Below are 67,647 nucleotides of genomic sequence, written 5' to 3'. Positions count from 1 at the left end.
TGCTCCCTCGTCTCTCCAGGACAGCTATTCCTCCTCAGCAAGCGCACGCCTTTCTCGGGGTTTTGTGTTTTCCATCTCGTCCCTCACTCAGCCCGGGGGAAGGGGGGGTTTGAGGTGCGTTCCCACTTTTCCCGCAGCAGCAGTGGGGGACGTCACTTACGTCTATCGAGTGTTCCCGCTGCAGGAGCCTCCTGCTGTCCTTGTCGTGGTGGTTGAGCGCCGTGTCACAGTTTTGTGGGCCAGATTGGTTTGTCTGACTGCGCTCCACAGGGATGCTCCCGTCCGCATCGACCACATCCAGCTCCTTTTCCAGCTCCTCCATCTCCTCTGGAGATAAAGTAGACAATAAATTGTCTATATCTGGATCTTCACTAACTTGTCGCCGGTATTTGGCCACTTTGGACATCTTGGCTCGCTGGCGAGACACGGTGGCGGTTGTGTGGTACCCAAAGTAAGAGAAAAAAAAAGAAGCCGAAGCTCCAAGGCTGCTTCCCGAACGGCAGCAGGTGCTGAAGTGTTAAATCTCAGCAGCTCTCCAGCCCGAGACACGGTGGTTATCCAGAGGGGACACCCCTCGGTCCAAGAGTTGGCCAATAACAGGATCCAGTGGCGGTTCGGGCGCTGGGAAGCCAATGGAGCCCGGCGGGAGGCGGGGAATGGTGCTATCAGAGGAGCCTGAAACCCGAGGACATTCCAGGGAACCGTGCAGAGCTACATGACCAAATTTAGTCCGGAGCATTTCGCCTTTTAAAGGCAATGGGCCAACCTAGTGAGAAAACAGGGAAAAATGCATGAGCCGGCAGGCCGGGAATGGGGGGTGGAGGAGGCAGCCCCAGCCTTTGTCATGGAGGCTGGGGGGCTACTAAAGTGGGCAGCGTGGCTACAAAGGGATGGGGGGAGCCTCTGCTGTGACAGTGACAGCTCTTGGCTAAAATCGGCAAGGAAGCACCCTCTCCAGAGGAAGTTTTCCTCTTTGTCCCGCTGCAGTCTGGGATCGGTGCTGTTAGCCCCACAGGGAAGAGCTGGAGGTGGTGGAGGTGAGGCAGACTGGTTCCATCGCAGGGATGAGGCAGCAGGTAGCGAGTGCTCCCGGCTCGGCAGACCTGACTCCCCGGGCATTGTCAGAGCTCCTACCGACCCTCAGACCCGGAGGGGCTGCTCCCGCAGCTGCTCTTCCTCACACACTCCCACTTGCCCTCGCCAGGTCCCAAAGACATCCCTTCTGCACAGAGGGAATTCCTGAGTCTCCCCTGATCCTGGTCCAGGCAGTGCCCTAAGCCTAAGGTTTATCTGGCAGCACCAACTTTCCATTTCCCTAATCCATACAGAAGCTTAACTGGCACGTGGGATTTCTCCCACAGGGACAGGAGACAGGCTTTTCTCTCCAAGTTTACAGGCAGCTTTACCCCATGTCCAGCATTTTGTACCCATTTGTTATCCTGCCAGCTTCATCCTGGTTTTCTTCATCCTTTATCATCCTCCTAATATTTACTGCCTGCTCCCAGGCCTCTCTCTGCTGATCCAAGCAAGGAGCCCTTTGGTGCTTTTTGACAAAACAAGCTCCCCTAGGATTTTTCTCAGCCTAATCACCTCCTCTACCTGTCTTCCTGGCCAAATCCCACCCTGCACACAGGCACTGGGTGCTCCAGGTGAGTCTCCTAGTGACAAACTAGACATTCCCCATCCTAACAGGAAATATACATTCTTGGTGCATTCCAGAATTTCCTTTATCTCCAGCACTGCAGTGCCCAGGTTCTGCTCATATCCTTCCTATGATTCACCAGCATGGCTGAGATTTTTTCCAGGTTGTAGAAGAACTTGTTGGTTTTAGTTTCTAAGTGCACAAACTTAAACATTGCTGTGGTGAATTCCATCTCCCTCACTTCTGTTTCCCTGATCCTGCAACCAGAGGGTCTTGGTGCTTGCTTGCACTAGGAGGGACACAGCCATTCTCTTCCCCAGATGGCCTCACACACAGAATCATGGAATGGTTTGGGTTGGAAAGGACCTTAAAGCTCACCATGTTCCAGCCCCTACTATAGGCAGGGACACCTTCCACTCCCAGTTGCTCCAAGCCCCATCCAGCCTGACCTTGGACACTTCCAGGGATCCAGGGGCAGCCACAGCTTCTCTGGGCACCCTATGCCAGGGCCTGCCCACCCTCACAGGGAACAATTTCCTCCCTGTATCCCATGTAACCCTGCCCTCTGGCAGTGGGAAACCATTCCTCCTTGTCCTGTCCCTCCAGTTCCTGATGAAAAGTTCCTCTCCATCTTCTTTAACTCTCCTTCCTCAACACTGCCACAACTGTGACAGTGCTGAGGGCAACAGAAACCACAGTGAATTTAGTCTTTGGTGTCCATTTGGTGCCATCTTTTGAAGAAGCCAAATAAGTGTCTTGTTTGTTCCACCTTAATACAGCCCTGAATCTCTCTAAGGTCCTGTCTGGTCCCTTTTCAGGATAAAAGGCTGGACATGTTTTAACACTGTGTGTTTTGGAAGAGAAATTTGAGTTACAGAGTCTGGGTGGAAGAAATTAACGGAGAGGAGGGTGGACCTAGGTGGGTGTCAGGCTCTTCCCCCAGGGAACAAGAGACAAGACAAAAGGAAATGGCCTCAAGTTGCACCAGCAGAGGTTTAGGTTGGATATTGGGAAAACTTCTTCCCTGAAAGGATTTCTCAGCCTTGGCACAGCTGCCCAAGGCAGTGGTGGAGTCCCCATCCCTTGGAGCAATTTAATGGTTTAGTGGTAGTCCTGGGGCAATAGTTGGACTTGATGATCTTAGTAGGCTTTTCCAACCTATGCAAGTCCATTATGCTATTCTATAAATGTCCACCCCTCCAGTATTTCCTTGATATTGTTTTGCACAGTCATCAAGTGCTTGTAAGAGGTGAGCAACAAACTGGAAGCTAATTTCCCTACTGGAAAGCACACAACAGAAAGGTAGTGAGGAATCACATCTTTGTGTCGGCCTCTTCTTGGAACAATCCAAGCATTCCCAGGTGTGCCACCCCTGGCTCAAAGGACAGGACATGTAGACAGCCCCAGGGACAATCTGCAATGCTAAGCCTGAGAAAGAATCCTTCTACTTAAAAGGGAAATCTGGAATTTTCTCTGCCTGCTTTTCCTTCGTAGTAAACTGTTTCAAACTTTCCCATGTTGTAAATAGGTCTTCTACATAATATAATCACTATCAACACCTTGATAAAATCTCTATTTTGTCATTCCTGAACCTTGATTCTTGTGATAGAATCACAAGAGGTACCGCACACCAAATTCCCTAAGAAGCTGTGAATATGGCCTGGGAGACTCCAAGTTTCTCCTGAAGCATTACCCATCCTTTCCTGATCTAGGAATCCACAACTTCTGTGCACTCCTCCCGTGCACTGCAGAGCCAAGCAGAGGTAGCACAGAGCATAATTTTGTGGGGAAATATTCCTACATTAGCAGAAAATCAGGGAGAGAACAGGGGACAGCCCAAACTTGTCATGGTTCAGACTGGATGTCTCACTGTGACTTATGCTGGCTGTGACACAGTCCTTTTTAACTGGGATATTGGCACAGTTCTGTTAGACCATATTCCACAGGGTTCTTGGGGCTGTAGAAAGAAAACAGTAGAAAAAAGTTTGCGTTTTCACCTCAGCATTAGAGAAGCTCTGGATATGTCTGCACTGACTGGTCCTTTGTGGGCCACCAACAACTGGTAGTGGGGATGTGTTTGTGAACCCTTGGGCCATGCTCTGGAGCTGGTTCCAGCCACCACAGTGTGGAATAGTGATGTACAGAATCACAGAACCCCAGAATTGTCTGGAGATCATCCAGTCTGGGTCCCTTGCCCAGACAGGGTCACCTGGTGACACAGGAACACTTCCAGGTGGGTTTGGGGTATCTCCAGAGAAGGAGACTTCACACCCTCCCTGGGCAGCTGTTCCAGTGCTCTGCCCTCCTCCATGCAAAGAAGCTCTTCCTCATGTTGAGGTGGAACTTCTTGGGGTTTAGTTTATGGCCACTGCTTCTCATCCTGTCATTAGACAGCACTAAAAAGAGTCTGGCACTATCCTCTGACACCCTTTGGAGGTATTTGTCTGGATTGATGGGATCCCCTCTCAGTGTTCTCTGGACTCACAAGGCCCAGCTCCTGCAGGCTCTCATCATCAGAGAGATGGTCCAGGCCCTGTGTGGTTCAGAGCACTGGCATGCTGTGTAGCTTGGCACACAGAAGCTCTTGGCAGCTCTGAATCCATTACTCCTCGATTTATTGGGGTCCCATCTCCGTAGCAAACAACTCCTTGAGGGCACTAATGAGTATTTCCAAACCACTGGCTTTGAAGCACTACAACAAGCATTAGAGGGGAGGGACAGAGACAGAGTCAGATTAAGCAGCTTTTCCAGGTACATTTACAAACTCTGGTAGAGCTGAGAAAGCTTTCCGTGCCCCCACCTCTCTCTTCGCCACCTGGGACCATCCATCTGCCTTTATTCTTCCCTATTAGCTGATAAAGACAACTGAACTTTGAATGGATTTTTCTAGCCTGTTATATTTCTCTTTCCTTCAGAGCCTGCAGAAGGAGAGGCTGAAAACTGATATTTTTATAATTTTCTAAGTTGTTCACTGAAGAGTGACCTTTCCCTCCTGGCCACAACAGGCGGTGGGTGTCTTGTGGCCAGTCAGAGAAATCGCTTCTCTCCCAAACCTAATGCATCTTTATCCAAAACCTTCTCTCCAAACACATGCTTACATGAGAGCAAGAGTGGAGAAGGCGATATATTTTGGGAAACTAACCAAATCCTGGCTGTGGGAAAACTCAGAAATACCTGAAAGCCCCTTGGATATCTTCCATGAGCCTGCCTGAGGGTGGCACCAGGTCCCTTGGGTGATGCAGAAGGTCCTGCACCTCATGGACTCACCATGTTTCACCAGCTTTCCTACAGCTTGTGAAAGGTGGGACCAGAATGACCATTCAGCCTGACTTAATTAATCTACCACTCTTTAGGGGATAGAATAAGGGCTACAGCAAAGGATTGCCACCCTGAGAAGGGTCAGATCAGTCACAACATAATGGAATTGTTGAGTTTGGAAAAGCCCTGTAAGTTCCCCCAGCACTGCCAAGGCCACGATTAGCCCATGTCCCCAAGCGCCACATCCAAATGTTTTTTAAATCCCTCCAGGGATGGTGATTACACCACTGTCCTGGGCAGCTGTGCCAGTGCCTGACCAACCTTTCCAGGAAGACATTTTCTCCAGTATCCAAAGTGAACCTCCCCTGGCCCAGCTTAAGGCCGTTTCCTCTTGACCTGACCCTTGTCCCCTGGCAGCAGAGCCTGATGCCTGACACCTCCCCCATCCTGTCAGGAGTTGTGCAGAACCAGCAGGTCCCCCCTGAGCCTCCTTCTCTCCAGGCTGAGCCCCCCAGCTCCCTCAGCCACTCCTGGTTCTCAAGCCCTTCCCCAGCTCTGTTCCCTTCCCTAAACACGCTCCAGCCCCTCAATGTCCTTCCTGAACTGAGGGGCCCAGAGCTGACCCCATGATTGGAGGTGTTGCCTCACCACTGCCCTGCACAGGGGGATGAAGTCACAGCAGTGCCAGAGGACACAGGAGTAGGGAGAGTTGCTCCAGTGGCTGAGAGAGGCCAATATTTCCTGCTTTTCCCATCTCCCCTTCTTGGCCAAAGCAGAAACAACAATACCACAATACCTGGAGATTCCCAGGAATCTCCAAAATTGCATGACCTCTACTCCCCCACCTAAAATGAGGCCAAACACACCTGTTCGTGAAACAGTAGCAGTCTTTTAAAGCATCAAAACCCAACACAGCAGGTGGAGCATTCTAGCTTCTTTGTGGTGTTTCAGACCATTACTTATTAAAACAATTAAGTCACTGGAGAACAACCTGGTTTGCATTCAGTTTTTGCTACTGAATGATTTGCTGCCCTTACAGGAGAGCAGAGTGTGTACTGTTAAATTAGGAGTGGAAAAGAATAAGTAATTTACAACTTAGAGAGGCTGCAAACCACTGGGTTGGGCAAGGCTCCAAGGCAGAAAAGGAGGTTAAGGGGGGACCTTCTGGCTCTCCACAGCCCCCTGACAGGAGGATGGAGCCAGGTGGAGGTAGAGCTGATTCCAGGGAACAAGTGATGGGACAAGAGGGAACACCCTCATCTTGTGCAGAGAGCTTTGCAAGCTGCCCGGAAATTTTCTGCCGGCACAGACACTGTTCTCTGGATTCCAGCTCTGCCTGCCCAGGAAACTGACCTGCTGATAGGGATGTCAAGTGCCAGCTCCCAGATACATGCAGGACCACAAGAACATGCCCTGGGATGTGTGAGGTCAGCCCAGCTCATGCAGCAGCATCTGGAATGACATGGGCTTGGACCCTGACATTCTAGGCCAGGTTGGACAGGCTGGAAGCAACCTGGTCTAGTGGAAGATGTCCCTGTCCATGGTAGGGGTTGGAATGGGATGAGATTTAAGGTCCCTTCAAACCCAAACCACTCCTTGATTTAGAGCAGAGTGGTTTGTCCTTGGAGCAACTTGCACAAGTCCTGTTTCTAAAAGAGCTGGAGAGGGACTTTGGACAAAGGCCGGGAGTGACAGGACAAAGAGCTTCCCACTGACAAAGGGTTAGATGGGGTATTGGGAAGGAATTCCTCTCCCTGTGAGGATGGTAAGGCCCTGGCCCAGGTTGCCCAGAGAAGCTGGGGCTGCCCTATGCCTGGAAACGTCCAATGTCAGGATGGCCGGAGCTTGGAGCGCCCTGGAATAGTGGAAAGTGTCCTTGCCCGTAGCGAGGCGCGGCCCTGGATGGAATTTAAGGCCCATCCCACCCAACACATCCCTCGCTCTGAGAGTTCGCTCCTCACGGCTGGGCAACAACCCACTACGTCACAGCGCCTGTCAATCAGCGCCGGGGGCGGGGCCAGGGCATGGCGCACGCGCAGATACGTCCCTACTACGAGCCTAGTCCCGCCCTCCACTGCCATTGGCCGGCTCGGGGCCGCCGCAACCAATCGCGCGCGGGGAGGTGGTGGGGCCGGGCAAGATGGAGGAGTACGCTCGCGAGCCCTGGTGAGGGGATCGGGGATCGGGGATCGGGGATCGGGATCGGGATCGGGATCGGGATCGGGAATGGGGAGGGGGATGGGGATCGGGATCTGCGAGCGCCGGGAAGGGGCGGGGGAGCGGTGCGGGCGCGCTCCGCTGCCGCTCCCGGTCGGGGGGGGCGGGGTTGACCTTGGTGGGGCCCCGTGAGGGAGGCGGGGGAGGCCGTGCCGGTCGTGCCGCGGGGCGCGTTCGGAGCCTGGGCAGCCAGGGCCCTCCGCTGCCGAGCCCCGCGCGGCCCCCCGGAGCGGCGAGGAGCCGGCGGGGTCCTGCGACCTGCACGGCTAATGCGCCTCCGGGGGCGGCGGGCCCGGCGCTGACGGTCCCACGTTCGGTCCTTCAGCAGCCCCTTACTCGCAACCTTGCCTCCGTCCCAAGCCTTCCCTTATCCTTAGTGCCTCCTCATTCTAAGTCCCCCATCATCGGCTTCCCTGTCCTCAATTCCCCCTTGTCCTCAGCTCCTCACATTCTCGGTCCCTTCCTCATCCCCCCCAGGCTGCCCCCGTCCTCCTCCACTCCCCATCTCAAATCATCCATCCTCAGTCGCTCCTCATTCTCAGCTCGCCTCATGTCTCCCCGCGATGTACAGCCCCTCCAATCCTCAATCCCCCCTTCATCCTCACCCGCCATCTCAGTCCCCCCATCCTCAGTCTTCCCTCTCATCCAAAGCCATCCCGATTCTCAGTGCCACCATCTTCTATCTCAGTCTCCTATCTCAGCCTTGCTTTCATCTACGGCCCACCTCACTCTCAGCATCTCCCACACCCCACCTCAGCTTTCTTTCATCCTTAATTCATCTTCAGCCTCCCCTCAGTCCCCAAGTCTTCCCTCATCCTTGGCCCCCCCAGGCTCCCCTCACACCTCCCGTGGCTCTGCCCTCTCCCTCTCCATTTCCATAAGCCTAGCCTGGCCCCCTCCATGCCAAGCTGGCAGTGTCTGAATCCTGTCACGGTTCAGCACTGTCTTTCTAGACCTACCAAGCCACATTTGGTTGCGAGTCAAATGTTGTATTTGTAGTAGTAAAAGGATTAAATGCAAGCTCAGGTGCAGGGTTACTGAATCATGGGCAGAGTTTCTCATCACGGTGAGGGACTTGGGACAAGGGCCTGGAGTCACAGGCAGGACAGAGGGGAATGGCTTCCCACTGCCAGAGGGCAAGGTTAGATGGGATAGTGGGAAAAAATTCTTCCTTGTGTCATGAGGCCTTGGCTCAGGTTGCTCAGAGAAGCTGTGGCTGCCCCATCCCTGGCAGTGTCCAAGGCCATGTTGGACACTGGGGCTTGGAGCAATGTGGGATGGTGGAAGGTGTCCCTGCCCATGGCAGGGGGAGGAATAGGATGAGCTTCCAGGTCTCTTCCAGCCCAAACCAGTCTGAGATTCTGCTCACCTTTGCAGACAGAGACCTGCAACTGTTCATGAGGCTTTTACCAAACTTTGCAGATTGCTCTGCTGATATGTATTAAGTTTGTCCAGACATCACCCCTGCCTTTTCACAGCAAAACATCTGGGACATGAGCACAGTAAATAGTATTTATTAATAGATTGCTGTGGGCTCCAGGTAATCCCAGAATTACTTAGGTTGGAAAAGACCTGTCAGACTATCATATCCCACCTGTGACCCATTGTCAACCTGTGACCCCACCTTGTGAACCAGACCAGAGCACTGAGTGCCATGTCCATTCATTCCTTGAACACCTCCAGGGATGGGGATTCCACCACCTCCCTAGGCAGTCCCTTCTGATGCCTGACAGTTCTTTCTGTTGAGAAATTCCTCTGATATCTCCTGACCCTCCCCAGGCACAGCATGAAGCTGTGTCCTTAATGCTGCGCAGTTGGGATGTTCTGCTGCCAAGCCATGTGGGGCTGTTGGTGTACCCCACTGTTCTGGCCCCTTGGCTGCTGGTCACCCTGTGGTCCTCCTGTTATCCAGCCCTTGGGAGCTGCCATCCTGGAGTCAGGCTGGGTCCCTATGAACCATTGGCACAGAGAAAATGCCCCTTTGTTAATTTAAACTGTGGTGGCCTCTAATTCCAGTGGTTACCCAGCCTTCAGGAAAGCTGCAGGATGCCATGGGACTTGGAGGGAGGACTCACCCCTCTCCCAGGCTGCCAAAGCTGGTGTGTGGCTGTCCCGTAGCCCTGGGAAAAGTGAAGTCTTGCCTCTGCTCTCCTCATCTTTGAGAAATTTCTGGTGCCATCAGGAGCAGGAACCCAACCTCATCCACGTGTCATTTCCGTATAGGCAGGGCTCCCTTCTGAGTCAGGGAAACAATTAACAGTAATGCTTTGCTTGTAGATAAGTGCCAGATTAACAATGGAATAATCTCTTTTCTTCTCCAATTCTTTATGAGGTCAGACGGTGCCAGGGCTGGGGGTATTTTGCATAAACTCTGAGGGAGTTTGGGGAAGCTGACACATGCTGGCTCTGCTGGGATCAAAGATGTTCTCTCATTTAAAAGCTGCTCAGAAAAGTTTGGAGAGTAGTTTAAAAGGAAAATTAGGAACCCTGAAGGTAACAGTTAATGAGGTTAAAGAGGGAAGCATTCCCTGATTGGGATCTCATTAACAAGGCTTCAAGAAAAAAGCAGCCATGATTTGCAGATTGGAATTCCTTGACTTTATGGATAAGGGAAGCCCACTTTACATAATCCATTTAGATTTCCAAAAAGCCTTTTAACGAGATCACTCTCAGAGAGTTAACAAAGGAAGAGGTTTGGGATGTGTTATTCATAGCAGAGGAGATAAAAATCTGCACAGGATTTGTAAGAACAAAACAACAAAAAAATCCCTGAGAAAAATGAAGTGAGTTGCTTTTCATCTTGGCATCTTTGACAAGAGTGTGCCTGGAACCTTTTCCTGATGCAGGAAAAAGTGGAAGGAAAACAAACTGTTGAATTATTGAATGTTGGCTGAGGGAGTTGTAATGAGATAAGATGAGACCATATGCAGGCACGGCAGACAAACAGGAGGTGATGGAGGATAAAATACACCCCCCTGCTTCGTGAGGCCTCGTGGGTTTGGGACCTGGATGTAGCTGTCACTGGGGACATTCAGTGGTGACACTTGGGTGGGGTCCTGGTGCCTTGGGAGCAACCCAGCAATGCAAGGTACAAAAGCAAAGCCAACCTTGAGTGTGACCTGTGCACGCAGGAGTTCTCTTTGTAGGGAGCAGGGCTGGCTGTGGAGGAGGAGGTTTGGAAGTAGGTTGTGAACATGAGGAGTCTGGGAGAACACTCAGGGAGGGACTGAAAAATAGAGATACTTTCTCCAGGAAGAAAACACCTTGTGGCAAAGCCTGCAGCCCAGTGAGGGGGGTTTGTCACCCCTTGCTAGAGGAGGTCTGTAAGATGGGGAAGTAGCAGGTCAGGGTTGATGTCCTCATGTGCAGGAGCTGGAAGCTGTAGGGGATCCTCAGGAACAGAAACATGACATTACAAGTGAAATTGGAAGTGCTTATTGATGCTCCTGCCTGACAGAAACACTGAGCTTGCCATGGTGCTCAGATTTGTGACCTGCATGCTGTTGTAGGCTGACTTTTGCATTTTCTGATGATTGGCAGTGTAGGAGTTAAATCACCTGAGTGCTTGGCTGGAAGATCTAGATACAAGAGGAAAGAAACCAAACAACTTTGTTATTCTGTGCTCTGAAATTACCCACAGTGACAGCAGAAGTTAATGGCATCTTAAAGCTCACCTAATTCAGGAGTTTGGTTTAGGGTTGCAAGGCTCCAGTTCTTGGCAGAGGTTCTGAACCTGTAAATAAGTGTCCCTTGGCAGGTACTGACAGCCTGGGCTGCAGGAAGGTTTTATGCAAGGTTCTAAACCTTGCAAGGCTTTCCTGGCTGCTCTGTGGTACTGGAGTAGGAATTGTGGATGCTATACCTCTGAGGGGATCTCTCTTTTGTTTGAATGGACTTCAGAGATCCAGGATGCATCAGGAAAAACCTTTCCAGCTCAGCAAAGATGACTTTGAAGTCTCACTTAAATAAGCAGAACTAATGAAAAGGACGAGTGATTCAATAAAAAGTGTTTTGTGCTACCTGGGAGCTGCGTCTCATGGAATCTGGGCCTAAGTTCTTTGTAGGTCAAGAGAAGAATGAGGTCAGGGAATTTAAAGCTATTGACACTATGTAAATAGTGTAGGGCAGAGCTGGAATTCTACAGGAGTTTTCCATGGTAGAAGTATGTCTCTTGCCTTGTGTGAGAGTTCAGGCATTTCTGTATATTTGGTACTTCTCACTCCGGGGAAGTAGGCCAGGAGGCTCTGGCAAAGGTTGAGTCTGTTTTGCTGTAATATTCTTGATTTTTTTGTTGCTGCCTGCTCAGTTAGCTGGATGTGAGATGGTATAGCCACCAGGCTCAATCTTCACCCCAGTTATACCAGTGCTGCCTCCATCCCACTGCTTACATGGTTTAACATGATGGGATTTAATATTTTCATCTCTATTTTTCTTTCCAGTCCCTGGAGGATAGTGGATGACTGTGGAGGGGCCTTCACCATGGGGGCCATAGGAGGGGGCATTTTCCAGGCTATCAAAGGCTTCCGAAATTCCCCAGTGGTGAGTAAAATCCTCTGAAGGTGCATTGCAGTCTTGCCTCCACTGTCCTTCCCCAGGGAGTGTGGCAGTGAAGGGGAAGGAGAACAAATCCCTGTGCAGGGAGCAGGGCTGATTAAAGACCTCTACACTGTTAATCCAGACCATGAGAATCTGTCCTGGTTCAGAATCGATGGGGGTTCATCTTTTGGGATAAAATTGCTGCTTCCCCGTTTGCTCTGGTGGCCGCAGTGGGACACTGGTCACTTGTTCCTCCCTAACTGATGAACATTTCCCTCAGGATGAGGAAGTGCAGCAGGAAAGATCCATCTGCCTGTGGTTCTGTCTCCATGGAGGGACATGAAGCCTAGGCTCTCCTTCCTCGCCTGGCCTTTCCCTTTCTTTTAAAACATGGAACGACTCAAAGAAAGAATCTTTTTCTCCTTCAGATTTATATTAAAGGGTATATTTTTCTTTAATTAATCTCTTTTTAATTTTTGCCATTTTTATTAGCTCAATTTTTTAATGCTGAGACTTGGTTTCAATGCAGGAGTGAGTAAACATGGAAGGAAGTTTTGCTCATACAAGTCGGTTTTCACTTTGGGATATCTGCTGCAAAATTTTGGCTATAAACCCATTGCAGAGACATTTGATAAATTAAGATTCAATTGCTGCTTGAACATTAGTTTTAAAATTTCTCTGACTTCACAGATAAGGTGTTTTTGATGTTAGTCTGACAATAAGCTGTTGGTTTGAGGTGGGTTTAATAAATGTTTCCAAACTAGTCAGATCCTGCAGACACTTCACTTGCAAAGGACTATGTGCTTAATTAGAGTCTTAATTTTGCGTAGGACTTGCTAAATATACCTATCCCCACTTCTGAGTGATTGTAACAAAAATAAAACTTGGTGGATATTCTTTAAACTGTGTTAAAGTGTGGGAGAACGTGTAACTGTTCTGTGGGGTCTGGGTGACATGTTGAGTATTGGACTCTGGAAGGCTCAGCATGACTTTGCTTCTCTTGACTACAAAGACACTTACAATTGCACCTACAGGAATGACTAAACATAGGACAGCCAGTGGAATTGTCCAGCAGCTGGGAAGAAAAATTATACATGTGAAAAATCACTGCTTATCCTGATAAAATGTTACTGTCATGTCTCCTTCAGTCCCACTCAGACTGTGAACCCAGATTGTTTCCTGCCTGGTGACTGCAATTCCCATCTGTACCTGACAGAATATTGTATGGGAGTGATAAATAGTGAAATAGGTGTAAAGTACACTTTGTCCCAGCTCCTTACAGCTGCTGAGGGGGCTCAGAAATGTGTTGGGCCTGTGGCAGGGTTTTGCAATACAGACTCAGCTTGGCTGTAAGATTTTACTGTTTTATTTTGACTGAATTCTCCTATTTTAGGGTGTAAACCACCGGCTGCGGGGCAGTTTGACGGCTATTAAAACCAGAGCTCCACAACTGGGAGGTAATGAATTTTGGGGGTTTGTTGCACAGAATTGACTGTTGTTAGATAACAGAGTTTGGGAATGTAACATGGTGCAGCTGCACCGACACCTGCGCTGAGTTTCAGCAGGTTTGTTAGCCCAAGCAACGGGTAAATACAGTTCTGATATATCCAAAATGGGTTTGGTTGGGGAGAAACAGTCTGTGTTTCTGGAGTGATAAGCCAGCTGTAATAACTGGTCATATCTTAAACAGCAGAGTTCCCTGGAGCCTCTTCATGATGTGGAGAGGGTTAAGATAAAACTAGCTCATTACAAGAAGTGATCCAGCTTGGATGAAAAATAGAACTTGGGGGTGTTCATGCATGTGCTGTAGGATGCCAAGCTCCTGAGGCCACAGGAGCAGGGTTGGGTGAGTTGTGAGGTGTGACATGACTCTGCATCATTGTCTGTAAGGAAGTATGTTAAAAAGGGATAAATCTGGAAGTTCCCTTAGCTAATCCGACTTTGTTAGGATGAAAGTTCCATTTTAATCACAGTTTGATAAATTTTCTGTAGTTAATTGTAGATTAGTGAGATCATATGTAAAATGGGGAAGAGGGGAATGATGACATGTCAAGTTGGAAATTTCCCTGCATTGATTTTAACCTGTATTTGGCTCTTCATGAGTTTGAATTTACTTCATGTCTGAAAGGGAGCACAGTAACACCACAGCATCTGTTGTGCAGCATAACTGGCTTCTCTGCTCTCTCCAAAGTGGCTTTGGTTTGATTTGGAACAGGGAGCTTTGCTGTCTGGGGAGGTCTCTTCTCCATGATTGACTGCAGTATGGTCAGAATGAGAGGGAAGGAAGATCCCTGGAATTCCATCACGAGTGGAGCCCTGACTGGAGCCATTTTAGCTGCAAGAAGTAAGAAACTGGGGACATTAGTTGAAAATCTCCTATTCTCTAAATGTACAGTTCTCATTGTTATGGCAAAGCAACAGTCTGTGACACCCTGATTGGAATTTGCTGTCTCAGATGCTGAAAAATAATCTAAAACTTTTTCCCTGTGCTTAGGAAAGTAATAATCAGGCTCCCAAATGTTTCCAGTGTTCCTTAAAGGGAGGACAGGGGGGAGTTGCCCAGTAATTATCCCTTAATGCAGCTTAATGGATGCAAAATTACTGCTCTGAGTCTGTTTTAGGAGAGGTTAAGGCACACAGAGGGTGGTGAGGCCCCGACACAGGTTACCCAGAGCAGCTGTGGCTGTCCCATCCCTAGAAGTGTTCAAGGCCACGTTGGATAGGGCTTGAAGCAACCTGGGATAGTGGAAGGTGTCCCTGCCCATGGCAGGTAGGGTGGAACGAAATGATCTTCAGGGTCCCTTCCAGCCCAAACCATCCTGGGATTCAATGGATTCTAACACACAGCAAAGAAATTAAGTGTTGGTTTGTGCTTTTCATTTCCAGATGGCCCTGTTGCCATGGTTGGATCTGCTGCGATGGGGGGAATTCTCCTGGCCCTGATCGAAGGAGCTGGCATTCTGCTGACAAGATTTGCCTCCACACAATTCCCAAATGGTAAGGAGCCAGCAGAGGATGTGTCACAAGGATTTGCTTTGCTGATGTGCCCCTGGCAGTCATCTTATCCTAGAGTGAATCTGCACTGCCCTGCCAGCTCCTGAGGCTCTGGAAAGCCAAGGAGGAGCTGCAGGTGCTGATGGCATGAGATTATCTCCCGCTGGGAGATGGGAGGTGGCATGGCTGAGAGCAGGGATGTCCCTGCTATCCCTATTCAGGAGACTTATTCAGAGAGTTCCTTGGGAAGTAGTCACCAGGGCACACTGCTGGCTCATGTTCAGCCGGCTGTCAACCCATACCCCCAGGTCCCTATCTGCCTGTCCAGCTACACTGTCCCCAGCCTATAACACTGCAGGGAGTTACTGTGGCCAAAATGCAGACTTGGCACTTGGACTTACTGAACTTCATCCTGTTAGACTCAGCCCATCCATTCAACCATTCCAAGTTTCTCTGCAGAGCCTTCCTACCTTCTAACAAATGGACACACAATCCTAGCTTAGTGTCATCTGCAGATTTACTAATGAAAGACTCAATTCCCTCATCCATATCATCAATAAAAATATTGAACAGAGCTGGCCCCAGCACAGAGCCCTGAGGGACGCCACTGGTGACTGGACACCAGCACCAGTGAGCCAGGGCTGTTGGTAAATGATGGAGAGTGGCTTGGCAAACTCATCTGCCAGCTCCCTCATCACCCAGGGGTGGATCCCATCTGGTCCCATGGATTTATGAATATCCAAGCAGCTCAGCAGTTCTCTGGCTGACTCCTCTTGGATAATGGGGGGACCATTCTGCTCCCTGATATGATCGAGCAACCCAAGAGGACAGAAGGCAAGTCTTCTCACTAAAAACAGACAAAGGCGTTAAGCACCTCTGCCCTCTCCTCATTTGCAGTTACTAAGTTCCCTTCTGCATCTAATAAAGAACAAAGGTTAGTCTTACTCTTCCTTTTACCACTAATATATTTATAAAACCATTTTTTATTATCCTTTACAAAAGTCACCATTTTAAGTTCAAACTGAGCTTTAGCATCCCTAATTTTTTTCTTACATACTCTAGCAGCCCTCTTAAATACCACCTGAGAAACTGGACCCTCCTTCCAAAGATAATACATCCTTTTTTAGTTCCTGAGTTCCTTCAAAATCTCCTTGCCTGTCCAGGCTGGATGTTTGCCTTGCTGACTTGTCTTTTGACACACAGGGACAGTCTGTTCCTGTGCCCTCAAGATCTCCATTTTGAAGCATGCCCACCCTTCCTGAACTCCTTTATTTTTAAGGAAGACTTCCTGAGGAACTCTCTGAATAAGTCTCCTGAATAGGCCAAAGTCTGCCCTCCAAAAATCCAGTGTAAAAGTCTTATTAATGTTCCTCTTGACTTCACCAAATATTGAGAATTTTATAATTACATTATCACTGTGCCCCAAGTGGCCTCCAACCACCACATCTGTCACCAACCCATCTCTATTTGCAAATAACAGATCTAACATAGTCCATCCCCTGGTGGTTCACCCACCAGCTGCGACAACCCAAATCATTCCACAATTCCATGGATTCTATGAAACTCTGAGAGAAGTGGTTTGTCTTTGGAGCAGCTTGAGCAGCATACTTTTCCTAAAAGAGAGCTGAAAAGAGGTTTTGGACAGATTATCCTTTACAAAAGTCACCATTTTAAGTTCAAACTGAGCTTTAGCATCCCTAATTTTTTTCTTACATACTCTAGCAGCCCTCTTAAATACCACCTGAGAAACTGGACCCTCCTTCCAAAGATAATACATCCTTTTTTAGTTCCTGAGTTCCTTCAAAATCTCCTTGCCTGTCCAGGCTGGATGTTTGCCTTGCTGACTTGTCTTTTGACACACAGGGACAGTCTGTTCCTGTGCCCTCAAGATCTCCATTTTGAAGCATGCCCACCCTTCCTGAACTCCTTTATTTTTAAGGAAGACTTCCTGAGGAACTCTCTGAATAAGTCTCCTGAATAGGCCAAAGTCTGCCCTCCAAAAATCCAGTGTAAAAGTCTTATTAATGTTCCTCTTGACTTCACCAAATATTGAGAATTTTATAATTACATTATCACTGTGCCCCAAGTGGCCTCCAACCACCACATCTGTCACCAACCCATCTCTATTTGCAAATAACAGATCTAACATAGTCCCTCCCCTGGTGGTTCACCCACCAGTTGCGACAACCCAAATCATTCCACAATTCCATGGATTCTATGAAACTCTGAGAGAAGTGGTTTGTCTTTGGAGCAGCTTGAGCAGCATACTTTTCCTAAAAGAGAGCTGAAAAGAGGTTTTGGACAGGGTCCTGGAGGGACAGGACAAGGGGGAATGGCTTCCCACTGCCAGAAGGCAGGGTGAGGTGGGATATTGGGAAGAAATTCTTCCCTGTGAGGGTGGTGAGCCCCTGGCCCAGGTTTTCCAGAGAAGCTGTGGCTGCCCCATGCCTGGAAATGTCCAAGGCCAGGTTGTATGGGGCTTGGAGCAACCTGGACACTAGTGGAAAGTGTCCTTGCCATGGCAGGGAGTAGAATTGGATAAGCTTTAAGGTCTTTTCCAAGCCCAACCAGTTTTTGATTCTATGCAATTTTTGAAATTTTTTATGAAAAGGGTTTGGTTTTTTGCTTTTTTTTTTTTTTTATGAAACCCAAACAATTCCAGGGTTTATGATTCATTTTAAGAGGGATTTATATAAACAAACCAGCTGTGAGTTCTGTTAATAGGAAGAATCTCCTGCATTTTGGTATTTATTTGCCTTTTCCCCTGTCCCTCCTCCAGGCCCACAGTTGTCAGAGGATCCATCCCAGCTCCAGCCACCTCCATTCAGTGACTACCGACAGTATCAATGATGGTCCCCAAGCACCTCCTCCTGCTCCTCTTCCTCCTCCTCCTCTTTCTCTTCCTTCCCTGTTCCTGAGTGGTCCCACCTGGAGGATGTGGAGGGGGTTTGTACTTACACCAGTGGTTGTTCCTTACACACCGTGCCAGGAGGACCTGCAGCATTTCTCAACGTCAAACTGCTCAGGAGAACTTTTAGAAAAGAAAATCTATTTATTCCTGATATATTCCATTGCTGTAATGTTACACATGTCTGGTAGAATACAAGGAAGTTTGAGACAAGGACCAAATGGAGTCTTGTCATCCTTTGGACACAGACTGGAGTGAAAGTCTTGGAGTCTCCTCTGGGATGTTGCGCCTGCAGTGAATGCAGCTGGAATGTAGCCTCTTCCCTGTTAGATTTAGGTTATGGGGCTGGAGGGGGAAGCATTGCACCTGCTGCCAGCACAGCCTCCTGCTTTTCATCTCAGATCTTGGCCTGAGCAGTTACCACATCTGCTCTGTGGTTTTGTCCTTAAACTCCAGCTGTGGAAGCCCCTTCCCTCTTGCCAGCAGTTACGAAATGACATCCAGTGAGGTTTTTTGTTGTAACTTGTTAATTAACTAACTGACACCATTGCTTGCTGGCAGCTCCTGATACAGTATGGAGCCTGGGTGATTTCCAAAGCTGGGCTACATCCAAACAGCTCAGCAAAAGGACACCCTCACCTCTGGGGGATGGCAGGGACAAGTGGCACAGGGGCTGTAGTGGCTCTGCCTACACTCCTTCACCCATAGGTCAGGCTATGGCCTTCTGCTGCGTGAGTTGGGCCTTACTGTGCTGACCTCTGCCCCTCCAAAGCCCCTGATAATCACTGTCCCTTGTGCACCAGGAGAAGCCTCTGTCCTGCACTGCCCCCACCCTAGACAGCCTGTGACACCTCTCCTGCCCTACTGAGCCCCAAGGGAAGTCACAGTAGTGGAGCTGTCACCAGCCAGGGCTGTGTTTCCTGCCCTGTCATCACCACAACACCCCAATTTCCTGTTTTATTCCAGCCCAGTCCAGAGTCCACTGCAGCTGGAGGGATCCCACTGCCCCAGGGCACTCCTGCCCTGCTCCTTGGGAGTGCCCAGAGCCCTCTCTTCCCTACCTCAAAAATGGACATGGACACAGCAGTGACACTGAACTATTGACCTTTTTATTTCAATCAGCTACAGCAGCTCTACATTCCCTACAACACTGTCCTTCCTCCCGACAGCGAGGGAGCCGAGGACTGCAGTGGCAGCGCGTTGTCTTAAAGCTTAGTATTAAATATTAAATACTCTTTCATTTATGTTTACATTACTTTGTCAAGGAAAACGGAACAAAACAAAAAGGACAATTAAAACTTTAAATTACATGAGTGTGTGCCCGTGCCTGGGGCTGCCCCAGCCAGGCACTGCTGTGGGGGATATGCAGAACTCCTGTGCATGAGGAGTGGGATGTGCTCGGCTGTGTGGGAGCAGGGAGCTGTTCCCTGTGCTGTTGGAGCAGCAGGTGATCCCGGTGCAGCTAAAACACTGTCTGGAGGAGCCTGGAGCACCCCTGCAGCCCCAGTGCAGTGCATGGGGAAGAGGGTGAGGATTTGGTCAACAACTTTGCTAAAGGACTTATCCATTTCTTATTTCTTTGTTTCTTTAAAAAAACACAACAAACCAACAACCCCAAATGGTTTTGAGTCTTCCTTTGATTTTAGCAAAGACAAGAGTTTAAAAAGCACTTAGGAAGCTTGTACTAAAACCAGGAGCTCTCAGAGGAGAGAGTCATCTGTGCACCCCCCTTCCAGGCCGTAGCGGAATTCCTGCAGGTTGGACACCCCATAGAAGTGGACAAAGGCTGCAGCCACCACCAGCACGTGGAAGATCTGATGAGACTGGAACTGCAGGGAAGCAAAAAAGCCTTTAGACCACAACAAAGGGGACAGCAACATTGTCAACACCTCTTCTGCTTCGCTGCTCCAGGACTGTCCTCTGTGCTCTGCTCCCCGCTCCATTGCACCCAGCAGCGATTCCCACCCTGTACTTTGCCCTGCCCACACACAGAACCTGTTCAAGGTCTGCCTGCCAGCATGTGCTGAGGCACAGCCGGACACCCCCAGCCTCCAGCCCCTCAATGCCCCCTCCCCTGACCCCAGAGCTGCCCCCAGACAACCTGTTCACCCCCACACTCACCCAGATGTCAAACTTGCCCGGGAAGAAGCGCTCAGGGATGCGGGCAGCGTAGAGCCCAGCGCCCGTGATGTACATCACAGCCATGAGGAAGAACCAGCCCATCTGCCCCACCGTGGTGGCCTTCACAAAGCCCTCGGCAATGGTGAAGTGCATGGTGGGCACAACCCCGCTCAGTCCCAGCCCCAGGAACACGCCTGCGGCCCAGAGAGGAGGTCAGGGAAAAGAGCTCAGGTGTGGAGGGGGAGCCATTCCTCCCACAAACTCCCCTTGATCCCTCATCCTGTGCTAGGGAAGCCACTTTTCTCCACTGAATTAATAGAATATCTCAAGCTGGAAAGGACCCATAAGGATCATTGTGTCCAACTCTTGGCCTGCACTGGAGACCCCCAAACAATCTCACCCTGTGCCTGAAAGCGTTGTCCAAACACTTAAAACTTCTCCAATCCTCATGGCACTTATCCTTCACAAAATGAGGGACCCACAGTTCCACAGGTAAACTGCCCCTGTGCTCACTGGGCAGAACCCACCCAGTGTTTCTTATGCAGGGCTGCAGCAGCTCCCGCACCTGGCTATGGGAATGGACATTTTGGAAGATGCTGGCCTTTTGGATTGCACCAGGAACACAGCCACTCCTTCCAGGAAAGTAATTTCCTGCAGCTCCTGAGGAAGAAGCTGAAATGTTCAACTTTGGCCTCTGATGAGTTGGCAGAGAACAAGTGGCACCATAGTGACACTGGACTGGAGAGGCTCTGGGTGGCACTTGGCTGGATCCTGCTCATGCTGGGGGCACAAGATGCAGTGGGAAGAAGCCATGGGGACGCGAGTCCTGCCTGTCCCCTGCCCTCATCTGAGGGCTCTCAGGTGGCCTCTGTCTCAGCATGGTCTTTCCTCACTCATGTAGCCAGGACAGTGTTCTGAGAGACATCTGCTTCAGGACCCCTGGGAGTTGGGGAGGGAGGTGTCTCCTGGTGCTCAGCAAGGCTGATGGGATCTGCCATTAAAACTGGGGTAAATTGGGGCGTGGGGCTGGAGGCAGACCCCCACTCCACCCCCAGGAAGACAGGGACCTGGCAGGGAAGAGCTCAGGAATGCCTTCCTCCTCCACCCCAGCTGCAGGCTCCTGCTGCTAAACTGCTTCCCAGAGAAGGCAGAAAAGGCAGAGCCCCAGCCTGCCCAGGGCTATTTTAAAACTCCAAACCTCAGGCTCTGGAGATTAATCCCCAGCACAGCAAGAGATGGCAGGAGGCCATTCCCTGCAGTGCTGTGCTGCTCAAGGGGAATGAATCCTGCAAGTGCCCAGAGCTTCTCCCAAATGGAATCTGCCCAAAGTGCCTCCCAGGATTTTGGAGGGGGGAGTTCCTACCTGCTCTGGTCTGCCTGTGCTTGGGGGTAGCAAATCGGTCCCACTGTGCCACAATGATGGCAGAGATACCCAAGACACAGACGATGGAGAGGTAGATGAGTCTTGGCTGTGGGGAGCAGTAGAACGAGTAGTAGAGCCACGGGACGAAGCTCCCCATGATCAGCAGTGCAATTCCTGAATAATCCAACCTGCAGGCAGGGTGCAATGACAGAGAGCCACAGGTGAGCCCCAAAATCCACCCCCTCCATGTGTGGGAACTCTCCAGCCTGCACCTGAGTGGAGTCATTGGGCAAGGAGGGGTGTGCTGGGCAGGTGCGACAGGAGAAAGGGCCTGGGCACAGCGGGAATGCTGGGGAGGGGCAAGAGGAAGATGGAGCTCAAACCATTAGGAATAAATCCCTGTGCACATGGATCTGTGATCCTCTACTCATCTCACCACAGAAACATAGCCCCTGAACTGCCCCCATTGCCTTCCCAGGAACACAAGGGCATTCCTGCTGGATTTGTTCTGGAGACAGGATCCCATGGGATCTCTGGCAGTTGTGCAAAGCGAATGGGCAGGATTCCCAGCAAGCAGCAACCAAATAAATGCCTTTAACAGCCATATGGGAGCAGAATGTCACTTGAGAGCCTCACTGCAAAGGCTGATGGGAGCTTGACCCTTGGAGCAGCCCAGGAACAGGCACAAACCACTGACCAGCCTTCCCACTCTCCTGGGAATCTGTTTGTGTTTCTTCTTTCCATTTGGCTTCAGTCCAAACTGGATGCAAACCAGAAGTTTTCAAAAGCATCCAGTAAACTGGAACCCGCCAAACTGGCCATGGCCCCCAGCTGCCCAGTGAGAGCGAGACCCCTCCTCAATTCACTATAAGGGGCATAGAGCCTGTTCCCTTGGGAGCACAGAAGCCATTCCCTTGGGAGCCAGGATCCTGTTCCCTTGGAAGCTGCAGGGTCCCAGGATCTTTATCATGCACCTGAGGCCCCTGACCTGGCACGTTTAAGGTGCTCAGGCAGAACCTTCCAGAACTCTGGTATGGTTCCCCTCAGTTCCATGCTGGATTGGTTGATGCTCCCTTCCCCCAGGGATGAAACACTTGGGAACACAGTGCTTTCCAAGAGGAAGTGCTGCAAAAACCCAAAACCTCCCAGGAGACCACACAACCACACTCATGCTGACTCACTTCGAAAAAGTCCGTGAGACCTTCTCCGAGTGACAGTACACAGTGTGGAAAAGCCAGGAGAAGCTGAGGCACAGCACTGCTCCCAGGAAGAACATCCCGAACACCACCTTCTCTTGGAGAGGAGCCATAAAGTACATGTTGGGCCGCAGCATGGTCAGGATCCCCAGGCAGAGGAACAGAACAAACCCTGCAGAAACACATGGAGAGGGAAGTCAGAGGGACAGTGGGGAATTTCAGCAAAGACAGGATAAGAACAGCCATGGCCATGCTCCTGGAAGTCCTGGATGCATCCCAGGCGTGCTCAGTAACGCACAGTGGGGCCTTGGCTGAGGCCTCTGTTCGTGTAAACAAGAAGGGGAAGGGGCAGGCACAGGGCAAGGAGCTGCTGAGCTGCTGTTTCACAGGGTCATGGAATCACAGACTGGTTTAGGTGGGAAGGGATCTTAAAGCCCCCTAGTATGGGCAGGGACACCTTCCACTAGCCCAGGTTGCTCCAAGCCCCATCCAACGTAGCTGTGGACACTTCCAGGCATGGGGCAGCCACAGCTTCTCTGGAAAACCTGGGCCAGGGTCTCACCACCCTCACAGGGAAGAATTTCTTCCCAACATCCATCTCACTCTGCCTTCTGGCAGTGGGAAGCCATTCCCCCTTGTCCTGTCCCTCCAGGACCTTGTCCAAAGTCCCTCTCCAGCTCTCCCGGAGCCCCTTTAGGTACTGGAAGGGGCTCTGAGGTCCCCCTGGAGCCTTCTCTTCTCCAGGCTAAGTATTCCCTTCTCCAGGCTAAGTACTGCCAGCCCAGCTCCAGAGCAGAAGAGCTCCAGCCCCCAGAGCATCTCTGTGACCTCCTCTGACTCATTTCAGAGGAACATCCTCTGAGGCTCCCCTGTTTTGCCCAGGACACATTTCCCTGTCCCACTCCTGCAGTGGCTGAGCCCAGCCCTGGTCCCTCTCTCCTGAGGAGCTCCAGGCACTCCATGTCTGATTCTCATGCATGCACAGGATCCGCACAGGGAGCCCTGGGCATGGAGAGGACCCGGTCCCAAGCCCGTTCTGACCCTAATGCAGGGTCTGAGTACCTCCAGCCCCAGGGCTCCCCCTTCCCCACAGTCACCCAGCAGGTGTGTCCAGATGTTGCCTGTCTCAGTGTGTATCCGGAAAATGCTCCGGAAGCAGGCGCGGAAGGAGGGCATGGGGGGCCGGTGTCCATGCAGGAGGTAATCGTTGTCCTTGAGCCAGTCGGGCAGGACATCGTACGGGATCACACGCCAGCGCCCTTCCCACACCTGCAACAAACCAGGGGATCAGGGCAGCCCAGAGCCCCAAATCCACGGGGAACAGCCCAGTCCTGGGATGCCCCTCAGGGAGAGGAAGTTTCTCTGACATCAGGTGCCTTGTGGGACCCTGTAAGCCACTCACCCACATCCCACCCTTTGCTCTCCATCACTTCCCAGGGAGTGATTCCCAGTCACCCCAGGGAGTCATTTTACCCCCACCTCAGTTCCCACAAGGACTGATTCCCAGCCCCTGAAGGGAGTGATTCCAGGACCACTCAGGAAGTCAGGGGTGATTAATACCCGCAGCTTTAACCCTTCCACACCCACAGACTGTTCCCTGTGGTGGGAATTCCCATTTGATCAGGGAAGAAGCACAGGAGCCACAGTGATTGCGGGCACCGGGTGACACCCCAGCAGGCACCTGGACTCTCAGGCCCCACTCAGGCCCGCAGGAACATCTGAATTGCTCCCAGGTTCTCACCCACCATGGCTGGGCCAACCCTCATAAAGGCCATCCCCTTCCCACACCGTTCCCAGGGATGCTGCTGGAAGCAGCACAGCAGAGCTGGAGCCAGCTGCAGCCAGTGCAGCTTTATGTGGCACATCCTGTCACCCCAAATCTGGGAATTGGGGAATCTGCTCCAAAATCAAGACTGGGGGATCGCCACAGGTTCCTGTACCTTGTACACAAACTCTTCCATCTTCTCCATAGCATGGTGAGCCTGCAGAGGCAAGGTCAGCACCCGCACAACCTCCTCCTCCTCCTCACGGACCACTGGGCATGGTGGGTCCTCAGTCTGCAGTGAGAAGAGCCAGAAGGGAATCGGTTCCAACCCCTGGGAATCATCCCTGCCCTTCTGAGAGCACCTGGGGCTTCATCCCTCTGACGGGATGGGCAGGACCTGCTGGTCACCCTCGTTTATGCAACACACTGCTGCCTGACCCATCCCGGGCATGCTAATCCCAGATTTATCCTGTCGAAAAGTGGGATTAGTACCAGGGATTTTCATCCTTACAACCAAGGCTGGAATGGCCGCTTGGCCCAGCCGGGAGACCCGAGTCGGCCCACCCGAGCAGAGGCAGCTCCGTGCTGGGAACACTCTGGGTTCCCGGCACAGCTCCCGCTCTCCTCAGCCGGGAAGGGGCTCGGGAAGGTGATTCCCGGCCCCGTGGAAGTGCTGGGGCACTGGAAACACCCGGTACAGACACAGCGATCCCGGTGACATCCCTGTGAAGGACTATCCCGGCTCCATGCCTGCTCGGCAGGAGCAGTTTAGGCCGGCTCGTAACACGGACCGGCCCGAGGAACAACACGGAGCCGTACTCCTCTAGCTCTTATTGGGATAACGGGCAGATTCCCGGGATATCCGCGAAGACGGAGCGAGGAGACTGAGCCAGGCTCTGGATTCCCTCCCGCCGGGGTCTCGGAGGGGCTCACGCTGGTCGCGCCGGTGGGTCCTTGGTCCCCCTTCTCTTCCAGGAGCGGCCCCAGCTCGGCGAGCTCCAGGTGCGCCCGTTCCCGCTCCCGCTCCCGGTCTCGGCCGGCGGCCACAAGCCCGCTGCCCGCCCCGGCAGGGGCCTTGCGGGACGCCATCGGGGCGGCGGGTGCGTGCGGCTCCGAGGCAGCCGGTGAAGGTCCCTCCGCGTCCTTCTGCCGCCGCGCTGGGGGGGAAGCAGCACAGAGTTACCGGGACCGAGGGAACCGGCGACAGGGCTCTCCCCGGGGGGTCGGAAACAGCGGACGCCCCGCTCCCCTGCCCGTCCCTCACCGGCCGCTACATGCCGCGGGCGGCGGCGGCGGCACCGGAAGCAACGCTGAGGGAACGGGAACGCACAGCGCTGGTTCCGGCCTCGGGGCCGCGCCCCCACCAGAGCCCCGCCCCGAAAAAGAGCGCTCTATGATTGGTCGAAATCACTGTCTGTCTCTCTTTTCCCCGCCTCAACGGCCGCCGCCCGCTGCGATCGGCCGAGACGCCTCGCTGGGGTGCCGGCGGAAGCCGCTCTGGCCGCGCGGCTCAGCTTTGTGGCTGCGCGCTCGGTTGCCCCCTGCTGGGCGCGCGGGGGTACCGCGGGGGGACACAGGCCCGAGGGCCCATGCGCGACGCTGCGGTGACACGGACACCGCGATCCGGGTGAACCGTCGGCCCCAGGATGAATTCTCTCCCCTTTTGCAAACTTAACTCTCGTAATTCAATTTCTCCAACAGAAGATGCTTTAATGAAGAACTTTGAGTTTCAAATATCGAGTAAAGTCATATCACCAAAACAAATATGCATTAGGCAGGCAAAGGATATGCTTTAGATATGCGGGTTCACGTAAATTTTACTGTATTTAACCTTTTACTCCTCGGTGTGCTTGATTTGTGGAAACCTCCTCTTTGTACCTGGTGCAGAATAAATAATATTTCCTTTCTAGCGTGATTCTGTGTTTAGAGAGCTCCTAAAGTAGGCAACAAGAAGCAACAGACCCTGTCATCCATCTGGGATATCCCTGTGTCCCAACAGCCGATAGCCCTTGCAGCATCACCTGCCCGCCCACGTGTAGCCATTGAGGGCTTTCCCGAATGGCCACAGCAATTATCAATGGCCGAGGTCACCCCTGGCCTGGTGGGGCGGCTCGTCTTTCCCTGCCCACAGGTTTAATTTCCTTGGCTGACAAGAGCAGGAGACTCCCAGCCGCCGGCTGCACAATGGTGGATCCTGTTCCCCATCAATCATTCATGGCCTTGCTGCTGGAAGAGATTTCTTGGGGGCTGCTGGAGTAGCGAGGGGGGAGAGATTTTCCGACCTTGGTGATGTTATATAGGTGCTGGCAGCACCAGGGAAGGTTGGAGGTACCTGGGTCGCCCACTATCCCCGCAGGGTGAGTGGTGTGGGGGCTGAAAGGAGCACAGGATTTGGAGAGGACATGGGTTTGGAGGGGACATGGAATTTGTAGGGGACACAAGATTTGGAGGGGACATAGCGTTTAGGCGGGACAAAGGATGGGAGACACAGGGTTTGAAGGGGACACGTGGTTGGGAGGGAACATGGATTTGGAGAGGACACAGGTTTGGGGCTTTTTGGGGTGTCATGGGAGAGGGTGAGGATAGAAAATGATTTGGGAATTTTGGGAAGCTGCATACCCCCACATTCTGCTGGAGCCATGGGGTCCAGGACAAGTCAGGGTTGGTTGTGGGCAGGGCTCTGCTCTCCTCTCCACAGGGACAAATGCTGCCGTGTCCCCCCTCCCGGTGTCCCGATGGGTGTCCTGAGCTGCATGAAGTACCTGATGTTCATCTTCAACGTGCTGGTGTTTGTGAGTCCCCCTGGGCCCTGTGGGGTGCAGGGGTGGAGGGAACCCGTGCCTGGGGACCCATAACTCCAGCTGGCTCAGGGGTGGGCGGCACCGGTCCCAGGGAGGGAACCAAGGGTCGAAGCGTCCCCCATCCACATGGGGTGACATTTCTGTCAGGCTCAGGGGTGGGTGACACCCATTCCCAGGGAGGGGACCAAGCCTTGGACATCCCCTGAGCCCACGATCATCTCCTGACATCCCCTTGCAGGCGGGGGGAACATGCCTGGCAGGCATGGGAGTCTGGGTGGCCGTGGATCCGGCTGGTTTCCAAGACATCGTGGCCACCAGGGCCGTGCTGATGGCAGGCGCATGGCTGCTGCTGGTCGTGGGCATCGCCCTGTCTCTGCTGGGCTTCCTGGGCTGCTGCGGGGCCCTGCGCCGGAGCCGCCCGCTCCTGCTGCTGGTGAGGGAGGGAAGATGGCTGGGAAGGGGCTGCAGGATATGGCCAGGGGGCACTGGGGGCGGGAGTCATGGGCTGGATGGTGGTGCGGGATGCAGGTGTTCCTGGAGGAGCGAGGAGCTGGTGCTCCTCATCCTCAACATGTCCTGCTATCCACTCCCCACCTCATGAGTCTCAGTTTAGAGCCCAGAGGATTTGCAAAGCCATCAAGCAGGGTCAATTCTCTCTGAAGCCACTGGCTTGTCTCATGTGGCATTTCCAAGATGACTCCACTGCTGGTAAGGGGCAGAAAAATGCCTGTTTGAGCACCAAGACTCCCATTTCTTCAGCATCCTCGGTCCCTTGCAGACACTGCTTGTTTTTAACCCCTGCCTTGCAGCCACAGTGGTCAGAGATGTGGCATCCGTCCCCAGGAGCTGTACACATGTCCCTGGTCTTGGGGACAGAGGGCACAGGCAGGGCTGGTGCAGAGGAGGGCAGGGATAATGTGAGCAAGCTGCTGGTGGGATCAGGCTGGTCTCTGACTCCTTCACCTGCTGCCTTCCAGTTCTTCATCCTCGTCAGCCTCGTCTTCCTCATGCAGCTCATTGGGGCCGTTCTCTTCCTGGTGCACTGGAAACAGGTACTGGCACCATCCCCAGTGTCACCAGCCTCCCTCTATCACACCATGGCCTTGGCTCTGAGTCCACTGGGGCTGGTGTAGGGACACCCTTCTCCTCACCTCCATAATCAGCACCACAATACAAACTGCAAAGCAGGTGGGGGGATCCACTGGGTGCCCAGTTCCCCTCAAAAGGAGCTAATCCTGAGTAGAGTAGGAGAGGAACAGTCCAAGCACTGGCACCAATTCCACAGGTCCAGCCCGAGCACTTCCTGTCTGAGCTGCAGAGGAACTATGGTGGGGACGAGGGTGCTGAGGTGTTCTCCACAGCCTGGAACACCCTCATGGTCACGGTGAGCAGCTGGCAGGCTCCTGGGGAATGCAAAGGATCCACCAAGGGTGACCATGGTGATGATGTTTCCCTTCTGTTCCAGTTCTCATGCTGTGGTGTTTTAGGACCTGAAGACTTTGGGAATGGCTCCCGCTTCCAAGAGCTGCACCCAGGGATGCCATGGCCACGGGCATGCTGTGCCCGGGATGGGCTTCTGCAGGTGGGAGAACTCCTGGGCTGGGAGCAGTGCCAGGACAGAAGCCCTGGCTACATCCATGAGCAGGTACGGCACAACTCTGCTGTGTCTGTGTACCTGTCCCAGCCTCGGCCCTTCCCAGGCTCACGGAGTGAGCATAAGGGACAGAAACCAGGGACATTGCTTGGTTGTGGTTCAACACTCCAGTGGCTCCCAAAGCCTTCAGCTTGTCCTGCCACACAGAGGACCCCCCACCCCCGACATCCCCCTGCAACCCAGTCACCCTCTGGGCTCCCTGTGGCCATGGGGAACATGAGAGAGCCCTCCCTCCTCTCTCTGCCCCAGGGCTGCTTCTCTACTTTCGGCAAGACCCTGCAGAGGTACATCTCCCTCCCTGGGACCTGCAGCTTAGCTGTGCTAGGCATTGAGGTAATGAGGGGGGCCGGGGACAGGGCAGGCAGAACGCGCACTCTTTGTGGCAGGGGGGTTGCTCAGTGGGCAGGGAGAGCGCAAATGGGCTCAGGTCTCGGGGTACAGAGCCTGCTCTCTGCTGCAGACAGGGCAGGTGGAGAAACAAGGAGTGGTTTGTTTTACTCCCCCTGCGTCTCCGTGCCCTGGTGTCCCTGTGCAGCACCAGCAGAGCGGGCCCAGGCCCCTCGGGGGCCACAGCGATGGCCCCAGGCCAGGGATCCTCCAGGCCCTCTCTGCCCCTGGCCTGGCCCGGCCCTGTTATGGGCCTGACCCTTTCCCACCTCCATCATTCCAGATTTTTGCCATGTTCTTCGCCTTCTGCCTTTACTACAACTTCGACTGAGTGGAACAGGGACACGCCCAGGCGTTTGGGAGCAGCTGAGGACACAGCCTTTCCTCACCCGATAGATCAGCTCATCACTGTATAAATGACTCAGTTCCCGGGTGGGAATGAGTAAATAAATTTAATTAGAATCTCTTAAAGTTACAAAGCAAAGAGGGGACAGCACTAGAGCATAGTGACACTCTCTGCTCACCACAAGCTCAGCTCACAAAAGTGTCTTCACCTTTTATACACTCAAGGTTGCATCAGCCACATTAATATTCATACGTGGTCCTTCCATGCCCTCCCAGCACTTCCCACAGTCCATGGCTTTGCCCATATATATATACTTGGCTCCTCCTAGGGTCCACGACCTCATTCTTACAAGTAGATTTGGCTCTTCCCAAGGGCTGTCAGTTAGCCCTCTGTGCCTTTTGCTGGTGGAGCCCCTCTTACATCTTGATTGCTGGTGAGCTGTTACCCTGCCAAGCCCCCAGCAACAAGTGTCCCCCACTCCCTGCTGCCTCTTGCAAGGGACAAATATACACCCTCCCCCACATTTTTGACAGCTCTGTTGGCCAAAGCTGCCAGGCAGCAATGACACAGGGGAAGGGGAGCATTGGAGGGAGAGCAGAAAACGGTTCAAAACCAAACTGGAACAACAAAAGTACATGTTAAAAGAACTGTAAACCTTAACAGAACTTCTTCTCACCATACTTAATAACTCCTCCTCATTTGCATGAGCCAATCACTACACCTTATTCATAACAATACCCCCTTTTTCTCTTGATATCTCATTTATTTGGCTCATGAAAATGAGTCTCGTTTCCAATTTCATTACAACACTTGAAATTGACCAACCCAACATTAACCATATTTACTTAAAATTTTCCAACCTAACATCAACCATATTACAATATCCAATAATACAAAACCAATTCATACAGTGTCTAGTAAAATCAACTTCTCTTAACTCGTTCTCCTTATATTTGATGATATCAACTTGAACTATATTTGAATGAGTCCTAAGAGTATCTGTTGATGTGGTTCAGGGCAGCAAAAACCTTGGGTCTCCCTGAGAAAATGATTGATGACTACTCATGACATGGGTAGTCCTCTGTAATAAGAGGCAAGTGACAGACAAAAATGGGAGTAACAGAGGTCCAGTATGGGTTTTACTTCAGCCACCATGCCTCATAGGGTTGCTACCTATAGCAGGGGTGTGTGCTTTTCCTGGTGGCAAGTACAGAGGCCAACCCAGTCTTGCCCTCCATCCCTTTGTTACTTCTCCCAATTTTGTCACCTTCCAATTTTAGTTGCCTGTAGTACTTTTTCCATTATGATATTTTCCTGGTCCTCCAAGCCCTTCCCATTTAAGAGACTCTAGTAGTTTCCATCCACAGAGAGAGATAAACACAGTAATGTGTCACATACTAATGTCAATATGCTACACCCTCTCCCTTTTGACCAATACAGTCCTGGTCTTTCTGCTGGGAGCTGAAGTGTCTTTCCCTGGTGTGAAATCAAGGTCTCTCAGAGCCCATACAAATTTGGCTGTCCTTCCCCATTTTCTGTGCTACTTGGAACATTCTCCAGATTATTCGGATCAGTTTGTTACGTGTTAATCCCTGTCCAAGAGTCAGTTTTGCATCACCTGGTTCAGATGTTATAGTCCACTCCTCAGGTTCTTCCACAGGTCCTTTGACTTGGCTAGTGTGGGTCCACCCTTGTTCAGCAGTTCTGATGGCTGTCTCAGTTTTTATTTGCACTTGAAAGGGACCTTCCCATTATGGTGTCAATGGTTGTTCATTCCAGGATTTAATTAACACTCAGTCCCCAGGTTTTATGTGATGTATCTTGAAGTCTAGAAGGGAAATTTGGGGAATCATTCCCCATTTTCGTAAGGCCTCTTGATTTTGGGCTATGGTCTTAACATATTTCATTACATTTACTTCCCCCTCTTCATAGGTCGCAGCTTCATGTGTTGAAGCCAAAAAGGGTAACCCAAACATCATCTCATAAGGTGATATACCTAGGTCAGACCAAGGTTGTATTCTAACCCATAGTAACGCTAGGGGTAAACATCTTATCCAAGACATTCAAGTCTCAATCATTAACTTAGTCAAGGTTCTTTTAAGGGCCTGATTCATCCTCTCAATCCATCCAAAACTTTGTGGGTGCCATAGTGTATATAAATCCCATTTTATTTCCACTGCTTGACCTATCTGTTGTAAAACCTTGGAAGTGAAGTGTGTCCCCCTATCTGAATCAATCCTCTTCACCATCCCATAGCGGGGAGTAATTTGTTCCAACAAAATCTTGGAGACAATATTAGCCATGGCCCTCACAGCAGGTGTAGCCTCGATCCAGTGAGTCAAATGATCACTAAGACCAGTAAGTATTTCCATCAGTGGATCTGGGAAGTTCAGTGAAGTCCACTTGTATACTTTGAGAGGGTCTTAGGGCTAGTTCCTGCCCTCCTGGGGTTACTTTTATCATTGCCTGTTTGATCACCATTTGACAAATTCCACATTTACCAATTATTTGTTTTGCTATTCCAAAGACTCCTACACACCCATAATTCTTTAAAAACTCATCACAGAGGGCTTGGGTACTCAAATGGGTCTTTTGGTGTATTCTGTCTAATACTTCTTTGGTAAGGGGTCTATTTAACATTTGCCTTCTGTCTGGGAGCCTCAAGACACCTGCATCATTCTTCTCTGCCCCTATCTTCCTCAGTCTGTCCTCTTCTGGTTTACTAAACCTTGGAATCCCTGATTTTTTGTCTTTGATGTTAGGACTATCATCACTCTCTCCTCCCTGTTTTCTGCAGCATCCTTTGCTTCTCTATTGGCCAGATTGTTTCCTCTGATCTCTATGGCCATTCCCTTCTGGTGACCCCTTAATATGGACTACAGCAATCTCTTCTGGTAACCTCAGGGCTTCTAAGACTTCCAGTCGACCTTTCATGTATCAGTCCCTTCCCTCATGAGTTAAGCAGCCCTCTTTCTTCCCTTATTTTTCTGAAGGCATATTTTGAGTGCACTACTCCAAAGGCATGTTTTGAGTCAGTATATATTGTCCTTTTTTCATGGTCTAATAGTTTTAAAGCCCGGACTAAAGCATACCACTCAGAAGCTCGGGCTAGTGGGCTAGTCTGAGGGCAATTTCCCTTTTTCAATTACCATCATCTTTTGTTCATTTATGATGGCAAACCCGGATTTCCATCACCCTCGTATATACCTTGAGGAGCCATCTATATAGAGGATCTTTCCTCTTTGGAGAGACTGATCAGTCAGGTCCTCCCTCACCTTGGTTTGGTATTCAATTATGTTCAGACAGTCATGTTCTACTTCTCTGACTGATTCCCCATATAGGTATTGAGCTGGATTTAAATACTTGTCTCTAACATATTCCAAATCATCCCTGTCTATTAATATGGCCTCATATTTGAGCATCCGAGAGTCTGTAAGCCACTTTTCAGCCTTTTGGTTTAAGATATTTCTTACTGAATGGGGAGTATATACTCGTAACTTTCCCCCAAATATTAATTTCCGCCTCTCCTGTACCATCAGTGATGCAGCAGCTACAGCTTGAACGCACAAGGGCCACCCCCTGCTAATGGGATCCAGCAAATTAAACAAGTATGCCACAGGTTTTCTAGATCCGCCCCAACTCTGGGGGAGGGCCCTGTGGGTTAGGACCGCATGGGCCACCCCATTGTCCCCATTCACAGATGGGTGAAAGGGCTTTTTTAGAGCAGGAAGGCTGAGGGTGGGGGCAGTTATCAATTTTTGTTTTAATTCTTCAAAGATGTTTTCATCCTCCTCTGTCCAGATTATCTCCTCTTCAACTAACTTTTCTTACAAAAACTTAATAGCCTGGGTGTATCCCTCAATCCATAATCAGCAATATCCTAGTAATCCTAAAATCTGCCTTATTTTTTCTTTGTTTTTGGTCTAGTCATTGAGACAATCCCTGTAACCCTTCCTGAATGTAACTGTCAGCTGCCTTTACTAATTATATGACCCAAATACTGGACCTCCTGCTCCACAAATTGGATTTATTTCTTTGACACCCTCAATCCCTGGGTTCCTAGAAAATTTAGAACGCCTTTTGTGGCTTCCTTAACTTCTCCTTCCTCAGTCCTGGAAAGTAACAAGTCATCTACATATTGTATGAGTTTAATTTCAGGGTAGAGGATCGCAGGATCTCCTCTACAGCCTGCCCAAACAAATTTGGGCATTCCATAAACCCATGGGGTAATCTCGTCCACGTCAGTTATTTTCTTCCTATGTTAGGGTCCTCCCACTCAAAAGCAAAAATATCCCTACTCTCCTCAGCCAAAGGACAAACCCAAAAAGCATCTTCAAGATCTGTTACACTGAACCATTGATGTGAAGGTGGTATCTTACTTTAGAGAGTGTATAGGTTAGGAACCATGGGATATCAGTCAATAGTCCTTTTATTCACTTCTCTCAGACCCTGTGCCAGTCTGTAGGTACCATCTGATTTCCTCATGGGTAGGATCAGGATAATGTGAGTAGACACACACCATTCCAGGGTTCCATCCTGATCAGAGTCAATAATGGGTTGTAACTCTCCTTGCCCTTCCAAGGAGATAGGATATTGACGAACTCAGATTGGGTGGCTTTCATCAGTTATTGTCATCATAATGGCATCATGTCTAGTTTTGCCTGACTCTCGGGTCCTGCCCATACAATTTGGTTTATTTTATTTTCATCATCTTCTTTTAATTTGAACAGTTTCACTACCATTTCACCTTCTTTTGGTAACACCCCAATTCCTAATTGTACTTGCAAATCCCTCCCAAGGAGATGACATCCTGCCCCCAGTACCAATATGTCTTCCATTCCTGTTTTATGACTCCCCTCAAAGGTTACCTGTTTGATAACAGGTGCCTGGAAGCCTTCTCCTTTTGCTCCTGTTAGCTGAAAATACTCTTGTCTCTTCTGACATCCTTTTTGAAATCTTCTGTACACATGTTCTCTCAGCTCCTGTGTCAACTAAAAACTCAAAAAACTTTTTCTCCAGGGGGACCTAAGTATAGGGTTATCAAGGGCTTACAATGGTATTTTGTCCCCAGAAGATAGAGCCCGTGACACCTCTAGTCCTGTATCTCATTTTGTGCTTTCCTATACACTTCTAAATCCCTTCTCCTGACAATCCCTCTTTAGATGTCCTTTTCCCTTTCAATAAAAACACATGAAGCCTTGATCTTGTTCTGTTGTTCCTGCTCCACCCTGCCTATCACTGTCCCTGAATATCCTTGGTTGACATCCCCCTCTATCCTGTTGAGGGGTCCCACTCCTAACAGATCGACTCCCTTCTCCTATTGCTGCCACCATAACCTTGGCTTTTGTCTTTGCCTTCTCCTCTTCTCTTCCAACATAAGCCTTCTGAGACTCTCCCAACATTTCATTCAATCCTCGTTCCTGCCATTCCTGAAGCTTTTTTAATTTCTTCGGATATCTGGCCAGGCATGCATGACAAAAGTAACCTTTAATAGTGTCTTGCCAGCTGTTGATTCCCAGGCGATGCCAGAGTACTGTCTCATACTCCTCCTGAGTCTTTCCTCTGTGGCGGTTTTGTCCTTCCACTGTCGTTCCATCAAAAGCTTTACTCATGTTTTGATTTCGTGGAGCAGCCTCCTTTATTCCTCTAATTATCAGTGTTCTATAATCTTCCATATTTCATCTCCCCTCCTCGTTGTTGTGGTTCCAGGGGGGATGTGGGATGGGCATCTTTTCTTCCCCATTCTGTGGCTCATTCTGGTGCTCTCTATCCCAGATTCCTATACCTGCTATCCTGATCATTTGCCTTTCCTCTGGGGTAAACAGTATGCCTAGGATAGACTGCATTTTGTCCCAAGTATAGGTGTTTGGTCCTAAAAACGATCCACTTGTTCCGAAAAACCAATAGGGTCATCTAACAATCCTTTAAATTCTTTCTTAAAAGCCTGCACCTCAAAAGAGTTGAGAGGTGCACTCACAAACCCCACCCTCCCCCTTGCACCCCACCCATCAGTACTTCTCTAAGGGGATATACCCCGATTTGGTGATTCTTGTTCTCATTCTCACACCTTAATTTTGCTTTACTTCTGGTATTTTGGCTAGGCCCATCTAGGGTTACCACCTTCTCTGGGGATGCTGGTGCTTCTGGGGATATTGGTGCACCTTGGGTAATAGGGTAGGCTGGTACTGCTGTAAGTGCCAGTGCATCTGGGGCCATGGGAAATGGTGGAGGTAAGTTATCTAGAGGATCCCATTCCTTTTTCTGTGACACTTTAAAGGTTTTGACCTCTAAGGGAAAAATCTCCTCTTTCCAGCAGGCCACATATTCACCTTCCTCCTGATTGTAGGGTTCTTTGGCATTCACATGTATTTGCAGGACTTGGCAAATACACCCCTCAAGTAACCCATACTGAGGCTAAAAGATATGACTGGGTTGTATTTCCTCTTTTGTCCACTCTATCATGCAGCACCGTATCATTTTTACCTTATCCTTCCCCCTCGTATCAGGCTGGTGGTCCCATTGGAATAGTTTTAGTCCCAGGGGGCTATCTGATGGTATATCCCTAAGTACCCTCCTACTTTCTTCTTTGGGCTTTTTTCTGTTCTCTCCCTGTCCCATATTGTTAGTTCAGGACTACCTTCTGCTTCCTCTCCTGCCTCTGCCCTGTTGTCTAGCAATTAGATTTCCCCCTTGGGATCCTCCTCCGCCACCACTGCCCCCTTACCTGGTAAACAAGCCCCCTCTTCAGGGCTCCCCCAGGGCAGCACTCCTCCCTTTTTGTCTTGTCGTATCTCCTCTGCCTCACGACCTTGATCACTATCGTGCTTCCTCTTCCCATCCTGCGCACTTCCACGGCTCCCGTGCCCACCGCGCATCCCACACTTTCCCGCTGTCGTAGCCACCACCTTGCCTCCTGCGCCTTCCCCCCACTGAGGTTTCCCTGCTCCCTCTCTTCTGCCTCTGGCCTCCTGGGGTCTCCCTGCCTTTGTCCCTAGAGTCCCACCACCCGGGGCTTCTCCACCTCCCTTTTACCTAGCACCAGAGACTCCTGCCACCCCAGCTATCCACCCAACCGTGCAATGTCCCCTTTCTCCGATGGGCTCTGGTACAGGTCACGTGTGAGGCCACTCGAGCTGTGGCTCCTACACCCAGATTAGGGGCACTGGCCAAACCTCTCCTATCCGCTCATGTCGGGTCTCCCTGCATGCAAAAAAAAATGACCACAGCAAAAAGGGGGAATTTTACCTTTGCTTAATGGGTTCTCCTCATTCCCAGTTATCCAGCTAGAGTCCAAGAGCTCACAAGAGGCCCAGGGTGGGCTACCGAAATCAGTGAGACCAGCCTCCCCACATAAGTGACACAGCCAGGGGTCCTCGGAATTGGTGGAAATATCCTGGACAAGTCCCCAAAATTATTATAAACGACTCAGACCCTGGGTAGGAATGAGTAAATAAAGTTTAATTAGAATCTGTTAAAGTTACAAAGCAAAGAGGGGACAGCACTAGAGCATAGTGACACTCTCTGCTCACCACAAGCTCAGCTCACAAAACCTTTTATACACTCAAGGTTGCATCAGCCACATTAATATTCATACGTGGTCCTTCCATGCCCTCCCAGCACTTCCCACAGTCCATGGCTTTGCCCATATATATATACTTGGCTCCTCCTAGGGTCCACGACCTCATTCTTACAAGTAGATTTGGCTCTTCCCAAGGGCTGTCAGTTAGCCCTCTGTGCCTTTTGCTGGTGGAGCCCCTCTTACATCTTGATTGCTGGTGAGCTGTTACCCTGCTGTGGGAAATGCAAGCACAGAGAGCTCTCAAAGCCTCGAACCTACAAGCTCGGAGATAGATGGATACAGTGTTTGACCTAAGCCCTTGGAGAAGGCTTGAAGGTTTAGAATAAAAAGTGAAACACACAGACTAAGAATAAAGATTTGTAGTTTAAGCAGAAAAATGCAAGTAGAAATATGCCTCATGTAAGTGAATAAATGTTAAGCAAGATAGTAGAAAATTTTAAAGTCTAGTAATGGAACTTGTTATAGAGTTAGTAAAAAGTAGAAGATAGAGCAGTAAGTTTCTCTAGAGTTATATGATTAGATAAGAAGAGACGCATTGCAGCAAAATAGTACAAAACATAGCAATTAATGATTGTTTTATGAAGATGCTAGTGAGCTTTGCGGAAGTAGCTGATTATATAAGAAATTATAAAAGACATTGTAACTAGAATTAAAACAGCTTCTGGTGTGATGGTGTTGGATGTAACAACCTTCTGGTCTCACCCTTCCATGAGACTGATTTTACAATAAACCATCTTTTAATCGCCTCATCGGTTGACCCCGTGTACTCTGTATCCCTGACAATTGTTGCCCACTGTGTGAGGAAGAAGACTTTTTGTCTCAGTTTGGGATCGCTCCAGAGGACAATTAAAAGGTGCTGAAAGGAAGCAGATTCTGTGGAATATGTACACCTGAGATGAGGGTGAGTCGAGCACTAATCAGCTGCTGAGAGGCAGCAGAATAATTGTGCTGGCTGAGCTCGACTTGGATCACTCGCGAAGAGAGCACAGGTGAACTCTGGGGAACAGGACAAGAGGTGTCCAAAGAACAGAGAGACATTTATACCCATTTAAAAACCTTCATAAGATCTAATTCCCTTGGCGTACCTAAGTCAGAACTTAAAGGCCTTTTAAGCTGGGTACAAAAAAATTTTGCAAATGCAGATCTTGAGTCTGCTTTTACTATGTCTCTTTGGGATGCTGTTGGAGTTAAACTCTGTGATGCGATCTCCCATTGAGATTTTACGGCTGCTAAGTTGCTGCCTGTGAAAAATGCCAATCACTTGTTTTTAAAATTTTAAAAGTTTAATGGTAATAAAGTGGTTATAAAAATAGTAATATAATTAGAGTAATAAAATTTGAACAATTGAGATTAAGACAATATGAAATAATAAAAACAGAGAGTTATGGATGTCCAGGTACCTTTTTCTGGGCAACAAAAGCCCGAAAAAGGGCACCCGTTAACAGAGGATTAACCCTTAAAAACAATCACCTGCTGCATATTCATACACCTCATACATGATGCATAAATTCCATTCTCAGTTCCAAGCATCAATAGACAAGAGCCTTTGCAAAGATGTCACTGGCTAGTTCTCCCTCAAGGGATGAAGAACTCACCTACTATTTGCCAATGGTTTGTAGTACGAGCCTTGTCTCCAGCTTGACAGAAGCATTCTCAAGCAATGATTTCACATTATATGGATGATTTCCTTATTGCAGCACCAACACAAAAGGAGATGGAAGTAGCTCATGACTGTGCAATCACAGAAGGTCAAAATGCTGGACTAGAAATTTCTACATCAAAGATAAAAGAATCTTCACCATTGAAGTATTTAGGATGGAAAACAACAGAACAGTCAATTAGGCCACAAAAAATACAACTTCAGACCAGTGTTAATACTTTGCAAGATTTATAGCAACTTTTAAGATAAATCAGTTGGATTAGACCGGTCTTATGTATTACTAATGATGAACTCGCACCACTTTTTCATTTGTTAAGAGGAGACTGTAACATTAAATCTCCTAGAATTTTTACACCTGAAGCTCAAAAAGCCCTTGAAAAAGTTACTGAAGCTCTTCAACAAAGACAAGCACACTGTTGTGTGATATCACAACCCTTTTTTCTTGCAGTATTAGGAGAAAAAATGCAATTGTATGGTCTCATATTTCAATGGGACACTTCTGAAACAGATCTTTTGCTGATAATAGAGTGGATTTTTTTGCCTTACAGGTCCCTAAAAAATTTTTACAACATTAGAAATGATGGCTCAGATCATAATCAGAGCCAGAGCAAGATTGCTAACTACAGCAGGCCAAGATTTTTTTGTGATTTACCTTCTTTGAAAAAAAAAATTTTTGATTGGCTTTCCAACATTCAGAAGACTTACAAATTGCATTGCTAGATTATTCAGGTGTTTGTTTAATTTGATTACGGATTCTGTTTATGTTGTTACTGTGGTTAGAAGAATAGAAGGATTGGTTTTAAAAGATGTTAATAATTATAACCTGTGTTGTTATCTCACCTGGCCTTACTAAATTTTATAACAGAGAACTAACAAATATTTTGTTTCCCATAATGGGGCACATTCTTCACTTCCAGGATTTTTAGCTGAAAGAAATGCAAGAGCAGATAAATTAACAATGGTTGTTGCAAATACTTCACCCAATATTTTTGAACAAGCAAAATTGATGCCTTTTTTCATCAAAATGCACAAGCACTTATGCGAATGTTTCATATTTCTAAAGATCAAGAAAAAGCTATTATAAATGCTTGCCCTCATTGTAAACTTGTGCAACCTCTCATGTCCAAAGGAACTGTCAACCCATGAAGGTTGTAAAGCTTGCAATTATGACAGACAGATATCACCAAATATCCATCTTTTGGGAAATGTAAAAACATTCGTGTGTCAGTGGAAACTTTTTCAGGTGCAGTTTTTGCCTCCTTACACACAAGAGAAACTGCCAATCATGCTTGTCAACATTTTTTGCGAGCATTTGCTTCCTTAGGTATACCTCAAGAAATACAACCAGACAATGGTCCTGCATATACAGCTCAAAACTGGCCACATTCTTAATGGATTGGGGCTTTTGCCACACTTTTGGTATTCCCTACTCTCCCATGGCTCATGTGAAAGAACACATCACACTTTGAAACATAACTTGGATAAACAAGAAGGGGGAATAACACAGGCAACACTACAGATGTGATTGAATAAACTTTTATGTCTTTAATTTTTTTGAACAGCTCTTTTGCAGAACCAGACCCACTAATTTTTTGGCATTTTTCTAATAGCACACAGGCAAAGTTGAAAGAAAATCCTTTCATTTTAATTAGAAACAGGACAAATTGAGGGTTCATTTCCTTTAATAACCTGGGGCAAAGGGTATGCTTGTGTTTTGACAGGTAGAGGACCTAAGTGGATTGCAGCAAAGAATGTAAAGCTGTATCACGTGCAAAAACACACTGACAACCCCACAAGCAGAGAAATAATCATGTAGATGTGAGCGGAACAGAGACTACATCTAGCAATGGAGAGTGCATGAGCAATGAGGAGCCAGGGAATCCCGTCTCATCTACACTGACCAAAGGACAGAAGAAAAAGAGGGGGAGACCAAAGAAACGGCTACAGGAAGATAGTGGGAACATAGCTATTATCCCATAGGGTGATGTAAAAACACAACTAGTAAGAAAACCACGAGGAAGGCCAAAAGGAAGCAAGAAAGTAGCTGTTTTAACTGGGGGAATGTGGAGCTAAATCAAATGTTACGCTTATGGCTTTTTATTTTGTTTGCTTTTAGTAGTGCAAACTTTAATTAACCCGAAACAAATGTTTGGGTGACTTTAGCTAATGCATCAGGCTTAGACACCATATGCTTAGCCACTACAACCCCAGAAAATCCATTTTCCACTTGCTTAGTAAGGCTGCCTGCAGACACATGGCAAATAAAGGAGAAAACTATTTGTGTTTTAAGAGGTAAAAGTGCTGGCAGCATGTGGGATTGGGATCACAACCCTGTAGATGCTTGGAATTATCGGTGTATCAAAGCAACCCCGAGGATGGGGAGAAATGATGCATCTGACTCCACTGATATCAGAAGGCTAATTACTTTATTACACTACATTATTCTATATTATATTACACTCTATTACATTACATCTAAACTGAATCTGCACAAGCACCCAACTCAACTCAACTGCCCAGAATCTCGTGACTGTCAGCCGACAGTCCTGACACACACACACACATGGATTCAATCAGTCAATGAATCAAAACACTCACCAGAATCCAATTACCAATTCCCTTCAGGTAAACAATCTTCCACAATGCATTCCACTTGTTCCAAAACACAGGAGCAGTAAATGAGATAAGAATTGTTTTTTCTTTCCCTGAGGTTCAGAGAATGTGAATCCCAGAAATATTATTGGAAAGCTGTGCCTTGCTTTTCTCTGTGAAGAGAAATGCAGCCACATGGCATTATTGGGCAGGAGAAGTTTCTTGAACATCCTTAGAGCCTCAGGAGATTGATCTCCTTGGCTCAGTAAAAATGGATTTTTTGTATTAAGTTCAGCTATACAGGGAAAGAGTCATGGTTGATTAAAGATCTTTCTCCCTGTCACCAAGTATATAAGAACTAGACTTCTTGGTGAATTTATACTTCTCCAGTACAAAGGTCTATTGACACACCGTTACAGCTGCTGCAAGGGATGTTTCTTACTGTGGAGATAGAGCCTGGCCTGCCATTCCATCACACATCATCGGTGACCCATGTGGCTTAGGGAGACTTACTTTGCTAACACTGAGTATGAAAATGATGATCACTGACAATTGACACAGAGGTAAGAGGTTTGTTCATCAATATGAATCAGATTGTAAAGATGATTTTGAACTTTGGAGTTTTGGAAAAAGGTTTTCAGCATCTGCACTTTTACCTCAACTTGCCCCTGCAGTAGTGTTAAAGCAAGTAGATCTAATAGGCTGTTGGCTAAGTAAACAAACCTGTAGGAATGTGACCCCTGTTGACGGAGTGACCAAATTATTCTTTGTCTACTATAAAAAGGCAAAAAGCCCAGAAGTTTCTCTCCTCAATTTGGTAAAAAAACGCCTCATAGGACCTTGGAACTTCACTTCAAACCTGAGGCTCCCAATTGGACAGAGCCGAAAAGGTCCTGCCTAGGTAAATCACTAGAAAAAGAAGATAACAAAGGAAATAATCGCTTTTGTGGAGTGTTATAGCAGGAGCAAGGACCTCTTGCCCCTGGCTCAGTTTTTCTCTGAAAGAGCTTTATTATTTTGCCTTTTATTAAAACTTTTTCTGTTTCCAACACTACCTCAGAAGCTGTCCTGCTAATTTTATGCCATTCGAGGTAGCTGAGCTATCTCGGGTGTGGTAGGTTCTCTGAGAGCTCATAAGACTTGGCTCAAGGAGAAACCTATCACAAACCAATGCTACTTCTCTTGCATTAAGTGGTTTGTTAGCAGTTGTCAAAGGTGTAAGACATGCAACTCTGCAAAACAGGGTAATTGATTTTTCTCTTATTGGCACATGGTCATGGATGCAAAGATTTTGATGGAATGTGTTGTATGAATCTGTCTGATCATTCAGAATCCATCCATAAAAGCATACAGCAATTGAATAACGGTGTATCCAAAATTAGGGTTGATGATAAAACTTGGTTAGATTATCTGTTTAAGAGATGGAGTTTCACACCTTGGCTGAAAAAACTTCTAAAAATAGACATATATATATATATTAATTGACATAGTAATTGTGCTAATAATGGCACATTTCTTGCTTCAATGTATGCAGCAGATGTTTAATAAAGCTGTTAAGGGAGTATTTGTGGTTTGACAGAAAGGGGGAGATGTGGGAAATGCAAGCACAGAGAGCTCCCAAAGCCTTGAACGTACAAGCTCGGAGATAGATGGATACAGTGTTTGACCTAAGACCTTGGAGAAGGCTTGAAGGTTTAGAACAAAAAAGTGAAGCAGACACAGAGTAAGAATAAAGATTTGTAGTTTTAGCAGAAAAATGTTTTATGCAAGTAGAAATATGTTTCATGTAAATGAATAAATATGTTAAGCAAGATAGTAGAAAATTTTAAAGTGTAGTAATAAAACTTATTATAGAGTTAGTAAAAAGTAGGAGATAGAGCAGTAAGTTTCTCTAGAATTATGTGATTGGATAAAAAGAGACGCATTGTGGCAAAATAGTATAAAACAGCAATTAATGATTGTTTTATGAAGATGCTAGTGAGCTTTGTGGAAGTAGCTGATTAGATAAGAAATGTATAAAAGACATTGTAACTAGAATTAAAACAGCTTCTGGTGTGAACAGAAAATGGTTCAAAACCAAATGGGAACAACAAAAGTACATGTCAAAAGAACTGTAAACCTTAACAGAACTTCTTCCCACCATACTTAATAATTCCTCCTCATTTGCATGAGCCAATTACTACACCTTAATTCATAACATCAATGAGCTTCATTGCTCCCCAGGCATTGGGAACCTCGCTGAGCCCTGTCTCTGCTCCAGAGATGGGCCTGACTCTTTTCTGGGAGCAGGGACAGAATGTGGGTTAAACTCCCAGCAGGGAACCTGCAGAGCAAGAGGCCGAGTGCCTGACTTGCTCCTACTGCAATCTGCTGCCAGCCCTAGTCTTCGGGTCTGTGGAAGCACCAAGAATAGTCCTCCTTAACCGAACCCTCTTGCTCTCTTCACCCTGCGCATCAGATCACTGACATCCTGCTCTCCCACATCCATCCTCCCAGATCCCTGGGAATCCTTTGGGCTCTTCCTCACCTGCTGTGAGCTGGTTCTTGTCACTGGCTACCTCTTGGAGTCACAACAGAGCCAAGACACCATCCAGGTTATTCTAAATGGTCCAGCTGGAACTGAACACTGCTCTGGAGAGCCAGAGTTGTAAGACTTGAGTTTAATGACTTAGCCCTTGAGATTACATGAAAAAGTAAGCCTTTCCTGGGAAAGGATTCCCACCAGCTGCTTCTGACCCGTCTGCTGCTCAGCTCCTGCTCTCAGTTGTTTGTGAAAACAGAAATTGAACTACTTGGCGCTGTTCCCATGTCTCTGAAAGTTGGAAACTGGAAGCTGAAATTCCAGTTTTCCTTTTGTTGTGGTTTGACACTGGCCAAACACCAGGCACAAAAGTTGTTTGCTTACTCTCTCCTGCTACTGTTGGGCAGAGGAGAGGGGGAAAAAAAGGAAGGGCCCATGAATTGAGATAAGGACTGGAAGGAAAAAAAAAAAAACCAAACTACTAAGGGCAAAACAGGTTCACATTTAAACGTATAAAGTATATTTATTATTAACAAAGTCAGAAGAGGAGAATGAGAAGTAAAATAAGCCTTTAAACCACATTTTTTCTCCCCCAGCCCCTCCCTCTTTCCCACCAACACTGTAGGGAGACAGGGTGTGGGGGTTTTGGTCAGTTTGTCACTTGAGATATTCTGTTTTACAGGGAGCAAAGATTTTTCTCTGCTATGCTGTGAGGTCCCTCCCACAGGCAGTCTTCCCAAAACTGCTGTGGTGACTTATCCATGGGTGGGGATTCTTTTAACTATAGGCTGCTCTAGTTTGGAAGCAAGAGCCCTCTCTCTCTATTCAAGTCTCCCACTGGATTAGAGCTTTCTCTGGCATCCACCTGCTCCAGCATGAGCCCTTTTCTCATGGACTGCAAGTGAATTTCTTCATCCCCTGTGGACTTCATACATTACAGGGGACCATGTTTCTCCATGGTCCTCACCATGGCTTACAGAGAAATCTTGGCTCTGACATTTGGAACACCTCCTCCCTCACTGACCTTGGTGCTGCCATGTTGTTTTCTCTCACATGTTCTCACTTCCTCCTCTTCTCCGACTAGAAGAAAAACTGCTGCTTGTAGGTACACTTGCCAAGAAGTTCCTCTAATTCTTGCAAGATCCTGCAGCGCAGAGGACTGATCTCATCTAGGTTCCACATCAGGTAATTGCTTGCCCTGTTTCCCTTGCTGGCCAGTTGGCCTGGCTGTCATTGTGTGGGCAGTGGCTGCCACGGCACTGGCAGCATTTAACACCTCTCCCCATGCAGGGCATTGGGAAGGGGAAAACGCTGCCCCTGCACTTCTGTCCACAGTGGTTAGCTAGGGGTGGCCAGGCAGGCAAGGCTCACCACAGGCCACACCAGCAAGGCAGTGCCTCCCCACCACTGGAGAAAAACTGCCCCTGTGTGCTGCTTTGACTTTCTTCTTAAATGCCATCACAGAGACGTTACCAGCCTCTCTAACTAGGCCAGCAGCATGCCCATCTTCAGAGCTATCAGAGGTTGGCTCTGTCAGAAATGGTGGAAGCTTCTAGCAGCTTCTCACAGAAGCTACTCCTGTGGCCTTCTCCTGCTACCAAAAAACATGCTGTGCCATATCAACTCACCTTTTTTTTTGATTCCAAAACCTCCATTCAACAAAATGGAAAAGCAGATATAAATTAAAAGCTTTATATTTTATTAATATAATGGAACTTTTCACAAAAAAAAAATAACATCCCAAAGAAACAGAAACCCAAAGCTGGTGCAGTCCCTAAAAGGCAGACTCTTTCCTTGTACATGTGTGAGGGGAAGGGGAGAGGGACAGCCCAAAGAGAAAAAAAAAACCCCTCAGGAATCTGAGCGGGATTTCTTCTCCTTCCTACTCATGTCAACCCCTTTTCTTTTCTGCATGGTTGAGTCACTGCTGGGGCTTGTTTCACTTTGAATGATTTTCTCTTCCAAAGGCTTGGAAGCCTGTGATAACCCAAGAAATAGAAGAGTTGTGAATAATTTAATTTTACAACCATTGGAATGCCCTGTGCTCCACCAAGGTCAGAGCCAACTGTACTCCGGCTCTTACGCACTGAGCCTTTGTTACTCTGCTCCCACTGCTGGGATTTTTAGGAAGGGAGATGACAGGAGAGCAAAATAATGGCTGAGCAGAGCAGTAGAACACACAGAGATGAGCCAGGTCGCTCCAGGGCTCTGTGATTTGTTGCAGGGATGGCTTCACTCTGTGCCCTCCTGACAACCACAGTTAACTTGGAAATGCATTCAGAGCTGGAGCAGTGAGCGTGGCTCCTGCAGGGAAGATATCCTGATCCCAGAAAGGGTGTTACCCAAATCGGGTACAAGGGAGGGAAGGCACCTAGGGAAGGGAGAAGGCCCAAAGGTAACTGATTTTTGGGCAGAGGCTTTGATTTGCTTAAGTGTGATTTTATTTTTGAGACTCATTGGTGAGGTGACAGAGAGGAAAGGAGGCAGGAAGAGAGGAAGGATGAACTCCATCAGGGAATAGGGAGACCAGTCAATGAATGGATGAGCAGGTAGAGAACAGGCACAGGTGGGAATCAGGCACAGGAGAACAGGGAACAGAGCTGAGGGAGAATAGGGCTACAGAATCCCTGGGAAGGGTTTATCTATCTGTCCCTCCTCCTCCTTGAGCAGCATGGCAGTTATTAGTGAATGAACACATTTAATTGGAAGGAGATAATGTAATGAGCTTAAAAAAAGAGAATGAAATTAATACAGATCCAAAACACAGAGCAGAAGGTGAGAAAGGAAAGAACAAAGCAACTGTGAAAGGGAAACTCAGACAAAAGGACTGTAGACCAAGAGGGAGCTACACCAAGTGAGCAGAGCATGGTCCTTACCCCCGGCTGCCCTGCGTATTTCTCGGTCCACTCCCTGGCATTGAGCAGGAACAGCTGCTTGTTGTACTTGTACTCCGAGGACTAAATGGGAAGAGCAAGACAAAGACAGATATTTGATTGAATACATGTCACATAGAAGCTGGGACCAAGCCTGGCTTTAGGACTCCTAAACCAGACTAAAACTGCAACAAGCATGAAGTATAAAAATCATTTAGCTTGCTTGAAGAACTTGTGCTGCCATTTGCACTGAAGATAATGGCTTGAAGACAAAATCTTGACCATCTCCCCTGGCCTCAGCTGCCTCAGGGAAGCCCAAGGATGCCCCAGCTGATCCAGGTCAGGCCACGCTCCGAGTGTGTCAACCCAGAGTGAGTGAAACAGAAGCTGAGCCAAAGTCTAGCCCCCAACTCCCTCCCCACCTATGTCCACGGCCAGGAGAGAGGGAGCTCACATACGATATTGGCCATGAGAGGATCGTCAGGGTTGGGCTCTGCCATCAGCAGCTGGATGGAGGTCAGCAGGGTGGAGATATTCAGGGAAGGCCTCCATGCACCCTGTAAGGAAACAGGATGAGAGCAGCAGCTTGTAGAAAGAAACCAGCACACGACAGCAGATCCCGACACCTCAGAACCTACAGCACTTCACAACCTGCCCACAGTTGCCTTGGGACTTCCAGCACCTAATGGCCATGGAACACACCGGACCCACTCTCAATACAAGGCTCCAAGGAAGCCCAACTGGACAACCAGGGCAGTGGTCATGGTTCCAAGGCTGCCAGAGCTTAAGCAGCATTTGGATAAAGCTCCAGGCACACAGTGGGACTTTGGGCTTGTCCTGTGCAAATCCAGCTCATGGCCCTGATGATCCTTCCAATTCAGGAGATTCCATAATTCTATGGGCTGTACCCTGCACATCTCTGCTGTGCTGAGGCAACTAATTTTCAGACCTAATGCCTTTTGACTCCAATCTTTAAAGCCTTGGAAACTTATATGGAACAAAAACCATCATGTTCTGGCTCTAAACAAAGAAGATGCCACTCAAAACTTCATTCCCTGCTCCCTGTAAATAAGTCAGGAGCAAACAGACATTCAATCAGGCTTTTACAAGAAGCAGATAAGAGTTCATTATTCTGCCCAGCTCACTTACCCGCACCCAAGCACTGTCTTACCTTTGGTGGTAACTTAAGAACATCCAGGCAAATCCTTCCAGCAGAGTCGATGTTGGGATGGTAGATGGGGGTCAGGAAGCGAATCTTTGGCGGCTCAAATGGGTACCTGGAGGGATAAGCATTAAGAAACAAAAGTTATGGTTATATCTATAGGACCAGTTGTTCTGTCACCCAAGCAATGCCATAATTTCCTCTTCCCAGCCTACATGACACCCTTCCCCACAAATCTTCAGAGGCAGTGCTCTGCCTTTGCTGTTTCCAGCTGTGTCTAACACCTCCCTGGATAGCCTTCCACAAGGGGAAGAACATAAGAAACTTTGTACTGATGAACAAACTCTTTCCAGAAAGCTTTGAGATAGTATGATTGAGGCAAAAGTCTTATCATTGCACTTTTAGGTTTTTAATCACACATCTTTGATGTTCAATGCAAAGTATCAGCAACTAGAAAAATTTCATTCCTTAAAAAGAGAGTCTCGATTCCTTGTTGAGAAGATAAAGACTCACATGTTAGTATTTACAGCAAATACCTTACATCACTCTACTCATATTTAAAGCAGGACTACACCAACTACTTAAACAGAGAATCAGCCTGGTTTACATTAGAAGGGACCTAAAAGCACATTTTGCTCCACCCCCTGCCATGGCAGGGACACTACACTATCCCAAGATGCTCCAAGCCCTGAACAACTGTGCCAGGGCCTCTCCACTCTCTCTCACAGGTGAGAACTCCTTCGTAATTAATCTACCTAGAGTCTATTGCCTGCTTACCTTTCAGGAACTATGATTTCCAGGTTGAATATTCCTTTCTCATATGGTGTGTCCACACCTCCTAAAATTTCTTTAGGAGCAAGATCAAAATACAAGAATTACATTCAAAATCATAATTACAGAATGGTTTGGGTTGGAAGGAACCTTCAAGATCACCTCATTGTCCAGCAGTCCCCACATACCTCCCACAGTTACAGAGCTGCTCAGGTGTCAGAATCACAGAATGTTAAAGGTTGGGAGGGACCTTAAAGACCACCCAGTTCCAGGAACCCCTTCCATTATCCCAGGTTGCTCCAAGCCTCATCTAACCTGGACACTCCCAGGGATGGGACAGCCACAGCTTCTCTGGGCAACCTGTGCCAGCGCCTCACTTCCCTCACAGAGAACCCAGAAATAAAAAATGTCATCTTATGTAAGACCAGTTCCAGCAATCAATACGAAGGGCAGACCAGCCAAGACACAGGCCAAGCTATGTTTAAAGGAAACTACAATCCCACATTTCCACATAGCCTGTAAATCCCAAAGCATGTACAGACCTAGCAGTAAACTGCAACCCAGCCCTGCCCTTGGGAACCCCCAGGGTACGTACGTGCCCGTAGATCATCCAGCTGCCCGTTCTGCCAGCAAGTGATGCCTGGAGGTGGCTCTGTAGCCAGGAGTGAGAGCTCCCTTCTGAGCCGTGAAGCTCTCTGCATGGTGCTGGAGCTCCGAGACCAAATTCTATTCCTGACAAACCTGTATTTTTAAAAATAGCCCTTTAAATTGAGATTTTTTTTCAGCTAAGGACCTAGGTTTTGAGCTGTTATCCTGATGTGATATCAGAGTCACAGAGAGGCTGAGCCAGTTCCTGGAGCTGCTCTTGCACCCAGCTGGAGGAGGGACATGAGACACTTTATAATCCATCCCATCCCCTCAGTCCCCAGCTGAGTCTAATAAACCCTAGGGATTAACAAACCTTAATAAACTGGGAGGCCATAGCCAGACTCCAAACCCCTTATGGGACTGCAACATCTGCCCTGGGACCACCTGTGTCCTTTCATGGTTAAGGCACCCACTGCCCTGCTGGGGCCATCCATCAGTGCCCCTTCCTACCCAAAGGCTCCATCTCCCCCTTCCTGTGCAGGGGGAGACCTGAAAGCTGCTTCAGGGATGGGCCACCCCCTGCCACAGCACTGCCCCGACATTCCCAAAGGAGGGCTCTGCCCCTCAGTCCCCAGGGACAGAGGCACACCTGTCAGTTCACCCGAGAGGAGCCTGGCTCGATAACCCAGCACAGCGCTAACCACTCACGCTGAGGATGGGGGACGGCCCCCGAGGCCTAACTGCCCCCTCCAGGGGTTATCTTTTCCCTCAGGCACCATTAGCACCCCACAGACTCCCTCGCACCGAGCACCCCTCAGTTTCACTACACCTCTAGCCTGACTATTCCCACCGAAGAAGCGTTTTACCCTCCTCCATCAGCCTAATTCAACACCCCTCAGCCTAATTACCCCCGCACACGGACAAGAGCTGCATCCCCTTCCCACTCCACAAGGATGGGAACGGCCACCCACAGCCTCACCCCTCCAAGATCCCCCACACAATCCCTTCGGAACAGCCTCCACCCTCTCTGCTTACTAATTACCGCCTCACTGTAACTAATTAACGCCCCTCCCATAATGACCAAGCCCCGGGCTCCCGCCGCACAGACCCGTGAGGCGGCGCGCGGCGTAGCCACACTTCCGCTATCGCCCGGCAGCGGGCGGGGTCCTGGCGGGCAGCCCCGCCCCCTGGGCCGCCGCTCGGGCGCTGATTGAGCCGTCCTGGTGGGCAGCCCCGCCCCTCTCTGGAATTGGGGCGCTGCCATTGAGTGAGCGCTGCGGGCGGGAACCCAAGCCCCGCCCCTCACTGAGGCGCGCGCGCGGGGTGTGGCCTGCGGTTGCGGCGGGGAGCCGGGGTAGGGCTGGCGTGGCTTCGGGACCCTCGGGACCCTCCGGCGTCCCCGGCTCTGGGGTGCTCCAGCCCTGCCCCCTCCCACCCTGAACCCGTTAAACCTCCGCGGACAGCGGGCAGGGCCCCGCTGGGAGCGGTCCTTACATAACCCACCCGTCCCAGCCGGCGTTGTGTAACCAGCCCCGTGGGGCGAGGAACCCGTGCCGCGTCCGCCGCCCCCACAGGCCGTGGGGAAGGAGGTAAAGGCGGGCTCAGGGAGCCCCCCCAGGGAGGAGGTGGGAGTCCAGGCTGGCCCGTTCGCCCCCAGCTGCTGCGGGGCTGGCGCAGGGGCCGCTCCCGTCGCCTCCTCGCCGCTTCCCCGTCCGTCGGAGGGGCCCGGTTAGGGTTCCCTGGAGCCTCAGCCCGTCCCCCCTCGGCCCACCCCCACGGTAGAGACTCTCGGGTGTGGTTCTCGACCCGTTGTAGGAGAAGCCCCAGTCAAGCCCCTACACTTCGATGTGTTTGCAACTTACTTCCTCCTCTGACTCAGTATGCCATTTTCTTGCATCAAAGTTGTATCCAGCGCCTAAAGTATTCAAACAGGGGAAAGAACCTAGAGGCTGGAATCAACAGTAGCCTCAGGTCTGGCTTAGTGTGGAGAGTGGGATTATGGAACCAGATTTATGCAAAAAATTAATTCTTAGATCCCAATTAAGGATAGTTCTCAGGCCTGTCAAATCAGAATAACATTAAACCACTTAATGGTGATAATTATTCCACCTCCCAAGCCCAGACTGTGGTTTGAGAGAGCAGGTCTGAATTTGCTCTCTCCAGGTGTCTGACACTTGTGTTTACCTGTTTCACTATTGCTTCTGAAGCAGCCAAGATGCAGTCAAGGAGCATTTGACAATGGAGAGTGTCACACAGGGAAAATTAAACTGTTAAAAGTTTCTCTTCCCAGTTCCTTAGGCCTTGGTCTGTCCCTGCCCCATCTGGCTCTGCCAGCTCCAAGGGCCAGTGGGACCAGAGAGGAGGCTACCTGCTAATCCTCCTCCTTAGCTCTTGGGAATTACACAAAAGCTTGAGTGGCTTAGACCATCTTTGATGCAGAATCCATATCAGTGCAGATATTTATGGTATTTAGTGGTGTTTAAAACTGGGCAACTAATTTCTGGATGCCTGTAGGAACAGGATCAGCACAATGGGTTTTGGATAGTGCCACTGACAGCCTTTGCATCTCTCCAGCACATTCCTGCCTGTGGGGAGAAATGCTCAACAGCAGAAGAGCTGGGATCAGTGACCTCCTCTTTTTGGGGTGACATGTTGTAAAGACCCTGGAGCATCAGCTGTGCAATCCTCAGGGTAAGGCCTGGATTTCCCTGCTTTCCGTCTTGGTGTACCTGTCCCAAAGTGCAGGGGTGAATCCTGTGTGAGGTGTATTTTCTGCCTGCCTGGTTGATTTTTGGGGAACAGATGTGATCTGGATGTGGCAGGGAATCTGCCCAGCCTTGCTGGATGAACAGACTCAAACCACTGGTTCATGGAGAGGTGGAAGAGTAACAGTGGATAAATCTCACCATGATGACAATGACAGACTGCACCTGCTCTGCCTTCTCCAACATCCCAGAGCATCTTTCCTTTCCTTGTGACACGACAGGAGTGTCCAAGAGCTCAGTTTCTTTCTGACATCACCCATGGCCTGCAAAAGTGATCTTCCTTCCCACCCAGTAGGGGATCCCAGCTCCTCACCCAGCTTTGACACCTCTTTGGCTCTAGGCTCCCACCCTGCCCAGTGAGCTTCAGCCCCTTTTAATGGAGGCCCCGCTCCTCCCAGCCTGTTTTAATGAAATCCTTGTCCCTCCAGCTCTGATTCCCCCAGTCCCCTTTAGTGGCATCCCCAGAGCTGCTGTTAACCCAGACCCTACAGCCCACCCAGGCCCTGGCTTTGGGCCCCCTGCCCTGTGCCCAGTCCCTGTTGTGGTTTAGTCCTGCTCCCCACTGCTCCTGCAGGGATGCCATCACTGGAAGGAATGGGATGGGTCCCGCCTAGGGGCATAGTTTGGGGCCATCCCATGGGCTGTGTGGTGTACTGGGCTCAGAGCAGTCCCAGGTGTGTGAGACAGAGGGGCATGGGGGTAAGTGTGATCCCACAGACATCAGGGGACTGCAGGGCCCTGGTGTCACCCTGAATTTTTAAGATTTTCTAAGCCTTCTGATGTTTGCATTCTTGTAGCAAACTTTCTCACACACTTTCTGTAAACAACTTATTGTTTTTCATTCTTTTATGGAGGAGGAGAAATTTGATGGACTGTTGGTTTGTCCAGTGTCATTGGAGAGGTGGCACTTTCACCCTCCAATCCACTGTCACCTTTGGAAATCTATAAATGTTGGAGTCAGAAAATAAACTTCCCCTTTTCTTGACTTGAGAGCAGCAGCATGTCCTTGCTGTGTTGTTTTGTGTCCTATAGCAACACCCTGGATTTGGGGTGACCCTGCAGATCATGTGGGTCCACAGGGCTTGGGACAGCCCCAAAGGCTGTAAGGCTGTGGGGGCCTTGGAGCCCCTGACTGGGGCAGTCCCTCAGTGAGCCTAGCTGGTGCATAGGGCACCGGGCACTCTTCCAGCACACTTTGCGTGGTTTAGTACCCAAAAATGCTCTCTGGGTGCTCCCCTGAGCAGCAAGAGTCACCTTGCTTTTCCAGTTCTCCCAGGAAGTGAGTGCAGGGCAGAGCACAACACACAGCCCAGCCCTGCACTGGGCTGCACCCCGTGCTTGTGAGTTTGGGGCCTTACTGGGGGGCTGTAAGAAAGTGGGCTTGTCTGGTGCATGTGTTTGGGAACGGAGCAAATCAGATTTCTGGAAAAGCTGCTGGATGTGGGTTGAGCAGGGACAAAGACTGAGTTGCCTGGTGCAGCCATTGTGAGGGGCTGAGTGGAGCTGTTTGTTTAGAAGAGCTGAGCTGGATTAGGGCTTGTTGTTTGGTTCTTTACTAATCTCTAATCTCTTCTCCTTTGGGGGTAAGGCTGGAAGTTAGCAGCAGGTGGGGATCCACCTGGGAGGTGGGCGTTGAACTTTCCCAATTTTACATGGGAATGTGAGTTTAGGAAGTGCTGCTGGGTTTGGTGCAGGCATGAGGTGGCAGCTGGGCTCTTCCTTTGCTTCCTGGCATCTGCTGGGTCCATTGTCCTGAACAGGGCAGCCAGTGGTTGGAAGCTGCTTCCCAAACTGTACCCTGAGACGCTTTGGCCTAAGATGTAAGGTCAGCACTCCTGCTAACCCTCTGAACTCAGCTGAAGTGCTTCAAAGGGGAATAAATGTATGAATCAAGAGTAGTTTTGTGTAATTATCACACCCAGCTCTGTTCTGGAGGCAGGCTGGGAGAACTGGAGGTGTCCAGCCTGGAAAAGAAAAGGGGAGACCTCAGAGGCCCTTCCAGTGCCTAGAGAGGCTTCAAGAGAACTAGAGAGGGACTTTGGACAAGGGTCTGGAGGAACAAGACAAGGGGGAATGGCTTCTCACTGCCAGAGGGCAGGGTGAGATGGGATATTGGAAGAAATTCTTCCCTGTGAGGGTGGTGAGTCTCTGGTCCAGGTTTCCCAGAGAAGCTGTGGCTACTCCATGCCTGGATGTGTCCAAGGCCAGGTTGCCTGGGGCTTGGAGCAACCTGGGATAGTGGAAGGTGTCCCTGCCCATGGCAGGAGGTGGAACTGGATGGGATTTAATGTCCCAACCCAAGCCAGTCGGGGATTCTGTGAAATCCATAAGTTCAGATGTCTCCTACTAAAATCGCCTGACAGAGGGAGTATTGTACCAGGTCTCTGATGAGCTGATTGCTCCTGTGGATCTCCTTGAAATCAGCTGATGGCTTCCAGAGGGTTTGCTGACAGCTGCATCTGTAGGGTTAAAAAGTGTTCATGCACTAAATGGGGCTCTGGCAGCTCCATCTGTTTTGATTCCTTCCTTCTGATGAGTGTTATTGGCATGTAATTTCATCGAGGGATTTGATTGACTCATTTGGGGTAGAGGCCATTTGATTGACTCATTGGGGCAGAGCTCCACTCTGTGGAGCTGGGTGGTGATCCTGCTGCTGAATGGTGGGGCCAGAGGACAGGTTTGGTCTTGTTCCTGCATTTCTCTCTCATGAAAACTTATCAAAGCAAGAAGTTTGTGGTAAAAACTGCAGAGGATTTTTTTGGAGCTCTATTTCTATTTGTTAATTGACCTTGTTTTTTATAGGGATTTGGTATCCTGAAAGCCAAGGGTTCCCTGCCTCCTGTAGCCAGGATGCTGCATCGCACCATTCACCTTTTCCGGAAGGAGCTCCGGCTCCACGACAACCCAGTGCTGCTGGCTGCCCTGGAGTCCTCAGAGGCCCTGTACCCCGTGTACATCCTGGACAGAGCATTCCTGACTTCCTCCATGCACATCGGGGCCCTGCGCTGGAATTTCCTGCTCCAGTCCCTTGAAGATCTCCACAAAAACTTGAGCCAGCTGGGCTCCTGCTTGCTGGTTATTCAAGGGGAGTATGAGATTGTTCTTAGGGATCACATCCAGAAGTGGAATATCACACAAGTGACGCTGGATGCAGAGATGGAGCCATTTTACAAGGAGATGGAGGCCAACATCCAGCGTCTGGGGGCAGAGCTGGGCTTCGAGGTGCTCTCCCTGGTGAGCCACAGCCTGTACAATACCCAACGGTACGTGACTGCTCCAAACCCACAAGCGTCTCCAGGGAGGTCATTTTAGAAGAGAAAAGGCCAAGTGTCTTGGTTTTTCCTTTGGAGGAAATTGAACTGTCTTATGTGAGCGTGATGCTGTTTGCTGGGGAACTTTGTGTGTTGCTCTCTTGAAAGAAACAGAAGATACTGTGCACAGGTTTTAGGATTTCAGCCCAAACAGCTGCCTAACTTTTTCCTTTTGGGCAGTTTAATTCACCTAAAAACTTACTCTTTTAAACAGAATGGAAGAAATTCTCTAAGACCTTTAGTAGAACTTGTAAAAGTCTATTAAATATGGTAAAGAGTTTTTGGTGTCAGATTTTTTTGAAATCTTTCAAGTCAACTTTCACTGGTGTCTGAATACACTTGGATCCAAGCTGTTACTCAGTGCTGAATGACTGAAGATACTGAAATTAGTAAGAAGGAAAGCAGTAATAATTAAACCAGCTATAATGCTCCAATTTTGCAAAACCCCTAAATAATGTAAATGAATGGATTTTTGTAACTTGCTGTCTTAAATTTAAGCTGTTTTGCACAGGTGATTGCTCAGAGAGGACAGTTATTTACTGCCCTGTACCTGTTTTTTGTGACGCCAGAGGTGTCACAGTTCCTGCCCTGTGTCTCCTGGCTGCTTGTGGCTGTGCAGGTGAAGCCATGGCTGGAATACTGATCTCAGTTTTGTTGTCTTAGGTACTGAGAAACTGCTGTTGGGATAAATGTACATTCACCCAGGGGAGTTTCACTTATAAAATTTGTAATTTCTACGTTCAGTTGCACTAATGGAGTTGTTATAGCCTGTGATGTCACCTTCCTGTCCACTGGCATTTCCAGCTTCTTCCTTGGTTTCTGTTATGTGAGAAGAGATCTTGTTTCATTTTGTTTTGGTTTTTTTAAGGATTTTGGACCTAAATGGTGGGAGTCCCCCCTTAACTTACAAGAGGTTCCTTCACATTCTGTCTCTGCTTGGTGACCCTGAAGTGCCTGTCCGAAACCTCACAGCTGAAGACTTCCAGTAAGTACCAGCCTGTGAATGGGAATTGCTGGTCCTCTCTCTGCCCCAAAGAAGAGCCAGGCCCAAATGATAACGAGGCATTTTAGATATTTTTTTGTTTTATTTCTGTGCATGGAGGGTTATTGATTCTATATAGAGGGGATGTGACTGTCATTGGGAGGGGAAAGCAGATGACAGAATGGTCTGATACTCATCTCTTTTGATATCTGTGCAGATTTCTCACCATGTGGGACACCTCACAAAATAATGGTTGGATTCAATGACTTAAAGGTTTTTTCCAACCTTAATGATTCTGTGATTCCATAAAAGTCTTAAGCTTTTGCAAGGCACTTTGTCTTGGTTTGAAAAGACAGGTGTCTGCTAAAGAAGGTAGGAGCCTCCCTTGAAATGGAAAATGTAAACCCCCTCCCTCCAAATTATTACAATTTTGAAATTAAGGGGCTCTTAGGCAAAGATATGGGAATAGGAATAACACATCTTTACTAGGAAAATTAAAAATACAAATGCAACAGTACAAAAAAATACCCAACACACTGACAGAGTCAGAATATGACCTGACCCCCTGTGTGTCAGGGTGGTGGCACAGTCCCATCCCATGGGGGCTCAGCCCTCCTGCAGTGCCAGCTGTGCTTCTGCTGGAGCAGGGATCCTGCACAAGGCTGGAGTTTTCCTCTGAAGCTCCAGGGCTGCTGGAGATGGGCCTGCTCTCCCTCTGGGAATGCAGGGCAGGAGAAAGCTGCTCCTCTGGGAATGCAGTGGGCAAAGGCTGCTGGGGTGTTCCAGGCTCAGATTGTATCCAGGTAGGAATACTTGGCTCCTCCCCTGGGCGGAGCATCTCCCCATGGGATGCTGGAATTTGATCAGCCATGCAGGGACACTCAGTGGCCATGGACAGAAGATACCTCCCCAGAGGGAGGGTGTGAAGATATAAAGAAAACTGCCCCACCTGGTTTTAACAGGTGGCCCAATTAACAGAAGATAACTGCCCCACCTCTAACAGATGGCAGTAGAATACACAGCCCCAGCCACACAATACACAGCCACATCTTGTAACCTAAGACAGACCTTGAGAAAAGCTTTTAAGAGATGTCAAACTCCAGCAGAAGAAAGCCTGGGGAATTTACTTAAAGGCATGCTCTGCATTCCTCTCAAGATTTTGGACAGGAATTGGATGGACCACAATAGTTTGTTTTATGCAGGAGGTTTGATGGAATGATCCTACTGTTCCCTCCTGGCTTTAAATCTCTGCTCCCCTCTGCTATATGGGAAGGAGACTGAGCCCTTATCTGCCAGGACTTGAGAAGAAGCTCAGAGTCAAGGATGTCTTGTGTTTAGCTCTCCATGAGGAGAGCCAGTGATTCAAAGGGAGGTAAGACTGGAGCAGGAGAGAGCTGGAATGGGACTGCAGGTACTTGGGATTCAATATCAGGTGCCTTCTGCATGGCCTCAGCTCAGTGCCACCAACCCAGGCTTGGATCTTCCCATCTTGGGGGAGTCCTGTTACTTCCTGAATGTTGTCCTCAGACAGTCTGATGGCAAGACTTATGTAAGTACTGAAATATATAAGTTCCTGTATTTTTTTCTAGCACTGTTTTTTTTCCCTTTCTTGCTGATTTGTTTGGACTTTTAACATTAATGCTGATGAGAGATAAGTGGTTCACATACTTCCCAGCAGGCCTGAGCTATGTCAGTGCTCTGAGAGCTGCACTGCCCCCACCTCTGTAGGTGTCTGCAGCAGGGCTTACCTGGTTTGTCCAGGTAAGTACAAAGATTTGTTGATGTCTGAGTTAACTTGTGCGTTGTGAGAAGTCTCTGTGTCGCCAGCACTTCCTTGGGCCTCTTCATCTGTTTTATGGGGGAGAAGAAAAACCAAACTGATGTTCTTCCAGCCATATGGAAGGCAGAGGCCTTGGGAAGCCTCAGCAGCTGAGGCTGAGGAGATGTGGGGGGGCTGCTGAGGGGTGTGAGCTTGGGGGCCCCAACTTGGTTAGAAATGAGTAGTTGGGATGGCCCAGGAAGCTGATCTGCCTCCTTCCCTATGAAACTGAAAGAGAGAGAAGGTTTAGATTAGATGTTGGGAAGAAATTCTCCAGTGGTGAGGCCCAGAGCAGCTGTGGCTGCCCCATGCCTGGATGTGTCCAAGGCTAGGTTGGCTGGGGCTTGGAGCAACCTGGGATAGTGGAAGGTGTCCCTGCCCATGGCAGGAGGTGGAACTGGATGGGTTTTAATGTCCCTTCCAATCCAAACCAGTCTGGGATTCTGTGACTCCAGAGTGACCTTTCCTCAGAGGCACAGGAGCTGGAGTGGCATTTGGAGGCAGAACCATAATTGTGTTTAGGGTCTGAGGAGGCTCTTGGTTCCCTCCTAGGGATGGATGTGACAGCTGGGAGGAACGGGAGAGGAGCTGCCTCTGAGCCTTGTGTAGGGCACGGGAACTAAACGGGGTCTGAGCTGGGGTTGCAGCTGACTGCTCTGAGCACTGTAACTTGGTGGGACTGTTCCTCTTCCCCAGTTCAGGCTAGAATTTCCTGGAGCAATTGCAGGATGAACTCTTCTCCCCCAGCAGAGTACAGCCTGGGATTTCTCACTGTGCTTTCATTCTCTGTGCTCTGGTTGGACTGTGATAGATGATACTTACTTAGTATGTGCATGGACAGGGACTGCCTCTTTCTCCTGGCTCCTGCTGCTCCTTTCAAAGAGTTTTCTCTCTCACTTCAGGAGATGTAGGGCCCCTGACCCGGGCCTGGCTGAGTGTTACAGGGTACCTCTCCCTGTGGATTTGAAGATTTCCTCAGAGAGCCTTTCTCTTTGGAGAGGAGGGGAGACTGAAGGGCTGCAGCGCCTGGAGCAACACTTGACTGACCAGGTCAGCCCTGATGGAACACAGGGGATGTGGTGGCTCCAGATGGGCTGAGATCAGTGCCCAGCTTGGCTTGGAGGAGGGTGGCAGCTTGGGCTCGGGTTTTGTTCTCCTTGATTTCTGGGAAGCGGGAGTGTTTTCCAGCCATGACATCAAACTGTGATAGTGAAGCTGAGAGCTTTCCTGTGTTTATTACTGGCCGTGTGTTATCTTGTGCTGCCTGAACCCAGATTTCTGTTTTCATTTCAGGGCTGGGTGACAAGTTTTACTAAACCAAGGACAATCCCAAACTCGCTGCTTCCAAGCACCACAGGCCTGAGCCCATATTTTAGTATGGGCTGTCTGTCAGTTCGGACATTTTTTTATAGGTTGTCAAACATTTATGCTCAGGTAAGCAAATAATTGGTCCTAAGTAAGCAAGTCCAAAACTGTGACATGTCTGGCATGGGAGGCAGGATTTAACACTCGGATCGTCTTGGTAGGGACTTAGTGTATCAAAAAATGCTGCTTTGTTAATGTTTTCTCACAATGTCCCATGAAATCTGGAGTGGCTTTATGTTGTGTGAAACACCTGTGAATATCTGCAGCTCTTCCCAGTTAAGTTTTAGAAACAGGATATTCGTATTCTAAATTCATATTTTCATCAGGAACTGTAGTGACAGAGCAAAAGGGAATGGTTTCAAACAGAGAGAGCAGGTTTAGATTAGATGTTGGGAATAAATTCTTCCCTGTGAGGGTGGGCAGGCCCTGGCCCAGGCTGCCCAGAGAAGCTGTGGCTGCTCCATCCCTGGAAGTGTCCAAGGCCAGGTTGACTGGGGCTTGGAGCAACCTGGGCTCATGGAAGGTGTCCCTGCCATGGCAGAGGGTGGAGTGAAATGGGCTTTAATGTCCCTTCCAACCCAAATCATGGTTCTGTGAATAGGGAACAAGCAGACCTGGGATCAGCAGGGAAGTCCAGGAAAACCTTCCTAAATTTCAAGGGTTTAGTTTGTCTGTCTGGTGCTTAAGGGAGGTTTTTGATTGGTTTATACAGTTTTGTTTCTGGAAATCAACTGTTTTTGTCTTAGACAATTTTTAATTGTTGCATAAATGAAAACCACTTTCTGAAATCTTGTTTGATTCTTAAGAAAAAGTGAGCTTGAAACCAGTCCAAGAAAACCAACCTCCTTTACCTCTATCTTAAGATTATAATTTGAGACATGGCTGAGCCACCTGAATTCAGTTAACACATTAATAAACACATGCTTGGTGTAAGAAATCCCAGTGTGACACTGTTTTGGAAGGTAGATGGAGTATGTTTGAGGTAACACTGAAGTCTGGCAGTTTGGCTTTGCTTTGGGCCAGACAGCATTACCTCAGATACTTGATTTCCTTGACTTGAACACTAAAGACTTGAACCCTTGACTTGAACACTTGAAACCAGTATTGTAGTCAGATTAATCTTTATTTTATAGTCCAGTCACAAAATGAGTGAGGCTGCAATGCTATGTATGAACTGAAGCTGTCACCTTGTGTCTTTTGCAGGCAAAGCACCACTCTCTGCCCCCAGTGTCGCTCCAAGGGCAGCTGTTGTGGAGGGAATTCTTCTATACAGTAGCATCAGCAACCCCCAACTTCACCCAGATGGCTGGGAACCCCATCTGCCTCCAGATCTGCTGGTACAAGGATGCAGAGAGGCTCCACAAATGGAAAACGGTAATGAGATAAATGGCCACAGCAGCTGCATTGGAGGTTTCCTCTTCCCTTGATAGGTCCCTGCTGGTGGTTTAATTCATCTTACAGTGGTGTGGCAGGCTGTGAGAAGTGGGAATGTTCAGCCTGGAGAAAAGAAGGCTCCAGGGAGACCTTAGAGACCCTTCCAGTGCCTAAAGGGGGTCCAGGAGAGCTGGAGAGGGACTTGAGACCAGGGATGGAGTCACAGGACAAGGGGAATGGCTTCCAGCTGACAGAGGGCAGGGTTAGATGGGATATTGGGATGAAGTTCTTCCCTGTGAGGATGGATGAGGCCCTGGGCTGGATGAGGCCCAGAGAAGCCGTGGCTGCCCCTGGATCCCTGTAAGTGTCCAAGGCCAGGCTGGAGAGGGCTTGGAGCAACCTGGAAGGGGAAGGTGTCCCTGCCCATGGTGGGGGGTGGAATGGGCTTTAAGGTCCCTTCCCACCCAAACCATCCTGTAATTCTGAAAGCAGTGTATGAGGGGAGAACTGATGTTCCTGTTCTGCTGCAGGCACAGACAGGGTTCCCATGGATCGATGCCATTATGACCCAGCTGCGCCAGGAGGGCTGGATCCATCACCTGGCTCGGCATGCTGTCGCCTGCTTCCTGACACGGGGGGACCTTTGGATCAGCTGGGAAGAGGGAATGAAGGTTCACTGCTGGCTTTTATTTTCCTCTGTTCTGCCTGGCCCTGAGAAACCCTGCTCAGCGTGAGTCTAGCAGTGGACAGTTCTACAGAGCAGGGTTTAGTTCTGTGCCTTCCTGTGGATCTCAGGGTTTATGGAATCTCTTTGTTTGTCACTCACTACAGTGGTGAGAGTTCATTCCCTTCCCCAAATCCTCATGATTTTCAGATAATGAGGACACTGGTGGAGACATGCTCAGTCTCTAGCAGGTTCCAGACCCAGAGTTTTTGGGTTGCTCTGTCTTCCTTCTGTCTGTGGAGAGCATTCCTGGTGTGCCTGTGAGGAGGCAGCCCTGGCCCCTCAGTGCTGTGCTTCCAGAAGCAGCCTCCCAGCCTGTTTTTGTCTAGATTTTGCAATATAGCTATTTCAGGGGTGTTTCTCTCTCTCTTCCCATCCCTGATGTGCAGGTTTTTGAAGAGCTGCTTTTAGATGCTGACTACAGCATCAACGCTGGGAACTGGATGTGGCTGTCAGCCAGCGCCTTCTTCCACCAGTACACACGGATCTTCTGCCCTATCCGCTTCGGGAAGCGCACAGACCCCCAGGGCGACTACATCAGGTCAGGGGCCACCCACCCACCACCTCCCTGAGAGCTTCTCAAGCTCCTCTGACAGCAGGAACTGATGAACTGGATCAGTTTCAAACACACACACCTATTAAACAGGGTTTTATTGAACACTTGGGGAAACTGAGGCATGGAGAAGCAGAGAGATATCTGTCATTCCAAGCAATGGCTGAGCAAGGCTTGTGTTCATTTGTGAGCACTTATTGCATCCAGCACCATGTTTGATTCTAAAGGATTTAGAACTTCCCACAGCTTCTCTGCTCCAGTCTGCACTTTGTTTCTTGCTTTTCACAGAATTATGGGATGTCACTGGAAGGGAGCTTAAACCTCATCCAGTTCCACTCCCTGCCATGGGCAGGGACACTTTCCACTATCCGAAGGTTTCTCCAAACCTGGCCTTGGACACTTCCAAGGATGGGACAGCTATAGCTTCTCTGGGCAGCCTGGGCCAGGGCCTTACCACCCTCACAGGGAGGAATATCCCAATATCCCATCTAACCCTGCCATTCTTTAGTTGCACACACATAGGTTTTATTTTCTGAGTTCTCTTTGCTTCACAGTATCATTTTCTTGTCTCTCCATAATGTGCTGATGGGCTTTCTCAAAGCACTGGACTCACTGTGTTAATGTTGAGCAAACAGCTTGTCTTGGTTTGAAAGACGTCTGCTAAGGAAGGTAGGAGCCTCCCTTGGAATGGAGAATGTGAACTCCCTCCCTCCAAATTATTATAATTTTGAAATCAAGGGGCTCTCAGGCAAAAATATATGAGAATAGGAATAACAGTTCTTTACTAGTATGTATAACAAGGCAAACAAACAACAGCGCCTGCAGCATCAACAGCTACCAGAACCCGAGCCCAGTCCCAGCCTTTCGCTTTGGTGCAGTTCCGGGCGCAGCCAGCAGGGGCGCTGCTGGCTCCCGGCGGGCGGGGCTGCAGTGATCCCCCCGCGGCTGCAGGGGGCGCTGTGGCGGCTGGGCCGAGATGGGCAGGGATGGCTGAGAGGCTTTGCTCCACAAACCCTGGGGCATCCAGTCCCAGTGCCCCCACAGGACTCTGAGAAGCACTAAGCTGGAACAGCAGAAATGAGCAAAAAATCCCCACGTGGTGGGCAAGATGTATTAGAAGATCTGCCGCAGTAGCTGGAACCACGGGACGTCCCGGTAGGGCACGGGGGTGCGGGGCCCAGCAGCAGAAGAAAAGCAGCTCCCAGCTGGGTTGTGGCGGTGGCAATGAATTCCTTTTCTGAGGCTGTGGGTCCGACCGTCCTCCAAAGCCCAGACTGAGCAAGAGATCTGCAACTGCCCCAGCCCCCATCCTTTACCTGCTTCTAATCTTGTGGTATCTCTGTCCTTCCCAGAGAAGCTCCCAAAAAACAGAGGAGTTTCCCCTCCCTGCAGTCTCAAGCACACAGCCATCGGTGCTTCTTAGCAACTCAGTGGGAAAAAATCCACAAGTAGAGGAAAGAAAAGGAAAGAAAACCCAACCCCCAACACAGCTCCATTTCCCCACATCTCTTCCTCCCACCCTGTCTAGATGGGGGTATTGCCAAGGAGAAGCCTGTGCTGAGGTACCTCAGAGTGGGACAGAAAATGACTTTGCCATTCTGCAACAATTTTTTAAAATTAGTTTGTTTTTTAAATTTATTAATGTTTAGGATGAAATGTCATTGAAAATGTTAAAAACATATTTTGGAGGAAATCAGAACTGCAGTACTGTTTAAATCACCCTTTTCATTCTATGCTGTGAAGTTAACTTTTGGAAGATATCACCTATGGAGATTTGAGAACATAAACCTGATTTTTTTGTGGAGAGTGAATCAGAACTTTCCCACAGATTGTAATATCAATATTAACACAGCACAGGTTGGTTTACACTTCTCTGAATGTATGAATATTTGCCTGCAGGATTATAAACCCCCCTGTTACCACTGCTTTGTAGGAAATACTTGCCCATACTAAAGAACTTTCCCTCCAAGTACATCTACGAGCCCTGGACGGCATCTGAAGAGGAGCAGAAGCAAGCAGGATGTATCATAGGTAATTAATTCACATTCCTTGCTAAGGATTTTTCTGCTGCTGACTATCCAAAAGAAATGTGTATGAAATGGAAGCATCACACTTCCAATATAAGCCATTTATCTTTTGAAAATGGATGAATCCAACAGCCTTCCTTCTGTTCATTCTCCATTAACATTTTTTTTATTGGAGTCTCATTTCACAGTACATATTTTTGCTTCAACTTTATGTCCTAAAACTCTTGGATCACTCCACACTTTTGCCTTTGAATTTATCCATCTTGGATGCTTGGCTGCTTTAAATAGTATCAGAACATCTTGTGCTTTTACTTGTGCTCTAACACATCTCTGAAGGCTCTTAGGTCAAAATGGGAGTTCTTCTCTTCGATGGAAAGGATTAGGCACTTCCATTTAAGAAAAGCTGGAAGTATTCTAAATCCAGGGAAAATGTCCTTGCTGAGTGTGGTAAAGGCTCTGTCTCCACATTACCCAGGTCAGGATTACCCCTTCCCCATGGTGAACCACAAGGAAGCCAGTGACCACAACCTGCAGTTGATGAAACAGGTCAGAGAGGAGCAGCACAGAACAGTCCAGCTCACAAGAGGTGAGAGATGCTGCAGCACCCACATTCCCTGTGCAGTGACACACAGGCTGTCCTCAGGAACCTAGGGCTCTGGGGCTTGGCTTTGGGTGCTTTTCCAGGATGCTTTTCCATGTTGGATACCAACATCATGAGCAGCTCTTCTGGTTACTGTTAAAATGCTGTCCCAAGTGCAAGAACAAGAGTGCAAGCCTTTTCTTCCTTTCCTCTCCCCTTGGCACATCCTCCTGCCTGCTGCAGAAATGCCTTCCCAAAACCAGATCTTCTCCACTGCCCTGACTCCCCAGCCCCAGGCTGGCTGCATGTGTCTCCACAGTGCAGAAATCTCTGCAGCTCTGCCCATGCTTCTTGTAAACCAGAACATTCTTATTTGTCCTTGGTATCATGATCTGCCCTATGCCATAGCAGAAATTGAGATTCCCACTGAGCACAAAGCTCTGGAGAGGTGAGTTGTTCCAAGAAATTCACCTTTTGGCATGGTTTTCTGCATTGCTTAGCCCTATGGATAACAAACAGGTAGTTACTAGTAGAGCTAGAACACTCAAACTGTGCCGAGCCTGAAGTACGTAATTAACTGGGTATTTCCAGTCACACAGATGTGTCAACTATGGCATCCGTGCTCTTAAAATTGAAGTCCCAGGGCCTGTGCTGAGCTCAGAGGAGTCCTTCACAGTAAAACGTGGAATCTCAGACTGGTTTGGGTGGGAAAGGACTTTAAAGCTCATCCAGTTTCCATGCCCTGCCATGGGCAGGAACACCTTCCACTATCCCAGGTTTTTCCAAACCCTGTCCATCCTGGCCTTGGGCACTTCTAGGGATCCAGGGGCAGCCATGGCTTCTCTGGGTACCCTGTGCCAGGGCCTCAACAACCCTCACAGGGAAGAATTTCGTCCCAGTATCCCACCTAACACTGTCCTCTGGCAATGGGAAGCCATTCCTGCTTGTCCTGTCCCTCCAGGCCCTTGTCCCATGTCCCTCTCCAGCTCTCTTGGAGCCCCCTTAGGAAGGGTCTGTCAGGTCTCCTCAAAAGCTTTCTCTTCTCCAGGCTGAACATTCCCATCTCTCCTAGCCTGGCTCCATAATGGAATTTAAGTGACAAAATACCTTTTTATTTTACAGTGGGCCACAGCAGCCTCTCTATATTATAGAAACCAAACATGCAGCAGCTGAGGGGAACCTTAACTCTTCCTTCCTTCACCCCTCTGATCTGAGGGAATTAATTGTTCCAAACCCTAGAATGGATACTATTAATGTGTCCACGAGGTTGCACACTAGAATACTACAGATATAACCACTGTATGCTGGCAGTTCTTCCAGCAACCCTGTGGTACCAGGGACTAAAATGTTTGGAATGTTGGGAAAGCCAAAATTTTGAGAGTCCCTGATTCCAAGCATTATCCCAACACCCATCTCAGCATGAAAACCAGCTCATACAGGGGAGCAGATACTGGAATAGAGTAAGGGCTAAGAAGTAGGATAGGACTTGGAACAGTCTGGAAGGTGTCCCTGCCCATGGCATGGGGTGGAATGCAGTGAGCTTTAGGGCCCCTTCCAACCCAAATCATCCTGGGATTTCATGATTCTTGTTGCCTATGAACAGAAGCATTTTCTGATGCTTTGTATCTTCACCTGAATGAAGTCAGAGAAGACTTTGCAAACTTTAATCCTTCTTTATTTCTTGCTGTAGATGATGCAGATGACCCCATGGAAATAAAGGTAAAACGTGACCATTCAGAAGAAAACATTACAAAAGGAAAAGTGGCCCGAATGACAGAATAAACGAAAATTCCCTCAGGGGTCACCTGCTGGGTACTAGAAGAGGCAAGAGAGGAGAGCCAGGGGCCAGCTGAGCTGGCCAAACCACTGTCCTGCATACTTTGCCTTGCTAATGGTGCCTTTTGCTTGTGACCTGACCTCAGGAGACGTGTTGGATCTTGAGTAGTTTTAGTGCAGTTATTTTGGATGGAATTGTTTATCTTTGAGTGGCTTCTGGACCATTGAAGTTGGCTTCTGAACAGTTGAAGCTGTTGGATGAATGCAAGTGTGGTTGTGGCAAGTCCTGCTGCTTCAGCATCCTTCAAATCCATGTTTTTCATGCACATGTATAAATAGATTTTGTGAAAAATATTTTACTGTCAGAAGACCATGTGCACATTAATGCAGTTGCACATTAGTATTAGGACCTTGTTTGGTTACCTTGTAGAGACAGACTTAGGGATGTTCATATTATTTATTCTAAGTTCCAAATTTATGATTGTAGTCCCCAGTTTGGGGAGACAGAGCAGAGTGCAGCCCCTTGTACCATGTGTGTAGTTGTTAAGTCATAAGTAGGAATTATGCATTTTAAGGACAAGGTTGAAAATATCTCACTAAATTAGGGCTAATACATAACTTTGTCACCATAATTCTCTTCGTTGGCTAACTAGAACTGCAGGGCAGAGATTAATTCTATCATGTACCACATGGGAAGATTTCTCCTTCCACTGAAATGTATTGTTTGACAAGGCTGGATTAGTCAATTATGATTGGGGCTTTAGGGGTGGGGAAATGCAGTGAGGTTTTCATGGCTGCAGGGAGTATTCTGGGTTTGGAAAGAAATAAAACTTATTTCTGGCATGAACAATCCAAGGGCTCTGAAGCAATCTGTTATCACAATTGATATCCATTGGTTCTCCTGGGAAATCTGGAGGCACAGCAGCTCCAGCAGCAATCCAAACTCCTTGGAAGCATCCCAGGATGTAGTGCAGGAGCAGCACAGGAGCCATGAACACCAGGAGGAGGCCATAAACTGCAGGATCTTTGAAGACTGCTGGAGACGTGCAGGACCTGTCAGGGCAGACCGTGCTGGCAGCAGGACAGTGAGGTGTAAATACAAAGCTGCAAGGACCTTCCTGCTGCTCCAAGCCTGCATCAAGCTCCTGGAGATGCACATATTCCCTGACACCTCAGCCCTCCAGCAAACCTAATGACTTGCAGGAAAGGAAATTTCCTGCCTCCCCCTTTATGGAAGGTAGAATTCCAAGGTGGTGCTTGTTTCTTTGGGGAGATCTGCTGCTCCAAAGCCTCCTGGCATTCCTTCCCTCTGTCACTGGGCTCCTTCCTGTGCCTGAAGGGATTTACGGCATCCCTGAAGGGCTGGAAGGAGCATCTGGGAAACTCCAGTCCTGTCAACCTGACACCAGTGCCCAGTAGGATTATGGAACAGATCAT

At 49.0% G+C, this 67,647-nt stretch overlaps 6 protein-coding genes across 11 annotated transcripts in view; 3 read left to right on the top strand and 3 right to left on the bottom strand.

Annotated features, from left to right (window-relative positions):
• LMOD1 (leiomodin 1) overlaps nt 1–679 on the bottom strand; it is a 21,695-nt gene extending 21,016 nt beyond the window's left edge. Inside the window, exon 1 of the mRNA XM_041422647.1 lies at nt 161–679. Coding sequence (XP_041278581.1) covers nt 161–406 — 246 coding nt within the window. The 5' untranslated portion in view covers nt 407–679. The remainder of the gene's footprint in view (nt 1–160) is intronic.
• Nucleotides 680–6,970: 6,291 nt separating this feature from the next.
• On the top strand, nt 6,971–17,771 carry TIMM17A (translocase of inner mitochondrial membrane 17A). The gene is made up of 6 exons (XM_041422676.1): nt 6,971–7,066; nt 11,557–11,656; nt 13,047–13,110; nt 13,869–13,997; nt 14,540–14,650; nt 17,427–17,771. The coding sequence occupies exons 1-6, from the start codon at nt 7,041–7,043 to the stop codon at nt 17,495–17,497; spliced, it is 501 nt and encodes a 166-aa protein (XP_041278610.1). The 5' UTR covers nt 6,971–7,040; the 3' UTR covers nt 17,498–17,771.
• Nucleotides 17,772–18,642: 871 nt separating this feature from the next.
• Nucleotides 18,643–25,374, bottom strand: ADIPOR1 (adiponectin receptor 1). 2 transcript variants are annotated; one of them, XM_041422655.1, is made up of 8 exons: nt 25,265–25,374; nt 24,820–25,157; nt 24,176–24,292; nt 23,333–23,504; nt 22,221–22,407; nt 21,040–21,227; nt 19,677–19,870; nt 18,643–19,384 (listed from the first exon to the last, which is right to left on the bottom strand). In XM_041422655.1, exons 2-8 carry the CDS (start codon nt 25,087–25,089, stop codon nt 19,256–19,258), a joined length of 1,257 nt encoding a protein of 418 aa, XP_041278589.1. In that variant the 5' UTR covers nt 25,090–25,157; nt 25,265–25,374; the 3' UTR covers nt 18,643–19,255. The 2 variants fall into 2 exon arrangements, with proteins under 2 accessions (XP_041278589.1, XP_041278590.1); XM_041422656.1 differs by having other exon boundaries at nt 24,934–25,157; nt 25,265–25,373.
• Nucleotides 25,375–26,735: 1,361 nt separating this feature from the next.
• LOC121345521 (tetraspanin-18-like) lies at nt 26,736–29,173 on the top strand. The gene is made up of 7 exons (XM_041422533.1): nt 26,736–26,792; nt 27,040–27,234; nt 27,779–27,853; nt 28,087–28,185; nt 28,267–28,446; nt 28,705–28,788; nt 29,126–29,173. Exons 1-7 carry the CDS (start codon nt 26,736–26,738, stop codon nt 29,171–29,173), a joined length of 738 nt encoding a protein of 245 aa, XP_041278467.1.
• A 16,045-nt stretch (nt 29,174–45,218) lies between these two features.
• Nucleotides 45,219–50,113, bottom strand: UBE2T (ubiquitin conjugating enzyme E2 T). 4 transcript variants are annotated; one of them, XM_041422672.1, is made up of 7 exons: nt 50,043–50,113; nt 48,942–49,087; nt 48,353–48,422; nt 47,585–47,690; nt 46,872–46,970; nt 46,417–46,497; nt 45,219–45,517 (listed from the first exon to the last, which is right to left on the bottom strand). In XM_041422672.1, exons 2-7 carry the CDS (start codon nt 49,045–49,047, stop codon nt 45,392–45,394), a joined length of 588 nt encoding a protein of 195 aa, XP_041278606.1. In that variant the 5' UTR covers nt 49,048–49,087; nt 50,043–50,113; the 3' UTR covers nt 45,219–45,391. The 4 variants fall into 4 exon arrangements, with proteins under 4 accessions (XP_041278606.1, XP_041278608.1, XP_041278607.1 ...); XM_041422674.1 differs by having other exon boundaries at nt 49,977–50,055; XM_041422673.1 differs by lacking the exon at nt 50,043–50,113 and adding an exon at nt 49,914–50,032.
• A 157-nt stretch (nt 50,114–50,270) lies between these two features.
• On the top strand, nt 50,271–67,033 carry LOC121345584 (cryptochrome-1-like). 2 transcript variants are annotated; one of them, XM_041422652.1, is made up of 12 exons: nt 50,271–50,523; nt 51,509–51,625; nt 54,502–54,962; nt 55,879–55,995; nt 58,714–58,861; nt 59,105–59,245; nt 60,380–60,550; nt 61,081–61,221; nt 61,664–61,815; nt 63,761–63,858; nt 64,330–64,440; nt 66,125–67,033. In XM_041422652.1, exons 3-12 carry the CDS (start codon nt 54,550–54,552, stop codon nt 66,214–66,216), a joined length of 1,584 nt encoding a protein of 527 aa, XP_041278586.1. In that variant the 5' UTR covers nt 50,271–50,523; nt 51,509–51,625; nt 54,502–54,549; the 3' UTR covers nt 66,217–67,033. The 2 variants fall into 2 exon arrangements, with proteins under 2 accessions (XP_041278586.1, XP_041278587.1); XM_041422653.1 differs by lacking the exon at nt 51,509–51,625.
• The last annotated feature ends 614 nt before the right edge of the window (nt 67,034–67,647 follow it).

Source organism: Onychostruthus taczanowskii, unplaced genomic scaffold, assembly GCF_017590055.1.
Source record: "Onychostruthus taczanowskii isolate IOZ18803 unplaced genomic scaffold, ASM1759005v1 scaffold74, whole genome shotgun sequence".
NCBI classification, from domain to species: domain Eukaryota; kingdom Metazoa; phylum Chordata; class Aves; order Passeriformes; family Passeridae; genus Onychostruthus; species Onychostruthus taczanowskii.
Note: the sequence above shows the minus strand (reverse complement) of the source record. Positions and strands in the feature narration are given on the sequence as shown.

Bases quoted from the DNA above. Each gene is read 5' to 3' on its own strand.
- ADIPOR1 (XM_041422655.1), bottom strand. From the start codon at position 25,089: ATGGCGTCCCGCAAGGCCCCTGCCGGGGCGGGCAGCGGGCTTGTGGCC. The intron at 22,408-23,332 runs GTGACTGTGGGG...GTGTTTCTGCAG, and splicing joins CATCTGGACACACCTGCTGG to GGTTTGTTCTGTTCCTCTGC. The intron at 19,871-21,039 runs GTAGGAACTCCC...TCTGGGCCGCAG, and splicing joins GCACAGGCAGACCAGAGCAG to GCGTGTTCCTGGGGCTGGGA.
- LOC121345521 (XM_041422533.1), top strand. From the start codon at position 26,736: ATGGGTGTCCTGAGCTGCATGAAGTACCTGATGTTCATCTTCAACGTG. The intron at 28,186-28,266 runs GTGAGCAGCTGG...CTTCTGTTCCAG, and splicing joins GGAACACCCTCATGGTCACG to TTCTCATGCTGTGGTGTTTT. The intron at 28,447-28,704 runs GTACGGCACAAC...TCTCTGCCCCAG, and splicing joins CTGGCTACATCCATGAGCAG to GGCTGCTTCTCTACTTTCGG.
- LOC121345584 (XM_041422653.1), top strand. From the start codon at position 54,550: ATGCTGCATCGCACCATTCACCTTTTCCGGAAGGAGCTCCGGCTCCAC. The intron at 58,862-59,104 runs GTCAGCCCTGAT...TTTTCATTTCAG, and splicing joins AGCAACACTTGACTGACCAG to GGCTGGGTGACAAGTTTTAC. The intron at 61,816-63,760 runs GTCAGGGGCCAC...ACTGCTTTGTAG, and splicing joins CCCCAGGGCGACTACATCAG to GAAATACTTGCCCATACTAA.
- UBE2T (XM_041422672.1), bottom strand. From the start codon at position 49,047: ATGCAGAGAGCTTCACGGCTCAGAAGGGAGCTCTCACTCCTGGCTACA. The intron at 48,423-48,941 runs GTACGTACCCTG...TTGCTCCTAAAG, and splicing joins GCTGGATGATCTACGGGCAC to AAATTTTAGGAGGTGTGGAC. The intron at 46,498-46,871 runs GTATGTGAGCTC...CTTCCCATTTAG, and splicing joins ATCCTCTCATGGCCAATATC to TCCTCGGAGTACAAGTACAA.
- TIMM17A (XM_041422676.1), top strand. From the start codon at position 7,041: ATGGAGGAGTACGCTCGCGAGCCCTG. The intron at 11,657-13,046 runs GTGAGTAAAATC...CTCCTATTTTAG, and splicing joins GCTTCCGAAATTCCCCAGTG to GGTGTAAACCACCGGCTGCG. The intron at 13,998-14,539 runs GTAAGAAACTGG...TTTCATTTCCAG, and splicing joins AGCCATTTTAGCTGCAAGAA to ATGGCCCTGTTGCCATGGTT.